General features: G+C 41.2%; 1 protein-coding gene and 2 pseudogenes across 1 annotated transcript; 1 reads left to right on the top strand and 2 right to left on the bottom strand.

Annotated features, from left to right (window-relative positions):
• Positions 1-619: 619 nt before the first annotated feature.
• Rpp40 (ribonuclease P/MRP subunit p40) lies at positions 620-9,957 on the bottom strand. Its single transcript, XM_026407123.2, has 8 exons — positions 9,703-9,957; positions 8,329-8,473; positions 6,801-6,869; positions 5,826-5,921; positions 4,879-5,004; positions 2,488-2,686; positions 2,226-2,360; positions 620-848 (listed from the first exon to the last, which is right to left on the bottom strand). Exons 1-8 carry the CDS (start codon positions 9,823-9,825, stop codon positions 650-652), a joined length of 1,092 nt encoding a protein of 363 aa, XP_026262908.1. The 5' UTR covers positions 9,826-9,957; the 3' UTR covers positions 620-649.
• Positions 9,958-17,154: 7,197 nt separating this feature from the next.
• Positions 17,155-17,729, top strand: LOC113195540 (killer cell lectin-like receptor 2; annotated as a pseudogene).
• Positions 17,730-24,906: 7,177 nt separating this feature from the next.
• On the bottom strand, positions 24,907-25,727 carry LOC113195541 (protein FAM210A pseudogene; annotated as a pseudogene).
• Between the last annotated feature and the right edge of the window lie 27,959 nt (positions 25,728-53,686).

Below are 53,686 nucleotides of genomic sequence, written 5' to 3' on the forward strand. Positions count from 1 at the left end.
CTTACACTCTGCCTCAGTCTTCTCAGAGGGCTGGTGAGAGAATTTCATGAGGTGAATATGTGAGTAGCTCTGATGATAAGGAATAACCCTTATAAGGATGATAGAGAATTTCTTTTTGTTATGTGAAAAGTTGGAATGAGTAATGATAAACCTTGCCCAACTGTCCAACTCCCCCTGCTTCCTACCATTCCAGCCTGCTCTTCTAGACAGTAAGCCACAAACCTGTGCTTATTGATGGGAGAAATCAACTACGACTGACTGGTTGAATGACCAGCCCAGTTGTTGTCACAGATGGATCCCATTCCAGAACAGAGTGCTAGAGAATGTTGATTTGAGAAATGTTGTCATTATACAGACCTGAGCTGTCACACATTCTTTTTCAATTAAGAAATATGAAGCTGTGTTTGTGTGTGCACTTCTGTAATCCCAGCTACTCAAGAGGCTGAGAAAGGAGATTTCAAGTTCAAAACCAGTCTTAGTGAGATGCTGACTCAAAATAAAAAATAAAAAATAAAAAGGGCTGGAGATGTAGTTCAGTGATAGAGCACCCTGGATCCAATCCCAGTACCACAAAAAACAAAACACACACACACAAAATGAAGAAATCTGAAAACAAGCATAAATATAAACAAACATGATTTTGAATTTTTTATGGTGGACAATTATCATTTGCCCCAACAGCCATCTGAAGCCAATAGTCCTGATTATTAAAAATCACGAAGTTGTATAAATGTTCTCCTCCTTTCCAAAAACCATGTTCATTTTCTCTCCATGAAACCGGGCTGTCTGCAAAGCCTTGGACCGATAATGTAACCCATGGAGCTAACTTTGGTTCATCAAAGTAGTGACTGAAAAAGAAAGAGAACTCTTAGCAAACAAGGAGATTCAGGAAATGTCCACATTTAAAAACAACTGACTCAGCATAAGTAGTATTTCTAATTTCTAAGGAAGCTTAGACTTTTGCTTTAATTTATAAAAATTAGATGCAATTAAATTCCTGATGCTATATTGTGAATTTCATAAAGTTCAACTAATACACAGTACATAAAACAAAACTCCATCAGTTCCAATCCCTATTCTGGAAGATCATTTAAGATTAAAAGAACAAAAAACACCACACAGTGTATAGTTTCTCTCCCATCAAGAGTGCTTTCCTCCATCTCTGTTCACTGAAACAATGCAGAATAATTCACCAGGTTTTTAAAATCCACCCTTCTTATTAAAGTAAATCAAAGACCTAAACTAGTAAGTGTGAAAAAGGATGTTTGATTTAAAAAGGAAAACCCTGAAGACTTACATATTAGACATTTTAAAAGTAAAGGCTGGGGTTTTAGCTCAGTGGTTGAGCACTTTGCCTCACATGCATGAAACACTGGGTTTGATCCTCAGCACCACATAAAATATATATATATATATATATATATATATATATATATATATATATATATATATATAAATAAATAAAATAGAGATATTGTGTCCATCTACAACTAAAAAAATTTTTTTAAAAAGACTGAGAACAGAATGTTAGAGAATGTTGATTTGAGAAATGTCATTATACAGGATTATAAGCTTGAATATTATTATAATATTCAATATTATATTATTGAATATAATATTATCATAAGCTTTATTATTATAAAGAGGATTATGCTCAAATTTAGTCATTTCAATAGGGATGTGAGCATCCTCATATTAGACACAATGTATACATTTTATTAATACAGTACCTCCCAAAATGAAAAAAAAACCTATACTATTCTATAAAATACTTAGAATCTTATTAATGCCTAGTGATTCACAGAATTTTAGGCTGGAACACATCTCAGATATGATTTGGATTCAGAAATGATCAGCTCTTTTCCGCTCCATTTTTGAATGAGAGATTTTGCAGAATTGCAATACTTAAAATAGATCATAATTTGTCACACAGAATGTTACTGTGTTTTTAAGTCATATAACTTGGCCTACACCAAAAAATGGCCCAGGGAGGCAGAACCAGGAAAATGAGCAGTTTATTTTCCAGAAGCATTTAACTACTTGGTAGTAACATTTCCCTAGGAGCATCTTAATTACGACATTTAAGATGATGAACTCACTATACTGTCAGCCCAAGCAATGAAAAAAGAAAGGTGTGTGCAGGGCCCTGCCTGGGGAACACCAGCACTGTTCTCACCATGACACCACGGCACCAACACGCACGATATAGAAGACAGAGTTCTTACCACAGCTGCTCCAGTAGGACAGAGATCTTCTCTGGAAGTATGAAACCAGTGATTGTACACAAATGAGCTTGGGCCACCACTGTGCTTGGTTGGGGACAGCAAAAGTTTGATATGAAATTATCAGGCTCCTTATTTCTGCCACAAAGAAAAAAAAAGATAACATATTTTTAGCCACTACATAATCAAATCCAAAGTATTAGACTGCTATTAAAAACATGCAACAAGCAGACCCCTACCAGACCCACGGAGTTCAGATACGCACAGGTCTGCATTACAGAAGACACCTCCAAGCCAGTCCAAGAGCTCTAGGGCACTGCAGGACGTCTCGGGCTTTCCCCTGAGCTCACCACTCTGTAGCACTGGGCACTGGAGATCGCTCAATGTGCTCATTGATACTTTGGGCTGATGCTCCTGAATTTGGTATTTAGAAAAGAATGACAACATCGATGATTCTTCTGCACCTTAAAACACACCACAAAAGGTCACATGAATATGTAAAAACATTCACTGAATTCCTGAAACAACCCCACTCCCTGTTGAGTTATGGGAAACAGGCAAATGGAAGTAAAAATGGAGGCTGTGCAAAGCTGCATTCAAATCAAAACCATTTCAAGTTGCTTTCAGCTCCTTGTGCTCCAGTTCTGTGAACATTCACCATCGTTCACACTTTTCTGTAAACTTTTCTTTTTTTCTTTCACACTGGATCCAAATTAGTCTCATCATTTATTCTAATAAGAAAATTTCAATTTAAGACATAAACCCCAAAGCATTTCTTATGTCTGAGTAACAGTGAACACTACAGAGAGCATGTTTACACAATCTCTGTACAGGAAACAGAAGAGGAAGTAAACAATGATAGAATCTCATTCAAGCTTGTCTTTGAAAACCCAGTAATCCAATGTATCTTTTCAGAGATGTTTATGTAGCTTGCAGCCTTTGAATACAGAAACAGGGACCCCCTCCAGAGCAAAGGATAGGCTTGCTTACCGACCAGTATAATGGAAAAAAAAGTCTTGCTCCCTTATCTCTGGGCAGAGATCAGCAGGATTACTGCTCATTATAAAAGATTTGAGTTCCTTAAGCTCTGGGTTCCTCTCCTGTAACGCAAGCGTTACTGGATCAACTTTATGTCATCCTATGGGTGCTAGGACTCGGTGAAAGGGCGCAAATGCTGATTCTCTGTGTGACAGTTAATTTTAGGTGTCAACTTACTGGTAAAGTATTATTTATAGATGTGTCTGTGAGGATGCTTCCAGAGGAAAACGGCATGTGAGTCAGTGGACTAAGTAGGGAAGATCCACCCTCAGTGTGGGTGGGCACCATTCAATTAGCTCAGGGGCCCAGACAGAACAAAAAGGCAGAAGACAGGCAAATTCACTCTTTCCTTTAACTGGGACATCCAGCTTCTCTGGCCTGGGGACTCCACGCCTGAACTAGTAAGGCCCCCCAGGTTCTTAGGCCTTTGGCTTTGGATTGAGAATGACACTGTCAGCTTGCTTAGTTCTGAGGCCTCTTTTTGGTTTTTTTTGGACTGGCATCGCTGTGTCTCCTGTTTACAGATGGTCTATCATGGGACTTCTCAGCCTCTGTGACTGCATGAACCAATTGCCCTAATAAGCCCCCTCCTATCTCTCTCTCCCCCTCCCTCCTAATTACTTTTGTCTCTACTCTTATTGCTATGAGGAATCAGGGTTTTTTTTTTGTCTCTGACCCAGGAGTCTCATGTTCTGCAAGTAGGGTAAAATCTCATTAGCCTGCCAGTAGGGTAAAATCTCAGACTTTTCACAGTTCCTGAGAAATTCTGAAAGTAATTAAGAGTCTTAGGAACACATCCAGAACCTACTGTATAGGGAATCCTCATAGAAGACTTCAAGTGACTGAAACTTCAGTAAGTCCCTCTGCCCATTTTTACAGAACAAGTGCCAAAGAATTACAGAAGCAGAAGTTATGGGAGCAACTTAGGCAACCCAGTGGCCAGGAACTTACCATGAAGAGCAGATAGATGGACCTATTTCCAAAAGGGACCGACGTGCTTCCTTAGCCTCTGAATGAGAGTACTATGCTTTTATAATTCTTAATGATTTGATTCACTGTAATTATGCAATGGGCCAAAGATACACTTCTTAAAGCAGCAATGTATGTGGCAGTGTGGCAGTTTTGGCAGATTAACATATTTGATGAACATCAAATTTTGAACTAAATTTAGTATTCCAATCAATTAAAAGTCACAACAAACTGAATCTGACATGTAATGGTATGCCTGAGCTATTATCCTGCAATAATGAAAGAGCAGATCATATATATAATTATAATTGGTGTTAATTTAAAATATTCTAGCCAAGGCTGTTTAAGGTAGGCGGGAGGGAAGGAAGGGGAGAAATTGATAAAGCTGATCTGAACCACTCTCAAGATCTCTGAATCTACATATAACCCAAGAAGATTGAGGTAGATGGCTAAGAGGTCTAGATTACCTTAAGCTATTGTCCTCAGAGATGGCACAGGGCTAAAGCAATTTCCCTAATAATGTTTATACATTTACATATAAATATTCTTTAATCATAGGAATAAATCAATATTCAATCTTTCACTACTCCCCTTGAATTAACAATTAGATTTCAAAATCGCTGTATATTACCTAATTTATTCTTCATACCTGTATGATGCCAAGCCAAAAGAAAATCGAATTTCATTGGCTTCTTTTCTTTGAAGGACCAACATATTCTTTCATACTTCTTAGAATTCAGGTTAAAGGATAAATCCATCAAATCAATGGAAACAACTTAAAAATGGAAAAAGAAATACATTCATTCAAATACACATATCTTGCACTGTGGAGAAAGTTTAATATTAAAAAGTCAAATATTTTGGAAGCTTTATAAATAGTAAAAATCACTTTATTCTTTTGATACTCCCTTTATTGTACCAAGTCAAAAAAATTCCTTCAGTGGGCATTTCTAGCGTTGAGAACTATAACAACGCGATATATATATTTGTAGATGGACACAATACCTTTATTTTGTTTATTTATTTTTATGTGGTGCTGAGGATCAAACCCAGTGCCTTACATGTGCAAGGCAAGCGCTCTACCTGTGAGCCACGGCCCCAGCCTCCAAAACATGTTTTAATTCATATTTTTCCTCTTTCAAAGACCAATGGCAAAAGTCCTCAAAAGGTCAACTCTAATCTACTTATGGACGTGGCAGCTTTAACTACTGATGTCCACACCAGATACTGTCAGAAGAACCACATCTCTTTACATGTATGTAAATTTCTACTAGTAACTGTAAAGATCTGGTGAAATTAAAGGAAACTCTTCATTAAGTCATAAACTATTGACTACTTTGGATTTTTGACCTAAAACATACATGTCTAATGGACTGCCCAATTCTATGATCTTGATAAAATGTAGCCTACAGCTGAAGAGAAATGTATAACACACTTAATAGCTTCATCTTTTCCTCAGTGAAAAGTTTTAAACACAAGAAGGAGCTATGGTTTTCTGAACAAAGAGATCAGAGGCAATTTAAACATTTAAACCTAAGTTGCTTCAGGAAGATTCCTGACTTGTTAGAAACTGATGGGATATTACATAATACTTACTAAATTTCATAATTTTTCTGCCAGAATATTGAGATGGATGACCCTGAAGTCCAGTTTCTTCATAAGTATCTTTATCCAGTGATAAAATTAATTTCCCTATAAATCAAATAGTTCCCATGAAAGAGATGCTAAAAACATGACTTACGTTCTCTAAGAATGCAAGACAATTAAGCAGCTAGATATCAATGTAATAAACTGCACACAACGACCTTATTTATAATATCTGGATATTATTTATACATAAATACACAAAAGGATATTATAATAGTGAAACTAGAAATAATCTAAATTTCTATTAAAGAAGGAACAGTTAAATCATGGCATACACATTATTTCAAATATCTTTAAGCCATTAAAAATTGTGAGTTAAAATTTAGGAACCTAGAATATATGCAATATATTCTATTGCATATTCAATAAATGTTTGGAAAATTCAATTTTTGGGAGGTGGGTACCAGGGACTAAACTCAGGGGCACTCGACCACTGAGTCACACTCCCAGCCCTATTTTGTATTTTATTTAGGATACTGAGTTGCTAAGTGCCACACTTTTGCTGAGGCAGACTTTGAACTTGCGATCCTCCTACTTCAGCCTGCCAAGCTGCTGGGATTACAGGTGTGAGCCATTGTGCCCAGCTTGGAAAATTCAATTTAAAAAAATTGTGGTTATAAGTATATTGCACTGATATGGAGAGATGTCTATGATCTGTAGCTTGGGAAAAGAGAACACTGAGAAACAATGTATGATACAATTTATGTTTTAAAAGAAAAAACACTTATGTGTGTTTATAAATTCATAGAAAATCTCTGGAAGAATAAATACTAAAATGTTAGTAGTTCCTTCAAGAAAAGGAGTGAGTTTAGAGGGAGGGAGTACCTTTACTTTGCTTGTATAGATGTACATGATTTGATTTTTTTGGTTATTGGTTTTACATGTATTTCTTTTATAATTAAGAAAGAAGAAAATGAGTGTTACCATTTGGAAGCAGGGCAACAGTATTATCTTCATCAATATTTGTATTGTATGTTAGTGCATAGCACGAACCTAGAAGAGGAGAAATTAAGACAAAAGAAGAAATTATATCTGTAAAATGTTGTATTTCTCACATGACAACAAAACCTTCAGTTAAGTAACAATTAGTATCTACCACTGCTTCCTTTCACTCCATAAACCCAACATGTGCCACAGGTAATTTGGAACACAAAGAAGGCCAAAGTTCCAGCTATTTCACCCACAGCCCCATCCCCCACTGTTAAGGGCCTATTTACACAAGTTCACTATCATTAGGTAGAAAATGGATTCAGAATGGAACATGTATCCTTGGGGTTACCAGCAGAAAGTCACAAAGTACAAGACTAGAATTTTAGGTCAATATTCAAAGACTACTAAGCCTTTCCCCATTTGTTAAAAGGGGACCATAGGCCTGCTTCATAGAGGTATTGCAAGCTGTGTTAAATTTGGTAAGATATTTAAAAGTGTTAAAAGTGTTAACTGTTGTTTAATTTGGTAAGATACATTAAAATCTAAAATTTAAATTGGTAATATATAATAAAACACTTATTGCTACAATAAGTGTTCCCACCATTAATGGAACAGTATTATTTCATTAATAGGTAAGATATTTAAAAGCGTTAAAAATGTTAACTGTTGTTTAACTTGGTAAGATATATTAAAATCTAAATTTAATTTGGTAAGATATAATAAAACACTTATTGCTACAGTAAGTGTTCCCACCATTAATGAAATAGTATCAGGCTTCAAAACAAAGATAAGATGTTCAATGTCATTATTAGCTCCAGCAGAGTCAGATGAGATGTGTACAAATAACTAGAATTCTTCATAGGGAGAATTTTTGCCCACTCCAGCAGAGAGGACAATTGTGGGGGCTACAACAAGATAGGTCCATAGCCAGGTGCAGTGATTACTAGGTGAGAGCAAAATCCCAAAAGACATTCTAAAACACAATTCAAACCAATGGCTCCAGGAAACTACCAGAACAAACCAGTCATTCCAGCAGATACAGCTGGGAATGGGGTAAGCAGAGAAGATTCAGCGACACAAAAATCTAAAAGACAACACTGAACCACAAGGAGCATCTGGCCCTGTGAGCAGCAACTGTGGCTGCATCAGGAGACCGACCTTCTGAAACAGCTGCTATGGGGACAGCTGGAAGTGTTAGTACTTTGCAGCCACCCATCCAACAGCAGCGCATCTGAACACACATCACCAGGCTCTTCTCTCCATGAATCCTTGTTGTAAACTGACAGACACCCTTATGTTATAACATTCCCATCCAGGACCTGGGGACAAATGTAATCAGTAACCACCACCCGAAGAGGACACAGGAAAGAGTAGGATGAGAATGCTGAGGGATGGGGAGTGATGCATGCATGTGACCCCAGGAAATATCCCCATGGATCTGTTTAAAACAAGAGAACCTAGTACTGTTCCCCATAAGTTCCTCATCTTGCCCTGTTCATAGACATTACATGGTTTTTCTTACCTTTCTTTACAAAAGTGTGGATAAATTCATGTGTAATTAATTCATGAAGAGGTAAATTCTTCACAAAGTAATAGGGTCCAGTGTCCTCGACCAGGTTTTTCAGTTCTTTTGATAGCATTCCACATTCAGGAATGAGAAATGAAACCTATTGGAATGTGTAATATAAACAAGGTCTTATTTTTCATGAAGATTAACAAAAGGTTTTTAAGAAAAAAATAGGAAAGTTGCTCACTACAATTTTCACTGAAAGTTATTAGATAAACATATGAAACAAGCCTCTTAAGTTAACCTACCAGTCTTAGGCAAAGAAAAATGTGACAATTCAAGTTTTGTATTTCTGCACTCAAACATAATCTGAACAAAAACATTTTAATGAAAAGATCTTATTCCCATTTTCATCTTTTGCAGATGAGTAATGTATTTTATATCTTTTTCTTCTCATTATTTTTAAAGAAATATAATTGAACGTCCCTAGATTTGTTTGCCCTAGTATCATCCTGAAATCAAAGGAACTAACTGTTCCTGGGTGACTAAGAAACTTAGGGACATTCAATTATTAAGAGGCTACACAGAAGCAGAAGTGCTCCTGGATGTTTCCATTTTCTAGACAGAGAAATACAACCGTCACCGACGAATTAAGGTATATATCCCTGACTACTGTCTGTGATGAGCGTTTCAACCAAAGCAGGGATATTAAAACCGAGCGGTTTGAAATATTGCCCAAGCGCTCACATCTTGAAAATCCCTCCCTTAGAGCTCAAACGCCAGCCTCTTCCGAGAGATTAGGTCGTCACTTCATGTCACCGAGAAATCAATCAGGCCGATTAATTTAAAATGTAAAGATGCTTATTTAAACCCTTAGTATCTCCAGGGTTTATTTGGAGTTTTTCGAGTATCAAACCAGCTCCTTCAAGCAGTTTAGAAAAACTGAGCACGAAGCTCTGCAAGGATGCCGAGGCACACAGGCGCAAGAGAAAATCAAGCTACGATTTAGGGGAGGGAGACAAGCTCGTGGCAGCCCTCATTCTTTCCTCCCTCCCTCGTTCCCGCCAGGCTCTTCACAAGCTCTCTGAACACTCCTCGTGGGGTGGAGCAGATGTGGGGAGAGCAGCCCCAGCGATTTGGGGAGGCGCACAGCTCCCAGTCCGTCCCTCTAGGGCTGCGCACCGCCCTGCACCCGACGCATGCTGGGAGTTGAAGTCCTGTAGCCCTGCAACCAACCGGGCCGAGAGGCGAAGAGACTACGACTCCCAGCATGCCCAACGAGGGACACGCCCTCTCCCCGCCCCTGCGAGTGCGACGGTAACCCCGCCTTGTAAAGCTGAGCAAGAGCCTCTCTTTCCAAAACTGACTGCCCGCAGGAACCTAACTCACCCTGTAATTATGATAGTGCGTCTCCACGAGGTGCCGGTGGCGCGACTTGTCGTGGCTGAAGTTGGATTTCTCGCAGACCAGTAAGTGACGGGGCGCCTCTCGCAGTCTGCGCAGCGTGGCCATGCTCTCGGCGATTCCGGGTGCTCGGCGTCTCTGAAGAGCTTGGGACGCCACGCCCCTCCTCTTCGCCACGCCCCCCCAGGCACGCGCAGTGACTGGTCCCTGCCACCGGAGTGGCGCCGGTGTCTGCAGTTTCTGCAGTTGCGAGAAGCGGGCGCTTAAACTCTCGATAGGTACTCGAAACTGTACATTTGCTCTCAAATGGAAATAGTCGGTTCCTAGGAGCCTGGCACTCACCTTTCCAAAGCCACGGCCCCTTCACCTATTCCATCACTCCGCGCTGCCCTGAATCCTCCCTCAGGAGCCCCAGACTCTGAGGAGTGACTGTTCCCAGCCCGTGGAAGGAGGAGGAGGGAAGGCCCGACGTCGGAGATTGCGCTGTACGGTTGGGGGAGTCTCCGAGCCCCTTGTGGGGGCAGCACCCACACTACTTTCCCGAGTCCTCACAAAGTCTAGTCCGCAGGGTTTTGTTATCCTGTTGTGGACCCTTTGGCCAACAGGACGTAACGTTTCCACTGGTCCTTCTCAAAATGTCAAGGAAGTTCGTGTAAGAAAATAATACACACTTTCTGCCCTATAACAGGACTCCTTTGGAGCCACTTCTAAAAGTCCTTTTTAAATATCCCCTTGGAACCATTTTCGAAAATGTGTTGCTTTGTGGCATTTCAGGGAAAAATCTTTTTATTTTTATTTTTTACTTTTACTGGGTATTGAACTCAAGAGTCACTTAACCACTGAGCCATCTCCACCCTTTTTTTATTTTTTTATTTTGAGACAGGCTCTGGCTAAGTTATGAGGCTGGCCTGGAAGTTGCCATCAGTTCCTGTTTCAGCCTCCGGAGCTGCTGGGATTACCGGTGTGCGCCACCACGCCTGGCCTAACAGGGATAAATCTCTGAAGTCATTTTTCCACTTAGTTTTTATGATTAACTTTTAAATACTACATTCTGTGTGCTTCTTTTTTACTAGAGCATTATAGTTACACGTGGTAGTTACACGTGGTAGTTGGGTTCGTTTTGACTATGTGCTTTTTTTTAATATTTACTTTTTAGTTTTAGGTGGACACAATATCTTTATTTTTATGTGGTGCTGAGGATCGAACCCAGTGCTTCACACATACTAGGCGAGCGCTCTACCACTGAGCCACAACCCCAGCCCTTGATTCTGTGCTTTTTAAATTGAAGAATCCATAGTTCCAGTTCTGCACCGGGAGAATGCAAAACAAAACACTGGTGATACTTCATCCTGGAACATTAATTTTACTATAGAATTTAGAAGAATAGGGTTTAGTAATTTACAAAGTAATTAAAAATTTAAAACCAAGACAAGGCTGGTAATTAAAAATTTAAAACCAAGACAATAACTGTTAGTAACATGTGCTTGAAATGTCAGATTTTCTCCAAGAAAAAAATTCCAATGAGAACCTATTTCCTGCTGGGAGCACACTTGTAATCCCATCACTTGGGAGGTGAAGGCAGGAAGATTAAAAGTTCAAGGCCAACCTGAGCAACTTAGTAAGACCTCATCCTAAAATAAAAAAATAAAAAGAAGGGCTGTAGCTCAGTAATGAAGCACCCCTGAGTTCATTGTCCAGTACCATATAAGAGAGACAGGGAGGGAGGGAGAGAGAGAAGAGAGAGAGAGAGAATGAATATATTTCCCATTATTTTAAATAACAAAGTTATAAGGCATAGCAAGTCAACCAGAAAACTACCAATTTCCTAAATCAAAGTATGGCACCTAGATGTAAGGTATCAATATCATGGTAAGACATAAAATGCTTAAACATTGCTTCTTTGGTTCCATCACATTTCATATATCATTTTTGCTTTATAATGGCCCCTTCTTACTGTCTTCATTTATATATATATGTAATATATATATATATATACACACACACACACACACACACACATATATACACATATACATATGTGTGTATGTGTGTGTATATATATGTTTTAGTTGTTGATGGACCTTTATTTTATGTATATATTAAGCGTGGTGCTGAGGATCAAACCCAGTGCCTCACACATGCTAGGCAAGTGCTCTGCCACTGAGCCACACCCCTGTCCCCTCTCACTGTCTTCATTTTACAATCAGTTTCAGCTACCTTCCTCTCTTCCTGGTCCGCTGCCAAAGACAGCGTGCTAACCTCCTCCATATTTCCTCTCCTGCCCTCGCACAGTCCATTCTGCACTCAGCCTCCAGAGTGAGTTCATGAAAACAGGAAAAACATGCTGTTTAACCTCTTCCTCTGCTTAGGCCCTTTGACTGGCTTCTCATTGCAGTAGAATAAAAGTTTTGACAAGTTAGCCCCTACTTTTCTCTTCAGCCTCATCTCTCGCCTTTGCCGTTGAGTATGAGATTTTTCTGTTACCGGGAGCTGAAAGCGATCTGAACTGTCCAACACATGTTAGATCATAGACTGTGGCATGTTGGTCATGGAAGGAAAAGACTGAGAAAGAGCATTAAAAAAAAATAGGCAGAGGGCTAGAGATGTAGCTTTGTGGTAAGCACTTGCCTGCCGTGCATGAGACAACCCCCAGCACTCCCCTACCCCCAAAAAAGCAAGAACTGGAAGTCACTATGTTAAGTGAAATAAGCCAGCCCAGAAAGACAAATACCCATGTTCTCACTCAATTGAGGAAGCTAAAATAAGTTGATCATATGGGTGTATAGAGTAGAATGGAGGCCACTAAAGGCTAGGAGAAGCATAGAGGGTGGATAAAGTAGTTCTAATGTTCTGTAGCACAGTAGGGCAACTATAGTCTATAAAAATTGGATAGTTTAAAATAACTAGGGGGAAGATTTTTAAGGTTTCTAATTCAAAAAAAATAGATGTATTTGAGGAGATGGTAATACTTTTTACCCTGATTTGATCATTTCACATCACATACATGTATTTAATTATAATACTGTACCCCATAAATTAATATAAATATATATCAATTTAAAAATAATAAGTAAATTTTTTAAATCTTACAGAACAATATAAGCAAGCCAGGCATGATGGCACACTCCTGTAATCCCAGTGACTCAGGAGGTTGAGGCAGGAGGGTCACAGGTTCAAGGCCAGCCTCAGCAACTTAGGGAGACCCTGTGTCAAAAATGAAAAAAAAATAAGACTGGGGATATAGCTCAATAGTAAAGCACCCCTGGGTTTAATACCAAATAATAATGTCAAGAACTATACCAATATGTGTGGGTGTTTGTGTGTGTGTGTGTGTGTGTGCATGCATAATTCAACTGTATGTATATGCTCAAAAGAAAGTAGTAAAAACTGAGTCAACAGACTTGCACAAAAATAGATATGCCTTTGGTCATATTCTGAAAACAAAAATATATACTTCATAAATATAAAATGACAAAATTTTGACACATTTCTGGGCCATAACACAATTAGAAATAACAGAAACAGAATTTAAACGGTCACCTCCTTAAAGATGTAAAAATATTGCTTTAGATATATTAATGTCTGTGTTAAAGTGCAAATCCAAAGCACAGTGCCCATAAATATATCTATGCTTCCAAATATAGACTGAGATGTGCAGTGTCTCTGAAAGGTAGGAGTTCTCAGACTCAGAATCACCTAGAGTCACCAGGTTATGTCAATTGAAACTCTGGCCTGACCTGGAATTGTTAACATCATTTTAGTACAATTAGGAGCAGCAGTGGGTGGAAATGAATCTATAGCAGACATTGCAGGAAGACTTCTTCCTGCTGAGACTGAACTTGACCTCATAGTCCTTTTCAGCACTGGATCCCAGGCAGCTGCTACAAATCAATTGGTGTTGGTTTACAAGACCCAAACTGCCCTCAGGCAACAGAGTGGGACCCGGTGCTGACAGCTGCACTAGGAACAATGCATGACCCCTGTGATGGCCTGGATGTTTTGCCCCCTCCCCATTCACATGTTGAACTGAATCATCAATGTGAAGTGGTAGAAGGAGGGCCTTTCCTAAGTGATGAATAGGATTAGAGGCCTCAGAGAGCTGCCTTATCCCTTCCACCTGTGAGGACACAGCAGGAAGGCACTGTTTGTGAACAAGAGGCTCTCACCAGACTCTCCATCTACCAGCACTTGATCTTGGACTTCCCAACCTCCAGAACTGTGAACAATAAATTTATATTGTTTATAAGCTACTCAGTCCGTGTTATAGCAGCTTAAATGAACGAAGCCCCCAAGAAGAATGTATGATCCGCCCCATGCAAAAATATGGGATCCCCAAAGTCTTTCTGGTGAAGGCTCAGAGATGGACAGCTTCATTTCCTTTTTCCTGGACTGCCTTCCCTCTGGAGATGCACAAACGTTTGACAGACATAGACCATATCAATATGTGGAAGTGTACACATGAAGTCATATTTTAAAAGTGGAACACAAAATAGTTTGTATAGTCTTATTAAAATCCTGTCACGGGTGACAAATTTGTAAGAGAACGTAGAAATGGCTGGAAAAAATTTTAAACTTTTAGTTTGTTTGCATTTAAAAACATACATTTAGAAATCCATTGGTACACAAAAATTTTTAATATTCTTAGCTATCCAGAAACTTCAAACATCAATAATGAGGTATTTCCCAAAGGTTTCTGTCACTCATATTTTACTAGCTTGAATAATTATTTATGCATAATGCAATTGGTGAAATAAAGAGTAATTAGAATTTATATAATTATTAGTAATTATATAACATACAATAAATAATGTGTGTTAGTCAGCTTTCTATTACTAAAACAAAATACCTGAGATAAACAGCTTAAAAGGGGGAAAGGTTTATTTGGCCTACAGAATTGGAGATTATAGCCCTGTTCCTTTTGAGCCTAGGACAACTGGTATTTCTAGGTGGAGAGAATGTGGGGGAACCTCATGGTGGCCAGGAAGCAAAAAGAGCGATATCAGGGTCTTATAGCCCTCTTTGAGGGCATACCCCCCAATAACTGAATTCCTTCCCACCAGGCTCTACACCTCCTAAAGTGTCTACTACCTCTGAAGCTGGAAATCAAGCCTTTAACACATGGACCTTTGGGGCATTTCAGTGTCAGGTCGATGGAGGTGGCTGGGGAACAAAGCACGTGGAAAAGAAGCACCAATCAGGCACTGACAGAACTCCTGTCAATCAGTGGGTCTCCTCGCCAATCCTGGATCTTAGCCAGCTCCCCTGACCAACCCCAGTAGGACAAGGGACTCTAAAAATCCCCTTTCCTGTCCTAAGCCCTCCCTTCCTACCCTAAGCCCAATAAAAATTCCAGTCTGGTCGAGCCCCCCACCCCCACCCCTTCTGCTTCTCCTTATATCCACTCTGTTGGTCTGAGGGTCCCGCCAGGGAGCGAAATCTCAATAAAGCCAAGCCTCATTCAGCGGCCTTTTAAAAACTGCCTCCTTTTGGCTGCAGCTGCCTGGCCTTACATTCAGAGCCAATCTTTAGTGTGTGTGTGTGTGTGTGTGTAATGAATCTGCTGTAAGGCAGTCAGTATAGATAGGTAAATCCAGTCAGATCAGATCAAGGAGGTCAATTTGGGTCTGGAAAGTTGGAGAGGGATTGCAATGCTAATGCCTTCAGAGCCCTTTCTCTACCCTTAACAAGAAAACCTGCCCCTGCTCTAACCTGTTGCTAAGGTCACTTGCCCCAGGGATTGCCCTTCCCTACAGGGAGTTATAAAAGTTGTTAATGGGGCTGGGGATGTGGCTCAAGCAGTAGAGCGCTTGCCTGGAATGCGTGCCGCCCGGGTTTGATCCTCAGCTGAAAATTTAAAAATATATATTAAAAAAAAAAAAAGTTGTTAATGCACCCTGGGTCCCCTTCCTGCCTGGCCCCTCCATCCCATCTGGTTCTTACCTTTTGGCCATCCCACTGAGCATCTCCTGGGCCTAGTCATGGAGAACAAAGGAAGCCTAAGACATATAAAAAGGCAGACCGCCTCACTTCTTGGGATCCTAGGATACTAATTGTGGCCCCCCTCTTTTTCCAGGGAGAAGTCTATATTAGCCCTTTTTAGATAAACCCTGCTTTATAGCTTGCCTCGTCTTCTCTAATGTTATACTTCAACATGTGAGGGAGCAGAACTTGTCACCAATAACCATCGGCATCATAAGCATTTTGTATTTATTATTTCACAAGAATCTTTTCCAAGGTAGGTTGTATGATAGTTGGTTTAGAGATAATTTAGCAGTAGAACTGAATAACTAAAATACAGAAGTCTCTCAAAAATACAATGTTGAATGAAAAATGGAAGTCATAGAAGTCTATTTAGCTTATACAATTACAGAAAGTTGGAAACCCTACCAAAGTAAGCACTGTGCTGTTAGAGATACGTGCACATACATTAAAACTGTAATGAAAGTCAGGAGCTCTCTGCTTCCTAGCCACTGTCACAAGGCGGGGGCTTTCTGAGAAACTGAGGCAATGTGAGGACTCCCATTCAAACCCCAATTCCCATGACCAAGTCAGAAGGACTTCAGATGGTTGCTCAGAGTAGCAGGGATAAGTTTATTGAAGGGATGGGAAAAGGGGAAGGGGACACTCTCAAGGGAGAGAGTGGATCCTCTCAGAGGGACAACGTGCCTCTCCTCCACTCCACTTTTATTGGGGATCCCAGAGAAGTTTCAGAGAGTTTCATGCAGGTCCATCTCTTGGCTTTTGACTGACAGCAGGGTGGCATCAGACTTTCAATTTCCCCCTGCCATGGCAATTTTAGGTCACCTTGGCCTATGCTGACCAGTTGGTTCTAACTGGATTCTAATAGATTCTTACCTATTTTTACTTAAAATAGGAGGGACTACTTTTATCTTCCAGAATCTGGTCTGTGAAAAGTCTGTCCCTTCAAAGTAACCTGGGTTTCTCTTCTCAACGTTAATTCCTGTCTACATTTCCTTGACGATAACAGGTAGTTGGCTGAGGCATGTGACATATCCTGTCCACTAGGGCCAGGTAGGGCTGCCAGCAGGTTGCTTCTTGGCAAAGAAAGCATGTGGGGGTCAGCACAGTGGGGCATTTTATAGAATTATTCTCTTAACCTCATGTTCCCATTGTCCTCATCTATCTGCCCTCTAACAAGGTGGTGAGCCCAACAGCTCTTCTTTGTCACGCCCTCTTGCCTTGATGTTCTGCCTCATCTTGGGCCCAGAGCCAAGGGGTCAGCTGACCACGGACTGAACCTCTGAAACCTAAGGGGGCCAGGACTGGAGAAGCCAACTTGTCACTCGTTTGGGGATCAGTGCATGGTACAGATACAGATGAGCCATCTGGAGGTGACTTAATTCAACCCTGGAATTTCTTCAGTTTCCTTCAGAATTGCAGAATGGATTAAGGCATGATGCTACCCAAAGGCCTGGAATGGCAGAGTTTTCAGAGCCCTGGCATCTCATTACAGTGATGCTTGGGATCTTCTGTTTACTTCTGTTGATGACAGTTCCAGTGTTGATGATAGAGATTTTTCAGTATATTCAAGAAAAACATCAAGAACAGGAAATTCTAGGAAACCTCACTCAAAAGTTCCACATTATGCAAAATGGTGACTACTTAAAGGAACAACTTTTGAAAAATGAGTATTTAGAATATGACAGTCTCAAAAAACCTCTCAGCATGAAAAGGAACAGAAATTATATCTCAAAAACAGATGTCATGAAAAAAAAATGAACTCTTTTCAAAATTTTTGCAAAACACAGGATGTTCTGTGAAGGCCACTGATCCTTTAAGAGAGTAAAATGTTACCCTTCACCATGGGCTAAAAAGACTGGAAGAACTGGAAGCACACTTGCCAAGATAAGGAACGATCCCTTTTAAAGATAAATGATGAAAATTCCAGGTTTGTCAAAATTATTAGTGGATTGCATTATTATGTGATGAAGAGGAAAGTAAATGGCCAAAGGTTCACAGCGGCACATCTTCTGGAATTCATCTTTCAATAATGAATGTGTCTTCTGGGAGAAGAACATGTATATTTTTAGCTGCAACAAAGAAATTATCGAGTGCTCTACCTGCAATTATATCTTTGAAAAGAGAGTTGACTGTATTTAATCTGCTTTAATGTGAGATAAGAAGAAAAGGACTTGGTCCATTATGGAAGCTGCAAGAGGAAGAAAATGTTGTTTTGCATCATGACTTAGATCAGCTGCCATGTTCCTTTGTGGGGAAGAGGAAGGAGAGTTGGGTCTGGAAAGCTCTTGCTTTTTCTCTAATGGCCCTCAGCAATTATTCTTTCTCTTTTCAGAGGCATCCATAGAACCAATTAGAGAACCTGATAAACAGATAATCATTTTCAGTGTCTTCTGGTTTTGGTAACACAACAAGAACTGGAATACACCAGTGTTTTGTTCACATATATGAGTTCACATCATCTTTAAAAACTTTTTATTTTGCCATAAAATATAATTTCAAACATACCGAATAGTTAGGATAAAGAATTTCCATATAAACTTCATCTAAATTTTCAGTTGTAGTTGTTCATATTTTGCTCAACTTTAAGATATGCTCCCCACATCTTTACTGATTATTTGATAGTAAATTGAGGCTATCTTGTTCTTTTGCTTAAATATTTTCCAAAGATTTTTGTCTTAGATAACCTTACTACAATGATCAAAACCAGGAAATTTAGTATTGAAACGGTACTATGACCTAACCTATAATCCATGGTCACATTTTGTCAGTTGTTCCCATAATGTCATTTTTAGGTATTTTCCTTCCTTGTTCAGGATCCTGCAGTACAACTATTCATTATGTTTGAAATTATACTTTATAATAAGTCTTCTTTTTCTTGATCTTGGCATTTTAAAAGTCAACGTTTTTGAATTATTTGGTGTGTATCATAAAATGCACCCACATTAAATCATGTTTCAACAAATATATATATATATATCTTATATAATTATATATATATTGGTAATTTTAAAATTTTACAACAGCTATATAGAGATAGCAATGTACCTTTCCTTTTTGCTCATTTAAAGCATGTAACTCTGATTTTTTTAGTACATGTATAGACATGTATAACTGACACCACAGTCAATTTTAGCACATTTTCTGCACCTCAAAAAGAAGCCCATACCTGTACCTATCTCCTCTGTCCCCTTTTTCAGCCCTAAGTAAGCTACTTTCTTTCTCTGTGGGTTTGCCTTTTCTGGACTTTTGGGTAAGGGAGCTACCTGGGCTTGTGTGCCTGGCTTCTCTCACTTAGCATAATGTCTTTAGGGCTCCTCTAAGTAGTAGCGTGTGTCAGTACTTCCCTCCTTTTTGTGATTGTCACAATGATTCTTTAAATTCTTATCTTGAATGCTGGTGCTCAAGGAAAAACTAGAAGGAAACAAGAAAGACAGCTTTCCCTGGAGATCCTAAAGGACCTTCGTCTACTTCCAAGACCTCTGGAGGGGGCGGCACATTATTTCAGAATGTGACCAGGTGGCGAGTTCAGCTGGGGTGCAGGCTCTGAGGGGAAGGGAGGGATAAAGGGGAAGAGCAGCAGGTGTTGGACCCCAGAGGTTATGACAGGCAGGAGCTGGGGCTGGGGCATGGGTCAAAGGTCCAGCAGCAGCAACTTGTGCCTGGAAGTCCATGGCGGCCCCGGGGCACAGCTTTAGAATCCTGCATTTGTATTTCAGGCCCGTTGTGAATATTCATTCATTTAATCATCAACCTCTCCATTAAGTGCCTGCTATGTGACAGACTATGCAAAGAACCAGAGATACAATATGAGCCTGTCCCTGCCTTTTGGGGACTTACCACCTCTTGGGAACATTTGTTGCTTCTTTTCCATCTCCCCTCCTTTCTTGGAAGTATATTCAGCATAGAATGGGCAAATTGCAATTTTTTTTTAATGAGCAATTGAAGAAAATGTAACTTTTTACATTTAGATGATTATTATTATTTACAAAAGTGGAGCATCTGAATGGACATAGAGTTTATTTTGTAAGATGAAAAAAGTTCTGGAGGCTGGTTGCACAACAATGTAAATATCCTTAACTGTTCAACTGAACATTTAAAAATGGTGAAGGTAGTAAATTTTATGTCATGTGCATTTTACCACAATGGAAAATTAAAAAAAATAATAATAATGCAATATGGAAGAAGTAGAACTCAAATTTTCAACTTTTTTTTTTAAAGTTAACAATACAAACAAAATAGAAAATGAAAAAGCTAATTTTCCAATATTAATGTTTACCTTGATGTCAGTGGGAGGTTGTTTGTTTTATGTTTCTTTTTCCCATAAAAAGTAATTTTACATGCTTAGGAACTTCAGATGTTTAAATAAAGGGAGGGTGTAAGAAATGAAGTACAGGGGCTGGGGTTGTGGCTCAGCGGTAGAGCATGTGCGAGGCCCTGGGTTCAATTCTCAGCAACACATAAAAATAAATAAATAAAATAAGTGTAAAAAAAAAAAAAAGAAATGAAGTACAGGCCGGGTCCAGTGGCATGGGCCTGTAACCCAGCTACTCTGACAGGTTGGGAGAGGAAGACAGCAAGGTCAAGGCCAGCCTCGGCAACTCAGGGAGACCCTTCCTCAAAATAAAGAATAAAAAGGGCCGGGATGCAGCTCAGTGTTAGAGTACCAGTGGGTTAAATCCCCAGTAGTGGAAAAAAAAGTGACACTTTAAAATTTCCTTGCACTTTAAACCATTGTGATGATGAATACATACATGGATTTATAGTTCTGAAATATTTTCAGTGATAACATTTGTCCCAATGTGGATATTCCAGGGCAGCTATCAAAGCATTCCTATCTCCAAACTGGGCCTCTCACCCTGAAAATATTCTTTATTAAGAATATTAAAAGCAGGAAGTGGCCTTGAGTCAGCTGACCTTGGCCATCATGCTCGCTCTCACTGAAGAGTTTGATTTACTTAATGTGTTCTTCAAGTTTGGTTCCCCTCCTGACATCTCAGCCCCTATCTTCTCTGAATGCAGCACAGTTCCTTTTGGACCCCAGTAACGCAGGGGCACCGACCAGTCTAAGATCCGGTGTGGACTAAGCGTGCTGGGGATTTAGTGAATTGTTGAAAGTCCTGCCCCTTTTTTGTAATGCAGATGCCTGTGAGTAGAAGGTATAATGTGACTCCAGGCTCAGTTCATCCTTATCTTTTTCTCAGCTGTGCCCCGCAATTGGTATTTCTGATGTTAGACTGATACACCAAGGAAAAGAAAATCCTGTGGTTTCCTGGGAGCTTCAAACTTAATTTTGACTTTTTCTCTGACTTCAGGGAAGAGAATCTATGAATAATGGAATTAGACCTGCCTGCAGCCAGTCCTTGATATGCTGACTTAATTATGAAGGTCCTTGCTTGCATTTGCCTTGATGGTCATTGGATATTCTTAGGTGTTTATAAGACGGTTGTAGAACAGACATGAGGCTCTCTGGTCTGCTCATGACTTCCCAAGTAAAAGTAATGTTACTTTCACAATATTTAAAAATGATAATTCTATTTCAGTTCACAGATAGAATTTTGCATATCAAATTATGGCCTGAGCATGTTCAAAACATTAGAAAGGTCTCGAGGACAAAGACGGTGCCCTCTCATTGATTTGGTAACTGCAAGGTGGAAATGCATGTGTTGTTCTGATATTAAACCTGAAATTTAAGATTACTGTTATGGTTTGGCTCTTAAAGCCCCCACCAGGAGGCCATATGCTGAGGGTTTGGTGGCCAGTGTGTGGTGCCCCTGGCAGGTGATGGAAGCTTTAGGATGTGGGCCCTGAGGGGAGGATGGACCTAGGTCAATGGGAGCCGCCTTGAAGGGGCTATGGGGACTGTGGCCCCTTCCTCTCTCCCTGCTTTCTGGCCACCCTGAGAAGAGCAGCTTCCTTCCTCCACATTCTCCTCACCGCAGACCCCCAAAGAGTGGGACCAACCTGCCGTGAACTGAAGCCATGAACCAAAATAAACCTTTCCTCCTTTTGCTTCTCAGGAATTTGTAATAACAACATGAAGTTAACAGAGTTATAAAAAGAAACAGTGTGAAATTGTAAAAATATAATTATTTAATCCAGTATATCCAAAATATTATTTAATATGTGAATAATGTAATTGTGTGAGCACTTGTTTTTTGGTTCTGGGAATGCAGCTCAGGGGCACCATATGAAGTGCCATCAGCAGCTCTTTGTATTTTATTTTGAGATGGGGTCTTACTAAATTACCAAGGCTGGCCTCTCAAACTTGGAATCCTCCCGCCTTGGCCTTCTGAGCTGATGGGATTCCAGATGTGTGTGATCATGCCTGGCTTGTGATCAATTATAAATAAACTGTTTAATATCCTTTATTTATTTATTTATTTTTGTTACTAAGTCTTTGAAATTCACTCTGTATTTTATGTTTCCAACATGCCTCAACTCAGAGTAGCCACACTCCAGGTGCCCAGTAGCCACACCTGGCAAGTGGCTTTGCATGGGAGTACAGTTCTGAGGGCTCTGACTCCCCCACCCTCAAGGAGATGAAGGGCCTGACCCCCTCAACGTTTCTACCAGAGGCAGGGGAAAGCCCCTTCCCACCAATATCTCTCCTCAGGCCCCTAGGAGGGAGTAAGAGTCTCCCCAAGAAACTGAGGAGAATGCAGAAAGGAGGAAGTTTCAGAAGTGCACCCCTGCTTTCCACCTGCTGCTTGGTGTGGACCAAGCGAGAGGGGACCCCATGTCTTCAAATCTGCCCGCAGCCTTGGCCTCGAGTTTTGGGGGCCACGGGGCCCATGGGGCCCATGTGGTCAGAGTGTGGTGGTCTGTTTCCTTCTGTGGGGTGGGGGTACCATGTGAGTTGAAGCAACAATCCTATGCATAACGCACCTATGTGCATTTCTGTATTACTCAAGAGATCCAATTTTAAGAAGAAAAGGGAATCAGTACCTGTGCGGTATTATACTGTCTTTCAGATATCTTGTAATCAACAAGGTTATCAAACCCTGAGACCGTGTCAAAAATAGATATAAAAGTGTATGTATTACACACCCTGAGAGTTATTTAGCTTATAATGGGGCTGGTCAGCCATTTAGGCTGGTCCCTCTGCTGCTCTGGTCTCAGCCGGGATCCTTCATGTAGGTATGGTATGTATGTGAGGTTGCATGTGTGGTCGGTGTGGCTAACTGCTGGTTGCCTAGGTGGCTCTTTCCTGGAAGTAAGCTGGCTATCAACTGGGCACCTTGATTCTCTTCCCCGGGGCATCTCATTCTCCAACAGGCTAGCATGGGCTTATTATTCTCATGGAGCGGGCAGCATTCTGGAAGGAAAAAAAAAAAAAACAAGAAGCATTCAGGACCTTTTAGCACACTGTCATATCCACTGCATTCTATTGGCCAGAGCAAATAAGGCCAGCCCAGATCTAATCTGGGAGAAACAGATTCTACTCATCAATAAGAACAGCAGTAAAATTACATTTCAAAGAGCACAGGTACAGGGAAGAATGAAGAATTGCTGTTATTTTTGCAGTCAGTATCATTATGCCTTTTGCTGCAGAAAGTCTTCTAAGGTTCTGGAAAAGGACACTTCTCCAGGAACAGCAGGGTTCCTTTGAGATTCGTGTGCATCTAGAACTCCACCATTGGGAATAATGGAGAGGAATGCTGAAGTGTCTTGGAAGGACTTGGAATGACATAGGGAAGTGACTGAGGTCTGAGCTTCGGCATCAAGAAGGCCCTAGCAATATATTTTTCATTTCTAAATCATAGGAGAAATTTGAAAACATGTATAATGTACTCCACATGTTTATAAATTCTTTTCATACCTTTTTGGTGTTTGCAGGCTGTTTATGATTTTCAACACAAGCTAAATCAAACTGTCCCCAAAACAATGTTACTCTGAAAGCAAGTGACATAAAAATAGAAGTGCTGAGAAGACATTTCTCCCTGCTGCAATTTAGTTGAACAGCTGAGTATGACTTGAAAAAGTCCCTTGATTTTAAAAGGGTAAAGCTATTTCCTGAGCTCCCAAACTGGAGGTGTGGCAGTGGGGTAAGTCCCCATCACACAATGAAACCACTTAGAGCTAATGCATCCTAACCCTGACTCAGAGGGTTTCATCCCTGGATGCGTGTTAGGATCACCTGGGAGCCTTTAAAATTCCCTGCACCCTAAATTGCAACACAGCAGTTAAATCAGAATCTCTGGAGGAGGACCTGGGCATCAGTGGTTTTGAAGTTCTCCAGGTGATTATAGTGCTCATTCAAGGCCAAAACCCATTGCTTTAAACCAGCATTTCTTGGTGAACAAGTTGCAAATATTTTCTCAAATAAGTATAAGACACTGGCTGTTGAGTTGGAGCCTTCCTGTCTTACCTGCGATGCCTGCTATCTTTGCACAAGTCAACCTCTGCTACAGCTGTTGTTCCTGATCCCCCCAGCACCACGGGCACTGATGTCATTCTACGCACAGAGCAGTGTGCCAGGTTTCCTGCCTTTGGTGTGCGTCACTGACTTTGCTGGGGAAAATCGCGTCATAAAAACTCAAGATCTTTAAACATTTTATTGATATATAACTTGCAGACAGAACTAAAAGCACAAAGTATTCCTAGAACTTGATGAATTATTCCAAAGTGAATAGAACCACTTATGCCTCCCCCAAATCGCTTTCTCCCAACTCCCTAAGGCTACCAAGATCTGAAGAGTTAACATTGTGTTTGTTTGTTTGTTTTTACATATAGGACTCAATTTTTATTCCACATTCTCCACATAAGATTTATATTTTAACTAATAGGCAACTTTATATCTTTTTCGTAGAAAGACTAATACCCTGTTCAAAGGTGCAGGTCTGCCTCCACAGAGAACTGCATACAGTTAAAACCTTAATAACTTTCCTGTTATTCAACATGAAGACTAAAGACCCAGTATTAGCATTCCGCCTCTGGACCACAGTTATCTAAGAGGGGTCAAGAGCCTAATCGGAATACACTGGAGAACTTAAACCAAGAGATCCTAAAGACCTAGGGAAAGAACCCTGGATTCTCAGATAGTAGCCACTGCTTCCTGCTGCTACGGATGTACAATTCCTATACTAGGCTCATTTCTTCCTCTAAAAAAACCCACTGATTTTTGTAGGCTATTAAACTTTAAAAAAGGTATCTTAGTTCTTTAACCCTCAGATAAGTCATCTATCTAGGCAACTAACAAAAAAATAATCAGAAGCATGTATCTTTGCCCAAAGTGTCCAGAGGGTCCAATTGCAGGAACTTTCTGTAATTTGTTACATAAGGCAACCTATTCCACTTTTTTTTTTTTCTTAAAGGAAACTTTTTCTTTGGTTTCTGTAGTTTTTCAGTGAGTCTATCCTTGGTCTCTTCCATCCTGCCTTGCAGATATTCCTTGATAGGAGGTGGTGTCACCATGTAGCCACGACTGTGCAATGACTTCTCGGTAAAGGACAGTCCTCCCAAGGTCGAGGTGCAGCACAGGTGTTGCAATCTTAAACATGGCTTTGCTGTCGGGGCATTTCCAGTCTGGGCATTTTTTCAGGGTGTTCACCTCGCTGTCGGGTAACCCAAGGAGCTCCAGGACAGGAATGGCGTTCAGTCCTCTTATGGCTGCACAATCAAATGCTCCAAACCAGACACCAGAAGTCATTAGATGCACAGGAATCAAAACTTTCCCATATTGCCTAAATGTTTTCTTAAATTGCTGATAAAGACTAATAGATTTGTCTTGTAAAGGATCAAAGTCTTCTTTTTTCCTGAGTCACTTTTTCTGTGACAGGGGACCACAAGGGACCCGCTATCTGGGAACCTGAGCACCTGATGACTGTCTCTCCTTTGCAAGACGTGGCAGCAGGTAAGGGCAGGCACTGCTTCTGAGGATCTTGAACCCAGACTCCTTTAGATTCAGCACTATTCTAAAGCAACGGCCACCTCATGTTCTGACGGGGTCCACAGAGACCGGTCTTCTGTGGTTCCAAGCATGTCCTGTGTGCCAGCCGAGACACAGTCCGTGGTGCATTCCATTGCATTTTGAATGATGGTGGAGGATTTCAGCTTCTTACAGAGGCTAGACCCAGGACCGGGGCCGCTGTTCTCGCCGCACAGCCGGACCTCAGCTTCTCCACCAATGTGCTTGGCCACAGCATAAAGCTGAGTCTCTCTAATATTGTCTTTTTATAAACAATTTTTATTACCGAAAAATTTAGACCTATGCAAAATGAACAAAATATTATAGAACACCCACCCAACTTTCCTAAAAAATATTTTTAGTTGTATGTGGACAAGACACCTTTATTTTATTTATTTTTATGTGGTGCTGAGGATCAAACCCAGTGCCTCACATGTGCTGGACAAGTGCTCCACCACTGAGCCCCGCCCCAGCCCTCCACCCAAATGTGAACAGCTAGTTATTGTCTGCCATTTTTGTTTCCCCCTCTCTCTACCCCTCATTGTATTAGTTATCACTGTAACAAAAATACATGAGAGAATCCACTTATAAAGCAAAAAGGTTTATGTTGGCTCTCAGGTTTGGAGATTCCAGTTCATGGTGGGCTGGCCCTGTGGCTTTGGACCTGTGGTGAGGAAGCACATCATGGCAGAAGCGCATGGTGAAACAAAACCACTCGCCTTATCGCCAGGAAGAAAGAGAAGAAAGAGAGAGAGGAGGACGGAGGTGTTGCTCAGTGGTAGAACTTACGAACAAAGCCCTGGGTTCAATCCCCAGCACAAGATGGGTAAGGAGGGAAGATGGACCAGAATCCAGTAATCCCCTCAGGGACATCCTCCCGTGGACCTGAAATTCTCCCACTAGGCCCCCACCTTATAAAGCTTCCATTGCTTCCTCACTAGCACCACCCTGGAGGTCAAGCTTTTGACTTAAGTATTTTTTTAAAGATTTTTCCCCCCACAAAGCAAAATGTACCCACATGGAAAGGCACAGCTCTTCACCAGGTGTAGTGGCACCCGCCTGTAATCCCAGCAACTTGGGAGGCTGAGACAGGAGGATTGCAAGGGCAAATCCAGCCTCAAAAACTTAGTAAGACCCTGTCTAAAAATTTACATTTTGTTTGATAGCAAAGATTGAACCCAGGGACACTATCACTGAGCTCCACCCGCAACCCTTTTAATTTTTTAAAAAATATTTATTTTTTTTAGTTTTAGGTGGACACAATATCTCTATTTTATTTTTATGTGGTGCTGAGGATCGAACTCAGTGCCTCATGCATGCTAGGCGAGCACTCTAGCACTGAGCCACAACCCCCAGCCCCCTTTTAATTCTTTACTTTTGAAACACAGTCTTGATAAGTTACTTAGGGCCTCTCTAAATTGCTGAGGCTGGTCTTGAATTGCAATCCTCCTGCCTCAGCCTCCCAAGTGAGATTACATGTTTTGTGCCGCTGCACCTGGCCAAAAAAAAAAAAAATCTTTTAAAAAAGAACATTGAAAGGAACAGATGTTTAAGCCATTGTTATATTTTGCTGCTCAGAGTGTTCCAGCTTGGGCCCTCAGGATCTCTTTCATGTTGTCATGTTGGCGTCTTTTGATACGTCCTCACCTCCAAACCCCTCCTCCTCCTCCTCCTCCTCCTCCTCCTCCTCCTCCTCCTCCTTCCTCCTCCTCCTCCTCCTCCTCCTCCTCCTCCTCCTCCTCCTCCTCCTCCTCCTTTTTTTTTTTGGTACCGCAGATTGAACCTGGGGGCATTTAACCACTGAGCCACATCCCCAGTCCTTTTTATTTTTTATTTTGAGACAGAGTCTCATTAAGTTGCTTAGGCCCTTGCTAAGTTGCTGAGGTTGGCCTTGGACTTGAGATCCTCCAGCCTCAGCCTCCCAAATTGCTGAGATTACATATGTGCACCTCTGCACCAGCCCAACACCTTTTTTTTTTTTTTCAAATTTGTAACATTGACTTTATATCAATTATATTCCACAACATAATTCAGTAAGCATTTGTTATAATTCTGCAACAAAGTCATGGATCCTTTTTTAAAATGTGAAATTCAGAACAATGAACTCTATATCCAGACATTTTCTTCTGTTTTTTTTTTTCTTTTGAGGGAAATGCATTTCTTTTTTAAAATTTTTTATTTGTTTTAATTAGAAATGTGTGCATGGATACAAACTCAGGTTAAGTACACATATCTCTATTGTTAAGCCAAAGCCCTTGACTCCAAGGGATTTCAGAAATGAAGAGTTCACTAAGCCATTACAGATGCTAACTAGGAAAGAGACCAGGTCCTGGGATGTTTCTGCAACTGCAAGCAGTGGGTCTAGATAGCAGGTTTACTCAGAGATAAAAACATTTTTGCAAGGAAAATATGGGACAGAAAAGCATAAATTGCTTACACTGAAACTTCGTTGGCTATAGATAAGAAAGGTGGGGTACCCTGAACCTGAGAAGTCTTTGGATGGGAGGGCGGTTCATAAAAGTCACTGTTGCTGCTGGATTGGTCCGGGTTCACAGTCTGGAAAGTCTGTGTGTCAACAGAGCACGTGGCCCTGGGGGCTGTAGTCTGGCCTCTCTCCTCCCATTCTTTGGCAACTGTGGATCATTTCCCATCCCTGCAGTTGTACCTTCTCTGGAATATCATACAAGTAGAATCATACAATCTATATAGTCTTCTGCACCTGGCTTCCTTCACTCAGAGAAATGCATTTAAGATTTACTATGTTGCTGTATGAATGACAGTTTGTTCCTTTTAATCGCCCTTTAGAATTTTCTCGCATGTTAAGTTTATAAGAAAATGCTAGACTGATCTCCAAAGTCAATGTATCATTTTGCACTCAGTTTTAGTTTCTCTAAATCCTCATTATTTGGAGAGGGTATCACTGGTATTTGCTCTTTTGTTTTATTTCCTTTCATTTTTGATACTGGGGCTTGAACCCAGGGGCACTCTGGGGGCATTCTACCACTGAGCTACATCTCGGGTCCCTTTGATTTTTTACTTTGAGACAGGGTCTCACTAAATTGCTGAAGGTCTTGCTAAGTTGCTGCTTGAACTTTGATCCCTCTCCCTCAGCCTCCCGAGTTGCTGGGATTACAGGGGTGCACCACCGAGCTCAGTTTGCGAGTTCATTTCTTAAGTTAGCCATTCTAATAGGTGAGTGGTTCCACCTTGTGGAGTCTGTTTCATTTGCAAAGGCCTGTTCTGCTGAGACCTCTCACCAGGGATGCAGAATGCTGGGTTGACACTCCTTCTTCCTTTCTGCCATTTAAAGGTCTTCCGTTGTTGCTTTTCTGTTGTTTTTGACCCATCACTCACATCATTTCCCCTGTACGTAATATGTTGCTTTTACTGACTGATTTCAGGGTTGTTAGAAATCTTTTGATTATCCTGTGCTTAAGGCACAGTGTCATTTGCATTTTCTTCTTAAAGTTTTATAACTTTAAAGATAGAATTTTAGGTTGTCTACCAGATTTTGGAATTTTTTTAGCTATTCTAAATGTGCGTACTTTCCTGTCTTGTGTAATTTTTCTGTCTCTCCGTTCTTTTTCTGGTACTCAAACAACCCACAAATCTCCAAGGCTTCATTCATTTTCTTCAAACATTTTTCATTCTTTTCCTCAAATTGGAGCATTTCTATCATTCTGTCTTCAAGTTTCTTTCTTCTACTGTTTCTAGTTAGCTGATGACTCAAACGTAATTTTAAATTACCTTTTATTGTTCTTTTAAAATGGTTTCTAGTCTCTGCTTAATTTCCACAACTGCTTATTCATTATGAGAATATTTTTCACGATGTCCACAAATGCATGTGATTGCTGCTTTCATATTCTTCTAATCGCAGACGAACAATTTTGGGTTGGTTTCTACTGTCTGATTTTTTTTGCCTTGCATATAAATTATGTTTTCCTATTTTACATGTCAGATAATTTTTTTTTACTGTGTAGTAGATACTATAAATGACCTCTATAGAAAGAGTGGATTCTGTTGTGCTCCGTTAAGAGTGTTGACATTTTTCTAACAAGGAGTTTTCTTGGCTACACTCAAACATCAGTCCCTCTCTCTCCCCTACAGTGGGCACAACTGAAATTCTCTCTCCATTCCTTCATCTTCCAACTGCTGTTTTTACTTTGATAGATTTATATATGTGTGTATGTATGTGTGTGTATGTGTGTATATATATATATATATATATATATATATATATATATATATATATACATATATTTTACCCCCAAACATCCCTCCTAATTTTCCAGTTACTCAGCTAGCCCCAAAATATGCTCTCTGATCCCACAAGTAAAACTGGTTTTCTGCCTACCTGGACCATGTACGAAGTATGAAGCACTTGAAGATTAGAAAGACTCAAGCTTGCAAATATCTTCTGTTTCAGTTCCCATCATTCAAGGTAGACTTCCAGTTCCACTTGCTTTTTGGTGTGTGTGTGTGTGTGTGTGTGTGTAACATTTAGATACATGCTTTAAATAAATATGTATAATATTTTGTCCAGGTTTTATAATTTTTATTTAGGGTTAGTTCAGCCAGCTACTGCATCATTATGGGAAGCCAGAATCTCTGTATTTTTAAAACATTTATTTGAAAGGAAGCATGTAGTATGCATATTTTTGCATTTGACTTCTTTTATGCAACATTATGTTTGTGATACTTATTCTTGCCAGTGCATGTAGCAATAGCTTGTTCATTAAAATGTCTTTTTTTAAACTGGGTGCAGTAGCATGTGCATGACCTCAGTTACTTGGGAAGCTGAAGTGGGGGATCGAGAGTTCAAGACCCACATGGGCAAGATAGCAAGACACTATCTAAAATAAACGTTTTTAAAATTTTTTGGTAAAATATGCATAACATAAGCTTCACCATTTTAACCATTTCTAACTATATAATTCAGTGGCATTAACGTTCACTTTGTTTTGCAGCAATCATCTCTATCCATCTCTAGAACTTTTTAAAATCTTTATTTATTTATTTTTATGTGGTGCTGAGGATCCAGCCCAGGGCCTCGCACATGCTAGGCGAGCACTCTACCACTGAGCCACAACCCCAGCCCTCTAGAACTTTTTGAATCTTGTAAATCTGCAACTCTATGTTGGGAGCCGGCGACCGCACCCTGAAAATGGCGCTGGTTTCCTGCTTCTGCTTAATTAGCGGTTGGAGCTGTTAGAAGTAAACAACTCCTTGTAAGGCTGTGGGCTGGGCTCTGGCCTGCTTCCGCTGCGCTGCACCTATTAGACTCTTCCACGTGGTGCTGGTTCATTGGCAAGGCTGGGTACTTAGGCTAGGGCAGACCGACCGCTCTCGCTCTTTCTTCTCTTGTTCCTGTTTTCTCATCATGATTCAAAGGTCCTGAGTAAACTGCTGAAAGAAGAATCCTGTGTCGTGTTTCCTTTGCCGGCGAGGGGTCGCGACAATTGGTGGCCAGTACGGGGAGGAATATTCCTCGAACCCAGGATCCAGAACTTTCAGCAGTCAGGGTGGTGCACCGGTAAGTTCCCAGGTAAAGTGGGAATCCGCAAGGAAATAGCGGGACGCTCCTCTGTAAATAAAGAGAGAGCAGGGAAAAAATAATAGAACAGGACGCTCCTCTGTAGATAAAGAGAGAGCGGGGTTTTGTACTTTCACTTTCTTTATAGCTTTGAAAACATTATGGGTGCTACCTCTTCAAGCCCAATTTTGTTGGCCCTGGATGGGCTGCTGCGTTCAAAAGGACTTAAGGTGGAGCAGAGTACTTTGCAGATGTTTTTAAGAGAAGCTGATATAGCGGCTCCTTGGTTTGCTTTTTCAGGGAGTCTTACGATTCCCAGCTGGGACAAATTAGGGAGAGATCTGGATTTCGCTTATGAGCAAGGTACTTTGGAGGATGGCGTTATACCACTTTGGAAGTTGGTTAGAGAATGTATAGCAGACGGTAAATGCCAGGAAGCTGTGGGTGAGGGTCAGGCCGTTCTTGAACAACTACATGAGGAAAGATCTGAGGGGTCACATAGCGAAGTGGCAGAGAGTATTAAGAGCAAGAGTAGTGAAAAGGTAAAAGAGCCTAAAACTAAAAATAGGAGAAGGCTCTATCCAGAGTTGACTGAACTAAAAACACCCGAGGACACAAGCGGCTCGGAGAGTTCTGAGGACCTTGATATATTGTTACAACAACTACGTAAGATAAAAATGAAAAGGAAAAAAATGGAGGCACAAAGTATGAAAGCCTACCGTGAGAAAGGGGATAAATCTAATTTTGATAAATCTAATTCTGAGGAGGAGGTTGAGAGTTTAGAAGAAGATGCAGTGCCTGTTGCATCGCCCTCATGTGTGAGGGGAGTCCAAAGCTCCGGGAGAACTTTTCATGCACAAGTTTGGAGAACAGTTAATACAGACATGGGACTGGCGTGCCCGGTTTTTCAGGACGCTAATAGGGGAAGATACCATGAGCCTTTGGATTTTAAAATAATTAAAACCTTGGCAGAATCTGTTCGCACTTATGGTATAGATGCTGCTTTCACTCTTACTCAGTTGGAGCGGCTTACACTGATTTAGTACATTTACTACAATCAAAGGGCTTGCTTATTTCACCTGATAAAGTACAGACAGGAGACTCTATTGATTATCTTGGTGCTAGTATCTCTTGTAAAACCATTACACCCCAAAAGGTAACTCTCAGGACTGATAATTTGTATACATTAAATGATTTCCAGAAATTATTGGATGACATAAATTGGATTAGGGGTTACTTACATATTCCCAATGTTGAATTAAAACCCTTGTATGAAATTCTTAAAGGTGATTCAGATCTTACTTCCCCTCGACATCTTACTGAGGAAGCCAGGTCAGCGTTGCTTAAGGTGGAGGAGGCTATACAACATGCTAGCCTTTGCAGGCTTCAAGAGGATAAGCCTCTTCAGTTATGTGTGCTCGCCACTGTACGGCAACCTACTGGAGTTTTGTGGCAAGATGGTCCTTTATTGTGGATACATCCACGTATATCCCCTGGAAAATCCCTTGAGTATTATCCTGATGCAGTTGCTTCTTTAGCTATGTTAGGGATACAACAAAGTATACAATTTTTTGGTTTTCCTCCTATGTCTGTGATTGTCCCTTACAATGCTCTTTTCCAGGAGAAATAGATAATCACTATCCTTCACATCCTCTTATTACATTTGTTAAGGAACATCCTATCATTTTCCTTAAAATCACTTCTTCTACACCTATCCCAGGAGCTGCAAATATCTTTACAGATGGATCTAAAACTGGTATTGGAGCCTATGTGGTAAATGATCAACCTCCTATCCAACATCAGTTTGCTCCTGGCAATCCACAATGGGTGGAGCTGCAAATTGTCATAAAAGTATTTGAACAATGTCCGTTTCCTTTTAATTTAATCTCAGATTCTGTTTATGTAGTTCAAGCTTTAAAGGTGTTGGAAGCAGTGGGTCCCATACACACATCAGGAGTGATGTTTTCCCTTTTTCTCCGTCTTCAAACATTGATTTGGAATCGCTCCGCCTGTTTTTACCCCTTGCATATTCGAGCCCACACAGGTTTACCGGGTGCTCTTTCTGCTGGCAATGCCCAGGCTGATTTTGCTACTCGTCCTTCTTGGGTGTTCCCAATTTCCTCCTTAGATCAAGCTAGAAACTTTCATAGTAAATTTCATGTTAATACACGAGCACTTCAGAAGCGCTTTGCTATCTCCCGTGTTGATGCTCGGCAGATTGTATTGGATTGTCCTAATTGTATCATTTTGCATCATCCCTTTTCTGTAGGCGTAAATCCTCGTGGTTTGCGGCCTTTAACTATATGGCAAATGGATGTCACTCATGTTCCCGACTTTGGCAAACTTAAATATGTCCATGTGTCTGTAGATACTTGTTCTGGCATTATCCATGCTTCTGCTTTGTCTGGTGAAAAGGCTGGAAATGTTATCACACATTGCTTGGAAGCCTGGGCAGCCTGGGGATTACCACAGACCATTAAGACAGACAATGCTCCAGCGTATACTGGATGACAATTTTCTTCTTTTTGCAGCCAGATGGGTATCCAGCTTGTCCATGGTTTACCCTACAATCCACAAGGTCAGGGTATTGTAGAGCGTGCTCATAAGACTCTCAAAGAGATGTTAATAAAACAAAAAGGGGGAATTGGCTTAGGCCACACCCCGAAAGAGCACCTCTCCTTGACTCTATTCACTATTAATTTTTTGAATCTGGACATCCAAGGGCGCTCTGCTGCGACTAGGCACTGTTTGCCCTCTGCCCCGAACTTTGGGCACGTTAAGTGGAAAGATGTAATTTCTGGACAATGGTATGGGCCTGATCCCGTGCTGGCATGGGCACGAGGTTCTGTCTGTGTTTTCCCACAGGACCGAACGGAACCGTTGTGGGTGCCAGAGCGCCTCGTGCGGAAAGTTCCTCAAGCTCCGTCAGGAAGGAAGAATGAAGATGAACAAGATGAGGTGCTTGATGCTTTTCCTGATGATGATCGGACATGAGGTCGTCTGGACTGCAGAACGACTCCTCTGGGAGGTGGTAAAGACGTGGCCATATCCATTGCCCGTTACTTCTCAGGCTGGTGTACTTCCATTTTTTCTTCACTACTAATGGCTCTGCTACCATGGATTGGTTGACCTTGCCTATGGATACTGTAGCAGCTATTGATAACTTTTCTACTGTTTCATTGTTTGACACATTGTGTTTCTCTGTACATGTTGATTACTCTGATTCCATAATTTGCCTGTATTATTGCAAAGAAACAAAAGAGACTTTGGTATAACTGCAGCCATTGTGGCAGCCGTTGCAGCTTCTGCTGTTGCGGTGGCCACTGTCGCCATGGCTCTCGCTATTGCTGTGCTTGCTGCTGATGCTGTGAACAAGCTTGCGGGTACTGCTGCAACAGCCATGGAGACTCAGACTATGATGAATCAACATCCACATCGTGGCATTGTGCTTCTAAACCAGCGGGTAGATCTACTACAAGACCAAGTGGACATTTTGAGTCAAGTACTCACTCATGGGTGTTTATTGCCCATGGATGGACTACAAGAAATTGTTAGAGTAAATAAGACGCGAGTCCACATTGCTCCCGTGAAAGATATAATATCATGGTTGTTTAAGTCTTTTAGTTTCTTGAAGCAATGGGCAGGCATGGGTGCGCTGGCTGTGGTCCTGGTACTTGCCATTGGATTGTGCCTGTGGTGTCTGGTTCGTGTGTGCAAGCGGCAGCGGGTGCAGAATCTTATGCTTGTACAAGCCTTTGCCACTTTAGAGGCAGGACAGTCCCCTCAAGCATGGCTCACCATGCTCAAGTGATCGACACAGCACAGGGTGCGAGGCAAGGTACTGCACTTGGGAGCTCTAGGTTTGAGTCCCAAGAAAAGCATGTCCTATTGCATGTGGGCTTGATGTCGACGCCCCACCTCCATGAAAAAGGCATCGGTCAGAATGGTGACTCGCCTGGGGAGGCGCCCCTCAGGAGTGTGCCATTATTTACGGCCACTTTTGCACAATGGAGATAGGACCTCTACTTTTACCTGTTGCTTGTAAAACAGAAAGGGGGAACTGTTGGGAGCCGGCGACCGCACCCTGAAAATGGCACTGGTTTCCTGCTTCTGCTTAATTAGCGGTTGGAGCTGTTAGAAGTAAACAACTCCTTGTTGGGCTGTGGGCTGGGCTCTGGCCTGCTTCCGCTGCGCTGCACCTATTAGACTCTTCCACGTGGTGCTGGTTCATTGGCAAGGCTGGGTACTTAAGCTAGGGCAGACCGACCGCTAGCGCGCGCGCTTTCTTATTCCTGTCTTCTCATCATGATTCAAAGGTCCTGAGTAAACTGCTGAAAGAAGAATCCTGTGTCGTGTTTCCCTTGCCGGCGAGGGGTCGTGACAACTCTATACCCATTAAACAATAAATGGGTACTTATTTTATAAATAATAAATAAATTTGTTATTTATTATTTGTCCCCAGCTCCTGGAAATTACCATTCTGCTTTCTGTCTCTATAATTTGACTATGCAATTAAATCATATACGTGGGATCATACCATATGTGTTCCCTTGTGACTGGCTTATTTCACCTAACACTGCCTTCTGAGTTCATTCATGTTGTAGCATGATCAATTTTCGAATGCTGAGCCAGAAGCTCACATGCATGGGTCATTTTATATAATTTTGTTTTCCAAATTTTTGGACTTGGCTTACTAATGTTTCGTTATGAAGTTTTACATCTATGTTCATGAGCAATATTAGTCTGAAATTGTCTTTTAATATTTTTATCTGCATTTTGGGTATTGCTGGCTTCATATAATAATTTAAGAAATATTTGCTCTGCTTCCATTTTCTGGAAGAGACTGTGGAGAATTAGCATAATTTACTCCTTAATTGTTTGTTAGAATTGCCAGTGAACTTTCTTGGGCCTGGTATTTTTCTATTTTGGAAGATTATTGATTCAATTTCTTCAGTAGCTCTAGAGTGTGTATTGGTAGATAGTGTCTTTCAAAAGATTCTTCCATTTCATCTGGGCCATCAAATCTGTAGATGTGGAGTTGTCCATAATATTCCTTTATTGTCCTTTTAATCTTCATAGGATCAGTAATGATGGCTCTCTTCCCAATTCTGATATTAGTGTTGTGTCTTCTCTTTCTTTTTATTTAGCCAAGATGAATGTTTATCAATTTTATTGGTATTTTTAAAGAACTAACATTTGGTTTCATTGATTTTTTTTCTCTATTGATTTCCTATTTCAATTTCATTGACTTCTACTTTTTAATCTTTTTTACCCCCAAATAAAGATTTGAGTGCTCTTCTTTTTCTAGATTTCTAAAGTGGAGGTTCAGATTATGATTTTTGACTTTTCTTATTTTCATTGAACACACATGCTGTGAATTCCCCTCTGCACACTGCTTCCACAGCGAACCAGAATTTTGATAATTTGTATTTTCACTTTCTTATTTCTTTAAATTTCCTTGAGACTTATTATGTGTAATTTAGAAGAGTGTTGTTTACTCTCCATCTGCTTCAGGGATTTTCAGCTACCTTTTCGTTGTTTATTTCTAGTTTAATTTCATCATGTTCTGACACCTTACATTTTATGACCACTGTTGTCTAAGTTTGCCAAGGTGTGTTTCAGAGCCCACAGTGTGGTCTGTCTTGGTGAATGCTCAGAGTGAGCCTGAGAAGATCCTGCCTGCTGCTGATGTTGGATAACGGCAGGTCAGTGACTGGGCTGTCCAGTTCAGCCACGTCCTTACTGACCTTCTGTCTGTTGGATTTGTCAATTACAGATCCAGTGTTGTTAAACTCTGAAACTATCATAGTGAGGTCACCTATTCCTTAATGTAATTCCATTAGTTCTTGCCCTGTATGTTTTTAAAATTTTTTTTTTAAATATTTCTATTTGTTCGTTACAGTTGTGCACAATGCATTGTTGGGGGGGGACCTAATTGTACATCAATAGACTGTAATTGGCTCCATTCAGTCCCCTTCCTTCTATTTATTTTACTGTGTTTTTTTAAACTGGTGCTTTATGGGTATACAGAAAGGTGGACTTCACCGTGGCGTGTTCATCCGCGTGTGTGGCATACTTCTGTCAGTTCCATTCTGCATTCCCTTTTCCCATCCCTCCTTCATCAGCTTCCTCTATCCATTGATCTCCCTTCTATTTTCTTGGGATCTCCCCCTCCCTCTCTTTCCCATATTTTGCTCTGGCTTCCACATGTGAGAGAAAGCAGTCAAACCTTGGTTTTCTGAATCTGTCATTTTTTTTCTTACCATGATGTTTTCCAGTTTTATCCATTCACCAGCAAATAACAAAATTTCATTCTTCTTTATGTCTGAGTAAGACTCCATTGTATATGGACCACATTTTCTTTATCCATTCATCTGTCGACAGGCACCAGGCTGGTTCCTTAACTTGGCTATTGTGAACTGTACTGCTGTAAACATTGATGTGCCTGTATCAATATCGTGTGTTGATTTTAGTTCTTTTGGATAAATACCAAAGAATGAGGTAACTGGGCCATATTATGGTGGTTCTCTTTCTGGTATCTCATGGAATCCCCATGGTGCGTTCCAGAGTGGTGGTGCTAATTTACAGTCTTGCCCACAATGTATGTGTGTGTCTTTTCCCCCACACCCTTACCAGCATTTATTAGAGTTTGTATTCTTGAAAATTGCCACTCTGACTGAAATGAAATGAAATCTCAATGTAGTTTTTTAATATTTATTTTTTAGTTGTAGTTGGACCCAATACCTTTATTTATTTATTTTTATGTGGTGCTGAGGTTCGAACCCAGGGCCCCATACGAGCTAGGCAAGCGCTCTACTGCTGAGCCACAACCCCAGCCCCTTGATGTAGTTTTGATTTTCATTTCCCTGATTGCTGGAGACATTGAACTTTTTTTCATATATTTGTTGGCCACTTGTATTTCTCCTTGTGAGAAATGACCATTCTTTTGGCCATTTATTGATTGGATTATTTGTTTTGGGTTTTTTTTTCTGTGTTGTTTTTTGAGTTCTTTGGATATTCTGGGTATTATTCCCCTGTCATGGGAGTGGCTGGCACAGATTTTCTCCCGTTCTGTAGGTCTTTCTTCATGCTCTTAATTATTTCCCTTGCTTTTAAGTTTCATGCCATCCCACTTATTGATTCTTGGTTTTATTTCTTGACTTTAGGAATCTTGTAAGGAAGTCAGTGCCTGTGCTGATATGTTGGGGTGTCAACCCTATGTTATCTCCCAGCAGTTGCAAAGTTTCTAGACTAATTCCTACATTTTGATCCACTTTGACTGTAACTATGTGGGTTGTCTCTGTCTTATATTCAATTTCATTGATCCTCATCTGTTTTGATGCCAATACCATGCTGTTCGTACTGCTATACCTCTGTAGAATAATTTCAGATGAGGTTTTATGAAGCCTCCAGCATTGCTTTTCTTCCTCAGAATTGCATTGGCTATTTTACATCTTTTATTTTTCCAAGTTCAGGATTCATTTTCTAGTTCTGTGAAGGATGTCATTGGAATTTTGATAGGGATTGCATTGAATCTGTATACTACTTTTGGTAATATTGCCATTTTGACCATTCATTCTGCCTATTCAAGAACATGGGAGATCTTTCTATCTTCTAAGGTCCTCTTCAATTTCTTTCTTCAGTGTCCTATAGTTTTCATTGTAGAGGTCTTTCACTTCCTTGGTTAGAATTATTCTTAGGTTTGGTGTGTGTGTGTGCATGTGTGTGTTTTTGTGTGTGTGTAATTTTTATGAATGGGATAGTTTTCCTGATTTTGTTCTCGAAAATTTATTATTGGAGTATTAGAAAAGCTATGACTTATGAATATTGATTTTGTATAATGCTACTTTACTGAATTGACTCATCAGCTCTACATGTCTTCTGGTGCAGTTTTGTGGGTCTACTAGTTATAGGATCATGTCATCAGCAAACAGGTAATTTGGTCTCTTTTTTTCCTATTTGTAGCCTTGAATTTCCTTCTTTTGTCTTATGGTTCTGGCTAGAGTTTCAAGAACTATACTGAATAGGAATGATGAGAGTGGACATCCTTGTCTTGTTCCTGATTTTAAAGGAAATGTTTTTCAGTTTTTCTCCATTCTATATGTGTTGGCTTTGAGTTTATCATATACAGCCTTTTTATGTTGAAGTAAGTTCCTTACTACTTACCAGTAGTGCTAGCTTCTCCAGCATTTTTAACATAAGTGGGTGCTGGATTTTCATCAAAGGCCTTTTCTGCATCTATTAAGATGATCATATGATTCTTATTGTTAGTTTGGTTTATATGGTGAATTATTTATTAATTTGCATATGACGAACCAACCTTACAGTCCTGGGATGAAACCCACATGATCATTGTGTACTATTTTCTTAATGACATTCATGAAAACTTGAATGCAGTTTGTTAATATTTTATTAAGGATTTTTTGTGCATAGGCAATTGTTCATTAAGGATATTGGTCTGTAGTTTTCTTTCCTTGATGTGTCTTTATCTGGTCAGGGTTATACTGGATTCATAGAATAAATTTGGGAGTGTTCCCTCCCTTTCTATTTTTATGGAATAATTTGAGGAAGACTTGTGTTAGTTCTTTAAAAATATGGTAGAACTCAGCGAGCATCCATCTGGTCCAACTTTACTTTGTTGAAAAACTTTTAATTGCTGCTTCAATATCATTGCTTGATATTGGTCTGTTTAGATTTTCTATGTCTTCCTGGTTCAATTTGGCAGGTCACGTGTGTCTAGACATTTGCCAGTGTCTTCTAGGTTGGCCAATTTATTGGAATATACATTATCAAAATAGTTTCTAATGATCCTCTGGATTTCAGAATTGTCTGTGGTGATATCTCCTTTTTTATCTCTGATTTTGTTGATTTGGGTCTTCTCTCTCTTTCTTTTAGTTAGTTTGGGTATGGGTTATCAATCTTTTTTATCTTTTCAAAGAACCAACTCTTTGCTACAATGATCTTTTGTATTTTTTATTCTCCATTTCATTAATTTTGGCTCTGATCTTAATTATTTCCTTCTTTTAGTGACTTTGGAATTAGTGTGTCCTTTTCTGAGGTCTTGAGGTATAGCATTAGATTATTTGAAATTTTTCTGTTTTTTTAAATTTTTTTTAGTTGTAGATAGACACAATATCTTTATTTTTATTTGTTTATTTTTGCATGGTGCTGGGGATCGAACCCAGGGTCTCACACATGCAAGGCAAGCACTCTACCACTGAGCAACAGCCCCAGCCCAGTTTTTTTTTTTAATGTAGGAACTCAATACTATAATTTTTCCTTTTGGAACTGCCTTTATACTGTCCTGGAGAATTTGGTATGTTGTATTTCTGTTCTCATTTGTTTCTAAAAATTTCTTGATTTCTTCTCTAATTTTTTTCTATGATTCATCCCTCATTTAAAACAGTAGTATTCAACCTCCAAGTGTTTATGTGGTTTCTATAATTTTTCTTGATGTTAATTTCAATTTTATTCCATTAGGATATGATAAGATGCACAGGATAATATTATTTTTGTGTTTGGTAAGACATGACCTAGAATATGGTCTATGTTAGAAAAGGTTTAATGAGCTACTGAGAAGAGAGTGAAATCAGCTGTTTGGGGTTTAATATTCTGTAGATGTCTATTAGGTCCATTTGATTTACAGTATTATTTAGGTCAGAAGTATTTTATTGATTTTTTGTCTGGATGACCTGTCTGCTGGTGAAAGGGGTATATCAAAATCACCCAGTATTATTGTATTGGGGTTCACCTGAGATTTAATGTCATGAAGTATTTTGTGTATGTGTGTGTGTGTGTGTGTGTGTGTGTGTGTGTAATTGGGTGCACCAACATTTATAGCATAAATACTTACTATCATTATATCTTCTTGTTGAATCATTATTTTTACCTATACTTAGTGACCTTCATTGTCTCTTATAATTAAATTTTGCTTGAAATTTGCTTTGTCAGATAGAAGAATAGCTTCTCTTTCTTCTGTTCGGGGTTTGTTTGTATGGAAATATTTTTCTATCGTTTTACTTTTAGCCTGTGGATATCTTTGCCTATGAGACGAGTCTCTTGCAAATAGTATATGGCTGGATTTTTTTTTTTTTTGTTTTAAATCCATTCTGCCAATCTATGTCTTTTAATTGGAGATTGAGACCATTTATGTTCAGTGTTATTATGGATAGGTACTTGTTATTTTCTGCCATTTTGGTTTGTTTTCTATATTTAATTTGGTATTAATTTTTATTTAGTTAATTGATCTTCTAGAGGCCTTCATCCATTTGGGAAGTTTGATGTTTGTTTTACTTTGTCTCTGTGTAGTATACCTTTATGTATTTTTTGTAGTGCTGGCCTAAAATGGTCATAAATTTCCTCATCATTGAAAGTTTTTTATTTCTACTTCAGTTATGAAAGATAGCTTTGCTGAATATAGAAATCTTGGCTGGCAATTGTTTTCTTTAAGAGCTTGGAATATCTAATTCCAAGCCCTCCTTGATTATAAGGTCAGAGTTGAGAAGTAAGAAGTGAGCCTTATTGGCTTATTTCTAAATGTGACCTGTCATTTTTCTCTTGCACTTTTAAAATATTCTTTCCTTATTTTCTGTGTTAGGCATGTAGATCATGATTTTTCTTGGAGGAGTTATTTTTTTGATCTTGTCTATTTAGGGTTACATAAGCTTCCTGTATGTGAATGTTCACCTCATTTCTAAGTTTAGGAATGTTTTTGGCTATTATTTCAATGAAAAGATTTTAATGCCATGAGTCCATATCTCCATGCTATCTTCTGTCCCAACTCTCAAATTTGGTCTCTTGATTCTGTCCCAGAGTTTTTGTATATTCTTACCAGGGCCTCTATTTTTTTTCCTTTATTACATACTGATTATGCAAGTTCAGATACCCTATCTTCAAGGCCCGAAGTTCTGTTTTCTCTGTAATATAATCTGATGCTAATATCTTCAACTGAAATTTTATTTGATTCACTGGGTTTTTCATTTCCAGGAGTTCTGATTGGTTTCTTTTCAGCATCTCCATTTCTTTATTGAAATGGTCTTTCCGCCCTATATTTGCTTTTCCTCCCTTATTATTTGTTCCTTAGATCTTTTAGCTCATTGAACAATTTAATAATCAGTTTTAATAATCTTTCTCTGGAATCACATCTGTATCTGTGGTTTCCTTTGTAAATTTTAGGGGGAGATTTGTTTGCCTATTTCCTTGTATTTTCAGAGGTCTTGGACCTGAGCATTTGTTGAGATGTATTCTTCTTCCTCTTTTATGTGAGTGTCATTTTGTGTATAGTTACATTTTTCTTTGTTCTAGTGACCTTTTTTGGTTTTGCTTTATGGGTAGATATCCAGGAGTGGACCTGAGGTCCCTCTCTAGCTGTTCCTGCTTGGGTCCTGGTTATTGATTGAGGGGTTTTGTCTTCCCTACTCTGCTACATATTGAAGTATTTTGGAAGTCAAGTGGGGCTAGTGACGCTTTCTGTCACTTGACCAAATTGTGAGTGCAGCTCAGCACCAGAATCTCTACCCTGTGAATTAATGATCATTTCCTAGTTCCTCTTAAAAAGCGGGGAAAGCAAAGAATATAGCAATAATGGTAGCAACCAATACACAGCCTTAAAATGAATGTTCAGGGCCTACTGTGAGATCTGTAAGACTAATCACCACAAAAAGAGGCCTGGTGGAGTCAGCATGTAACATCAGCACCAATAGTAAACAGCTGTGGGGCCGGGGCTGCAGCTCAGTGGCAGAGCATTTGCCTTGCATGTGTGAGGCACTGGGTTTGCTCCTTAGCACCACATTAAAAATAAAACAAATAAAATAAAGGCATGCTGTCCATCTACGACTACAAAACTTTAAAAAATAAATAAATAAAATAATAAATAAACAGCTATAAACTAGACCTAACATTAAATAGTATCAACTATGTGGTCCACCATATTAATGTCTAAAACAACAACATGAATTGTTAGGAATCATACAAACTAAATGATTCTAACATACAGTAAAATTATCGTTCTTTAAGTGAGGAAAACAAGAGGTAGAAAGACAAGAGAAAGTCTAAAATATTTAAAAAGTGAACAAAAGAGAAGCAGGGGAGAGGTAGCAGGTGATGGCTACAAGGAAGGAGGAGTAAAAATTAATAAAAAATAAATAAATAGAGGACTAGGGAATAAGAGAATGTGCCTATGAGGTGGGGGGAAGAGAGTGAAGAATAAGAAAAAAAACAAGGTAAGAACAAATAAAATCAAACCAAAACAACAAACCTACATAAAGTTTTACCCCTCCAAAGCCAAAACAAGGCTAAATAACACACAGTAAACAGAAGACAATTAAAATCAAAGAAAAGTTGTATGAAAAATCATACATATAAATTACACACACACACACACACACACACACACACACACACTTCCTTGAATCTATCAGCCTATATAGGTTTTTGGGGAAAAAAATCAAAAAAGGCAAAAAATTTGTAATGAAAAATTAAAAGGGCTTGTTTCCACCGAGGTGGTCACGACTATGGGGAAGGAGGGGTGTCCACTGCTCATGCTGTTGCACCCACTCTTTTTCTGACTTTTTCAGCTGTGAACCTCTTGGATCCAGGGCTGGGAGTCGGTGTATCCATCTCTTTGTGTTTCTCACAGGCTGCCCCAGCGTGGCCAGAGCCAAGGTGGCTGGTGCAGCTCTCTTTCCCATGTGGCTGCAGAGTGCTGACAACTGCAGTTCTGTCTGCACAGAACAGGTCGATGCCCTTCCAGGGCACGGCTGATGCAGGGTTCCAAATGAGAAGTCCCAGAGGCTGGGGTCTAGCCTGGCTGTCAGGCTATTTGGGATTCGATCCTTACCCCTAGTTGCTGGGCAGATGCTGATCTCTGCTGGATGTCTGGGTCTCGGGGACCTCCTGAAAACTCCATTCTGAGAGTGAGGGATCTAACCTTCTGCAGGTCTCCCATACTCCACCACTGGGGGTGTGAATTATCCAGGGTCAGAGCTGGAGTGCAGAGACACCTTTCTGACCACTTCAGGCCTCTTCCCAGCCGCTTGCATGAGCCTGGAGCCACACAGGGAACCCGAGCCTCTCTCCACTTGGTATCCCCAGCCGGGATCACCCTGGGCACAGTCCTCCCTGTGCCTGTTCATTTGCACGGGTCCAGGCACACTCTGGACCCCACGGCAGACAGGCATCTGCTGGGACGGGCTGTCCGTTCCCTTTATGAACTCAGAGCTCCCACCACTGAAAGCTGCAGTGAGGACACTTGCAGATGGTTCCTGCAGCGACTCTCCACTCACCCACGGAGAGGTTCTGATCCTCTTTCAATCACCAGCTTGTGCCATCATCTCTGGTCAGTTAGGACCAGGTTCTCCCAGGCCAAATTTATTCACTGGGCTTTCCTCTCTCTGCCTAGTCTCCTTCCCTCTGCAGTGGGCAAGCGCGTCTCTAACATATTACTTCTCATTCTATGTACAAAGCTTCTGAATTTCTGTGGCTCTGTCCTTATTTTACTGTCCAACGTTGGATTTCAGTGAATTCCCTCAGCCACCCACCTTGCTGAGGAGCACTCCTCCTGCTGCTAGCTCGCCTCCTGTATTTTGATGCTTTGTTATTAGGCACAGAGACATAAAGGATTATGATGTTTCCTTAGAGAATTGACCCCTTTATCAGCATGTGATATCACCTGTGACCAAGCTTGAGAAATGCAGGTTCTTATTTGGATGAAGCCAAATGGTGCTACCAGTGCAGAAGCAGTATAAGGTACATCTTCTGCTTTTGTGAGACTTAAGGTGTGTTTCAAGATATGAAATTAAAAATAAATGAATGGTTCAAAGCATTGCCTGGTCAAGTAGATCCCAGAGATTTCTAAAGAAGGGGAAATTATAGGAGTAAGAAAGTGAGATCTCAATGAGTAGAAAAGATTTAATAGAGGACACAATGGCACCTTAACAGTGACATAGTCAGTTCAGAAACCATGGTAAGCTCATTCTAAGTTTTACTTATGTTCATAATTTTGAACCATCACTGTGATATTGGGAGAAATTGGATTAAGATGTGGCTCCTTATTTTAGATATCAGTGTGCTACTGGAACTTCAAAATGTTATACCACGTGGTCTACCCCAAATTGTAAAAGAATGACTTCTGTCAACTTATTTGTGAATTGGTTGGTACTTACACTTTTTAATAGAAACAACTTTCAGCAGAGTATTTGGCTGTCAATCAGGCTATAGAGTAACAGAAACAGGCTGCTCTAAAGCTCCAGAACTTTCCTACCACACAGAACAGCACACTTTGAAAAGGTGTGTTCGGATCTTGTAGCCCCGATGACATTGCCAGGACTCCCCTTCCTCCAACTTCTCAGCTAGAGGACTGAACTCCCACTGTTCAAAGCCGAGAGTGGTGAATTCCACCATGGCCACCTACCCACCCAGGGTTGGCTGGTAAATGTTTATTAGATCATGTTTTGGGGGCCGTCATGTGGAAAGAAGAGCTCTTCTGCACAGAATCACCCTCATCTGCAATAAGTCAATTCCCCACTATTGGCAGTCAGGTTCCCAGAATAAAGTCCTTAGCCCTGAGTCTGCAGTGGAAGGGGAGTTCACCAGGAGAATGGTTTTCAAGTTGTTCTTACTACATAAGAATTCCTGCCTCAATATGTGCCGTATTATCTTGAAAGCTGACAGGGATAAAATTGGAGGTATCAAGACACCGTTAATCCACTGCCGGCCATTGTGATTCAAAAGTGCAAATAAACGCTCATTAGAAGATGCGGACCTACTGTATTTCAGAGATGTGACGGGTCAGAATGATCAGCTGGGGAAGTGGGGGCAGAGATTGCCCTCTGCCGTGTGGGAGCTCAGTCTTGGGGAGACTGCTCAGCCAGAACCTGGGTCTCCGGAACCTCAAGTTGTTCATGTTTCATGAGGTGAGGTTGCCACTGAAGAGGCTGACTCAGGGCCCTGATGTTAAAAAAGCAAAGAAAGGGACCTTCTTTCTTTATACCACTCATACTGAAGGATCATGGGGCAGCAGACCACACCGATGTTCTCTAGACCATCTTCCCAAATCCCTGTGCCCACAGTGGATTGGGACATGGGAATGAGTGAGAGGGAGGGAGGCGAAGCCGTCTCTGCTGCCATGAAACTATTTCCCTACATCCTCTTTTAAAAAGTTAATAGGTAGAATCTTTCTAATAAATTTTTCTTGCAATTTAAGAGACAAAGCTGGCCAGGTATCAATGCTGGCCTACACCGGACTCTACTCCAAATGGATATCTGGTTTAACAGCAAGAAACTAAAAGGATACACTTTATTATATTAAGATCTATCGAGGTCAGTATTTTAATGTAACCACAAAGAACAGCATGAATTTCCAGCACTCTTTTACTTATTGTAATCTCCCATTCCTACACAAGAGAAGGGATCTGTAGCCACAAATACAGGTAGAAATCATAGCCTCTTTTCTGAAATTATCCTTAAAAAAAGAACAGTGATAAGCAGGGAAGAGAGAAGAAGGGTGGAGTAGGCTATAAATTAATTGATAAAGCCCAGAAGTGCACTGCCCAGCAGGTTCAGGCAGGTGTCCCTCTCTCCTGCGACACCCTGCAGCTCTGGGCAGGAGGCGCTGTCCCGGCAGAACCAGCAACAGCTGTGCAAAGCCCTTGGCGAGCCAGCTCCCCGCCCCTCTTCCCCCAGGCCCAGCAGCAGGTCCCTCTGCTCTGTCCCCAGGAACCCTGGAGAGATTCTGGGTGGCAGATGCTTTCCATCCTGGAATGTCGCATCTGAACAGAAACTCGTGATGAAAAGTCTCCAAGACTCAAAGCACAAGTCTCTAATGGTGTGGTTTTGAGAGTTGGCAAAAGGACAGTGGCAGGGGGTCTTTTCAGCATCTCCCACGTCATGATGAAAAACTAGCCCCATCTCCCTAAGGCCAGCCCCTGCCATCTCTGATGTGCAGTTAGGTAAGCCCAGGGCGGCACGGAGCAGGTCGAAGGCTACAGCATCCTGTGCCTGAGAGCTGCCTCGCTCTCCGGGACCCAGGGGGTCTTTAAAATAGATAAGCTACAGAGAGACATTCCTGAGAGAGAGAATTTTACAGATAAGACGCAAAACTTCTAGGATTTCTACATCTTACCTCAAATTATATGCCCTGGTCTATCCTTATTGGCATGCCATCACTAACTTCATAATAGATATCCAGTATTTCAGCTCAACTATGTCTAGCTACTTAAAAAAAACCTGAACCAGAACTTTTTAAGTTGATAAAAAGTAATAGCACACCAGCCAGAAAAATGCACACATCTGTGGTCCCAGACAGCCAGGAGGCTGAGGCAGGAGGATCCCTTCAGCCCAGACCTCAGGTCATAAATAAAGTAACAACACCGCAGTGGCTTCCAAGGGCAAAAGGTTTCAAACAAAGCAATTGATCTTGGTATGGAAGATGGAGCAATCAGTGTGAAATGATAGAACTAATCTAGAACAATCCACATAGCTGTCAATAACAAAGGGTTCTCTGAAATAAGAGAAAAATTCTCTGAAATAAGAGAAAAATTCTGAGCCATCGTGAATTTAATAGTGAGGGCGGAAGGGTAGAGGGCAGAAGGAATAAGGGAGGCTAAGCAGTTAACAGCTACAGGCAGAAACCAACACACCTGCTCCACCTTCCTGATCAGGTGTTAAGTCTTGACACAGGAGCCCCAGGCGCTGACCCCTGAGGTGCCACCACCCCATGTAAAGCATCTGGAGAACTGTCCCTTTGGACACAAGTTTTGTCTTCAAAAAGAGCAGACAAACCAAACCAAAGGAGCCCCGCTTAGGCAGCACCGAAAGGGAATTGGTGCCTGCAGGCCATCCCTCAAGGAGCCCCTCTGTGTGAGGCTCACCCAGGACCACACAGGTCCTGCTCAACGAGGGCGCACTGACCTCCACTTAAAGCCAAAGAGAGGACAAGGATCCACATTAAAGCATTAGTTATTAGGGCATGCAAAGCATTAATTGCAAATTCCAACAATGGAAAAGCAATGAATTTGCTTCCTGGCAAAACCACTGTTCTCCAGCCAGAACACTCTCCTTATTTCCTCATCTCATCACCAGGGATAACCTCTGCTCAGTGGTTGGTACAATAACCAACTTTTCCATGCAGAGGGAAGTGTTCATTTATTTTTATAAAATAGGACTATTTTTTTTTTGTATATCCCGTGTGTGTGTGGGGGGGGGGTACTGGGGAACAAATCCAGTGCTCTTCCACTAAGCTGCAGTTCCTTTTTTTTTTTTTTTTAAGGGACAATGGTCAATCTTGCTTTACATAAAATACACTGGTATAAAGGCCCTTCTATTTTCTTTTCCTTCTTCCTCCCTGAACCAGCACAGATATAACATGTACTGCTCAGAGAAGTGTCTTGATCATTCCATTTCCAAAAGACAGTTATTTTCTTGTGAATTTTAACAGAAAGGTCTCTACAAAATGTCTTTTTTTCTTTACTACCTCTACTTTTAACATAGTTTTGCACTTCTAAACATCTACAAAGAGGAGATGTTTCAAATAAGGATTTAAGTCTGTCCACTATGTACACAGTAGTGTTGAATAAATTGTGCACATGTAACAATGATTATATCTGAAAGTGTCTTTTAAGTAGGGTCATTCTGGCCTAGAATTCTTCATTTCTTCCACTTCTTTCTCCTCTGTCACACCTGAGTGTTACATAATATGATGCTACAATTTCACTTCCAAAAGTCCTTTTCAGAAGACGGCCTTTCTATGAATTTTAACACAAAGTGTACAAAATGTGTGAGTTTTCTAACTCAACTTTCGTCATACATTGGCAACCTCTTTAATATCTAGAGAGTAAATGTTATAAAATTAAGACTCCTTTGTCCAGGATATATATACAATATATACAGTACAGCAAAGTGAAATGCACGTTACAGGGCAAGGGGTGAGCTGAGATTTTCTGGCACAAAACACTTTTGCAACTTCCTTCCCACCTCTGTCAACCCAATGAACAAGTACAGACAGTATTCTGTTCTGAGTTAGTTTAACAATTCCAAACACAGTATTTCCCATCAGTTTTTTGAAGCTATTTACAAAAAGTTTCAATTCTACTACTTCTACTTTTAAATATATCAAGCATTTCTAAATATATAGAAGGACTAGATACTCCTCAAAAGAACCTGTCCTCTATGAACACAGCACTGGTAAGTCAAATTGCACATGGAGTGATGGCTATCATCTGATATGACCATTTTGTCTGAAACTCTCCCTCCTCACTTCCGCCTCTCTGCTTTCAGTCCTGTGGACAAGGACAGGCATAAGTAACACTTAGAGATGATTGAACAAATTCGTATCCAACAGTCATTGACAGAAGACCAGCTTTCCTATGAATTCCAACAAAAAATGTGCAAAATGTTCTAATTTTACTAACTACTTGGTCATACACTGGCAACCTCTGATATCTAGAGACTAGATGTTGCAAAATTGGGACTCGTTTGTCCATTATATACACTGTATACACAGAAAAACAAAATGCACAAAACATCCAGAAAACATCCAAAAACATCTGAGAAGGTCCAAGTATGAACACACTAACGTATTACCTTTTGCAATCGATTCCCTCCCACCCCTCCATATCATTGAGCAAGTACAGACAATACTACACTGCTCACAGAGGTGGTTTAAGAGTTTTATTCCCCAAAGACTAGTTCATATGAATTTTAGCAAAATGATATTTACGAGGTGGTATGTTACTATCTCTACATTTAACATACCTCGGGCACTTCTAAACATCTAGACAGACTAGATGTTTCAAGTAGGGACTCAATTTGTCAACTCTGTACATTAACAGTCTTGAGTACACTGCACACACGTAACAATGATTCTAATTTGAAAATGTCTTCAAAATATGAGCATTCTGGCCCTTCACCAACCCAGTGGGCTATAATGCTCCAATTTTCCAAAGACAATCCTTCCTAGGAATTTTAACACAAAACATAACACAATGTGTTTTACTAATTTCTACTTTTGCCATACACTGACAATCTCTTTAACATCTAGAAAGACTAGGTGTAGATTAGGACTCATTTGCCCTTTATATACACTATGCACACAGGAAAGTAAAACAAAACCTGTAGACATAAGGAACAGCTCATGGTAAGCCCACAGCAGGTGCTCTCGAGAAGCAGCACCCAGCTCTGTACTACTCAACAGGGGTTTGGCTACTGCACACACAAAATTATTATTTCATAAGAATTTTAACAAAAAGCAATTTATAAAATGTGTTCTATATTTTACCACTTCTACTTTTAATATATATCAGGCACTTTAGAACATCTAGAAAGCCTAGATTTTTTTAAGTACTTAGCATTTTCAACTATATATACACTCATGAGGAATAAAATGCACTCACAACAGTTATTATAAGAAAAACGTCTTTTTATGTAAAACCAGTGTGGCACTGGACCTTCTTCTCAGGGTGAGTCCTCTCCGTGTCCTCTAACCCATGGAACCAAGGGAGAGTGTGGCTCCTAGAGGTGGTCTAAGGACACCATTTCAAAGTCACTTCCCGAAGGCATTTCTGATTTTTTCAAACAAATGGGCATTTTCAGGACGTTGTTTTCTGACTCTATCACACGTGGGCAGCCTGCCTCTTCACATCTGGAGTGTCCAGAGGCAGCACAAGTTTTGAAAGCTGGGGGTCAGCGGAGAGCAGCCTTTCCTAAGACACACACAAGCCTCTACAATGGCCAGGACATCTTCCCAGGGGGTGGCGGCACTTGCACCTGCTCAGCCAGGGCATGCCACCTACCGGTTCTCCTCCGTAGAGCCAGCACCAACGGGCCAGCCGCTGGCCATTCCACCGTCCTGCCTTCGGGGGCTTTGCTCACCTTTCAGGATGGCTCCGGTCTCTGCTGGGTCTCCAGGAGCCGGCACCGAGTGGTCACCGAGCGGTCACCGAGCGGTCACCGAGCGGTCACCGAGGGTCCTGGTCTGTGCAGCTCCGCTGCCCCACGCAAGGTAGAGCTTTCGGGTGTCCACGCTCCTTCCTGGGACCTCGCAGCCCCTCCAGGGCTTTCCGGCGGCCACCGTTCTGGCCACGCCTGCCGCCACCCCAAGGCGCCACGTCCTCGGAGGTGGCTTCAGCTGGGACGGACAGGATTGGGCCAGGAGATCTGGCAGCCCGGGAGGGCCGGCTGACAGGTGGCCGCTGTCATCAGGTCTTCCAGTCTGGGTCATAGGCTCATCGGTCCTTCCCAACCAGGGCCAGCCAGCAGGCAGTCATAGCAGGAGCTCGCTGATCTGCAGGGAAGGCCTCCGGGTCCGCATGCTCCCCAGCTCACCCGCAGGCCTGGGGCAGGGGGTCCAGAGGGCCCAGGAGAGCAGGCCGCACTCCGTGTCTCACCACACTGTCTCAGCTGGTGTTTTTAATTTTGAGACAGGGTCTCTCTAAATTTCCCAGGCTGGCCTCAAACTTGCAATCCTCCTGCCTTGGCCTCCTGCTGAGCCTCTAGGATTACAAGCGGGTGCCACCATGCCCAGCTTCATTTTCCATTCCTAGAAACAATTTCAAGGGCCACATAATACAAAGTTCGGGTGAAAAGCTGCCCAAACCATCTGGAGAACTGAGGACTTTCTCCCTAAGATTCACCGTGGCCGTGTGCATTCTCTGAATGGATATCAGTGGAGAGCAAAAGAGTCCCTGTGGTCAGCTGATCTTGTAGTGTAGACAAAAGCCAAGCCTGGGAAACGGTCCTTGCCAAAAGGTGGGAATGTGAACAGCCCTGACAGACTCTGGCATCGATGGGTGTCAGACGCTCTGGTGGGATAGGTAATCTGGGTCCAGCAGGATAGTGGAAAGATGTCCCCAATCCTGCCACAGCAGGACAGCCAGAAGATATTTCTGACTTTTAGTGGACAAAGAAGCCTCTGGATCACTCACAAGCCTTGAACAATTTGCAGAGCTCCTGTCGTTTAACTTCCTGACCATGAGACCCTCTATAAACATGCTGAGCTGGTTCTGGGTCACTGCTCCTCCATCAGGAGGACAGATGTCGGGGTCCCAGGTTTTCTTAATCTCGGGTCGCCCTTACCCGAGAACCTTTGTTGTTGCTGCATGGGTTGCGGCAGGTCTCTCCTTGGGACTGATGAATCAAGTGGCCTTTCCCCTAAGCATCGTGTCCTGCGGACCATGTGGAAAGCACGGACTTTGTGCATCTGCAATTCTCCTCCTCCGGGTGCATTTTCTAAGCAGTCCACTGAAGTGGGTGAAGAGCACTCTCTCTCTCTCGGCCTCCAACAACCTGGAACGACGCTCTGCCTCCCCCTTCCAGGAGGAAGGAGTACGGTTTTCACCACCCAAACAGCTGCCCGCTCGCTCCTGAAATGTATGTGCTGCAGTCTTTCCCAGTGCCATGCCTCTGAAGGTCCCTGCCCTTGTCACAAAGCCGGAGTCCAAGGAGGTGTCTCTAGAGGCAGAGGAGACCTCAGCTCAGAACGTCCAGACTCCTGGCACACCGCAGAAAAGAATTTAAGAACATGTCAGGCACAGAAAAAAAAATCAGCATCAAAATTAGAAGTACAGTTTCTACTGAATGCTTATCACTTTTTTTTTTTTTTTTTGAGGAGGGGTACCAGGGATTGAACTCAGAGACACTCAACCACACAACCACATCCCCAGCCCTATTTTGTATTTAGAGACAGGGTCTCCCTGAGTTGCCTAGCGCCTCGCCTTATGCTGAGGCTGGCTTTAAACTCATGATCCTCCTGCCTCAGCCTCCCGAGCCACTGGGATTACCGTCGAGCGCCACCACGCACGGCTTGTGCATCACTTTTGTACCTTCATAAAACTGAAAAATTGTAAGCGGGGCCCTTGTGACTCAGGACCGTCTTTCCAGACCCAGGAGTAGTTGGGTCCTTCAGCGAGTCCCTGTGATCTTCAGGTGTTTCTCTGATGACAGCCTCCCTCCTACACACACACTCTGCAGTTGGGTATTTTCTTTCCTCTAGGTGAGTTAAGCTCTGATAAACCACACCCAAGGTGGGCAGACTCTGGTGAATGAGTTTCCTTGAGCAGGCGCATTTGTTAAGGATAGAGACTGGCTGTAAAGGAATGTGCTCATGAAACATCTGAGGAAATCCACTTGCAGGGGGCATGCAACCTACCCTCTGCACTCCCCTGTGGTAGGCACAGCGTGGCCTGCATGCATTCTGGCCTGCCGCTGCTGGAGAGAAGAAGTAATAAAATGTCCAAAGCTTCTCCATTGAATCCTCCAAGTTCTCTCCTTGGGATTGGTAAACCGCATGCTTGGGGTTTCTGCAACCCTGTTCAGATCTAGAGTGCCATGTGGAGCACAAGGTCCTCCCTCCAGCAGTAAACAAGAGTTCTCAGGGCTCCACATCCTCACCAAAAATTGGAGTTGTTCGTCTTTTTAATTTTAGCTATTTTGAAGGATATGTGGTGGCATCTCATTGTGATTTCAATTTGAATTTGTAATTATTAAGAAAGCTAGACATAGTGGCAAACACCTGTAATCCCAGAGACATGGGAGGTTGCAAGTTCAAGGCCAGT

Source organism: Urocitellus parryii, chromosome 8 (assembly GCF_045843805.1).
Source record: "Urocitellus parryii isolate mUroPar1 chromosome 8, mUroPar1.hap1, whole genome shotgun sequence".
In the NCBI taxonomy this organism is placed as follows: Eukaryota; Metazoa; Chordata; class Mammalia; order Rodentia; family Sciuridae; genus Urocitellus; species Urocitellus parryii.

Bases quoted from the DNA above. Each gene is read 5' to 3' on its own strand.
- Rpp40 (XM_026407123.2), bottom strand. From the start codon at position 9,825: ATGGCCACGCTGCGCAGACTGCGAGAGGCGCCCCGTCACTTACTGGTC. The intron at 6,870-8,328 runs GTAAGAAAAACC...CTCCTCTTCTAG, and splicing joins CCACACTTTTGTAAAGAAAG to GTTCGTGCTATGCACTAACA. The intron at 2,361-2,487 runs GTGCGTATCTGA...TCTTTGTGGCAG, and splicing joins GTCTTCTGTAATGCAGACCT to AAATAAGGAGCCTGATAATT.